The sequence below is a fragment of the Dama dama genome, chromosome 9, assembly GCF_033118175.1.
Source record: "Dama dama isolate Ldn47 chromosome 9, ASM3311817v1, whole genome shotgun sequence".
In the NCBI taxonomy this organism is placed as follows: domain Eukaryota; kingdom Metazoa; phylum Chordata; class Mammalia; order Artiodactyla; family Cervidae; genus Dama; species Dama dama.
This window is the reverse complement of record NC_083689.1, coordinates 50,057,124-50,128,260: the sequence shown is the minus strand read 5'-3', so window position 1 is coordinate 50,128,260 and position 71,137 is coordinate 50,057,124. Positions and strand designations below refer to the sequence as shown.

Below are 71,137 nucleotides of genomic sequence, written 5' to 3'. Positions count from 1 at the left end.
TCTATTTTATCTCTTGACTGTGAAGCTTTGGAAAGCTGAATTAACCTCTTAATCATGGTTGAGCTGCCTGGCACACAGTCAATGATTTTAAGGGTGTGTTGAATGGACGAGCCCACCACCTAATCCCGGTGCAGATCTCTCCACTGAGGAGGGCCTCCATGCCGTAAGTGTAGGCTACACTTCCTGTAGACCATGTGTCCTTCTGGATTAGAGGAAACGATGGCTTACTAGCCCTTCTCTTAGCAGACACTGTCATTCTTTGAACTGACACCAGCTGTACACCCCACTCTCCTCTCTGAGTCTCAGTTTGCTCATCCAGAAAATATGGCCTTCCTCGCAGTCTAAGGCGAGGTTAGCGAGGAAGAGGTGTTGAAACCACCCCTGCCTTCTGTCACCTTCACCCTACCCCATTATACTCAAGATGATACCTCTGGCTAAAGCTTACCCCAGGGAAATTGTTTCTTACTGATCATAGGAGGGCATCTAGCAGAGAAAGAGAGCCAAAACCTTGGGAAATATGTTCTGCCTTGGCCCCTGTGAGCTCTCAATGTCCTTTCTGTTCCTGCCTGTTAGTATTATTCAGTTACTCACTCATCCATTCATTCAACGGATGTTGAGTGCTTGCCACTGCCAGGCGTTACCGGCAGGCACTGGGAGACGGGGATCGCATGTAAGACAGAAGTGGTCCCTGGTCCCATGACACTGTGCTCTGCCACACTTGGAAATGTCTGGGTTTATTTCAGCGGGAACTTGCTAATGGAGGAAAAACACAGGCTGATTTGACAAAGAGTAAAGGGTGGGGGTAGGTATGTGGAGAGGAGAGAGGTGGCCCTTGAGACAGAATGTATTCGATAGGGCCCTCTGAAGAGGCAGCGAATGAGTTGAGTATTAAAGACAAGCTTGTAGGGTGGGAAGATCGCTGAGAAAGAATGAAGGAGCTAGAAAGGATGTGCTGGAGAAAGCCAGAGAAAGAAATGTGATCGCAACAAAACAAGGGAAGAGGGGAGGGGCACGAGATACTATAAGAAAGGCAGGTACCGGAACATCCAGCAGATGAAGTCTGGGTCAGAGTCTAAGGAGAGGAGGGCAGGAAGGATTGTGATCTGCTTTAGGGCTTACAAAGATGGGGGATGGCTTACTGTCCGGGGACGTTTGCCCACCAGGGGGAGCACCTGGAACACAGCCGCTGAGTCCTCCCCTGTCTGCTGGCCAGCTCTCATTCCTCAACCTGGCTCCAGGCGCCAAACCAGGGCCTGCTCGGACCAGCGGCTGGGAATGCTGAATAGAGAAGTGATGCACTGGCAGCTGCTTTGGTAGGTGTTTACTGAGCCTACTGTGTGCCTGGCCTGAATGAAGCGCATCTTTACAGTGGAACTTCCCAGGCCTCCATCAGGTACATACCATTAAGAGGCCCATTTTTGGATGGCAATTACAACTTAAAATTGTGTGTTACTCAGCCCAGCAATTCCACTTCTGGGAATTTATCCTCAAGAAGTCTTTGTCTCTGTCCGTGAAGAGGCTTGTGCAAAGATGTTCACTGGAACACTATCTATAAACTAGTGAAGAAAACAGAAACAACTTCAATGTCCAGTCCTATGGGGAGAATGGCAAAATAAATCATGGTTCATGTCCTCTTGGGGAGCTATTATAAATAATGAGACATCTCCAGATGCTGTTGTGGGAACATGTCTCAGACATACAGTGGAGTTTCCCACAAAGCTGGTGCAGTACAGTCCTATCACATCAAGCAAAACAGAGCCATAACCCAAACAAAGCTATGTGTTTGTGTTTAGTGCTATATGTCAATTTAGAGAAAGAGAACTAGAAGGAGGCACAGCCAACTGTTCAAAAATAGCTATTACCTCTGGGGAGGGTTTTGGATTGGAAGCTGGGATTACGTCAACTATGGCTTTCATTGACTGCAATGGTTTTAATTTTTCATGTGGTTTTTGTTTCGTGTACGTGTGCTCAGTCATGTCTGATTCTTTGCGACCCCATAGCCTATAACCCACGTCTCCTCTGTCTGTGGAATTTTCCAGGCCAGAATGCTGGAGGAAGTTGCCTTTTCCTACTCCAGGGGATCTTCCTGACCCAGGGATCAAACCTGAGTCTCTGTGTCTCCTGCATTGCAGGCAGATTCTTTACCACTCCACCACCTGGGAAGCCCTTTTGTATCATACAACATGAAACTAAAAAAAAAACAGTGCAAAGTGTGAGCTTGAAGTCTCATAGCTAGGAAGTAGGGGGAGCTCGGGTTCAACCCAGGTTGGTAGTACCACAGTTTACATTGGGTTGACCGAAAAGTTTGTTCGGGTTTTTCTGTAACATCTTACTGAAAACCCAAACTTTTTGGCCAATCCAACATAACGGGGTTCTTTTCTGCTCATTCACTCACCACATGTTTCCTGAGTTTCCACTGTGGACCAGGCCCTGTGCTAGGTATATGGAAACAGTAAGGAGCACAACAGAAGATGTCTGTCTAGTGGACCTTACTAATTATTTGAAATATTTTAAAAGACAGATTCTACAGATAAAATTTCCCCTTTCCTGACAGTTCAAATATTGGTTCTGTCTCTGAATAATTTTGTCAGGTTTTTAGACTTTCTAACATGTCAGTGTTTTAACTCTGAGTCTCAGTCTATTCATGTGCAAAATGGGTCAACATTAACAACCTCACAGAGTTGTTCTGGCCATTAAATGAGGAAAATGCATAAGCCAGAGCTTGGTGCCTGCTGTGTGTTCAATAAACAGTACGATCCTTGAGGTCTCAGTTTCTGTGTTAGCAATTTATGCGTAAGGTCTCCATCTAGCTTCTGAATTCTCCAAACGGAAAGAACGGTAGACAAAGGGGTGGGGTGGGGGAAAGCAGGAGCCATTCATGCTACTTTATCCTAGGCAGGGATTTTTTCCTGAGCTGTGGGGCTTTAAACATTTGGGCCTGTGGGCTCCATCTCAACCTTCTCCTGGACGTGAAAACCCTAATTAATTCATTCAACTTGACATGCAGATAACATTTGCTGATCACTTATTCTGTGTTCCCAGGACTGGAAATGGCAACCCACTCCAGTGTTCTTGCCTGAAAACTCCCATGGACAGAGGAGCCTGTCAGGCTTTAGTCCTTGGCATCACAGATTTGGACAACCAAGCGACTAAGCAGAGGACCCAGCTCAAGGCCTGACACAGAGATAAATGACTGGGCCTCAGCCCTCCGCAGGCTTCACAACTGCTCATGGACTATTTTACGGAGGGCCTGCAGCTCCCCCTATCTGCTCAGGGGCATCATGAGGGTTTTCTAGAACGAAAGGACTTCTCAACTGCCTGCTCTGATTCAGGCCCACCGTCTGCTCATCCACACCCTCCGTCCACAGTCGTGAATTCCCATCCCTTTCAGCGGTCCTGCCAGCAGGGCGCACGTCGGCTGAGAGGCCTTCTGACAACTCGGATAAACTCTGGGGCACAGAGCTGGGAGCAGGGAAGGACAAGGTGGTGCAGACAGCTTGGGGGCGTGGAGCGGATGTAGCCCCACCCCTCCATGTCACTCCATAATCTTTTAGAAGTTAGGATCACTACCAGCTACCCTGGTCAGATTTAGCACAAGCGGTTACTCCCACCCATCAGACTGCAGATACCTATATTGAGGTTTGAGACCTATGCGTGCTTTCTGACCCTTTTGTCTACTGAATTAAAACAGAATTCCATCTCTTCAAAAATTAAATATGTCCTCGATCACCAATCGAGGTTTGCCCAATAACTTAATTCATCATAACTTAATTTTGGTAACATAAATTGGGGTAGATTTGATGGCTGGATGGAGTGTATGGAATAGCTCACTGCTGGGTTTCGAGTCAGCCTGGTCCTAGATGACTGACTGACCAACATCTCTTGCAAGGTCGGATGGTGCCAGCAAAAAAAAAAAATATATATATATATAGTGCATGACTAGAGATTCACAGTCAAGGTCAGAGCCCCAGGACCTTCAGGTCGTGGTGTGGATTATGATATCATACTTATCCAAGTACAACGAGAATGCCTCTGCAACTTTAACACAATCCCTGCCACTTACTTTATCCTTACCGCCTTTTTTATGTGTATGCACTCTGGTCTGTGGACTACAGAGTAAGGCCTTGAGACCTCCAGTTCTTTATGCCTTAGCCACGCTCCCTTGCAGCAACCGTGGTGGTATTCCTGTAGAGTGGTCGCCTGCCTCCCAATCCAAAGATCTCTACTCTTAGCTTCTCTCCACCTGATTTCTGTCCAGCACTTCCAGGGTCTCCAGACATTTTATGCAACTTGGTTTAATGTGGGGATAAGCCCATGTTAGTAGGAACTTCCACCCCGCTAGTGGATAGCACTAGTGTATCTACCACTTTGTAGGCCAGAGTGAGCACACAAACACACACATCACACACATGCAGTTTTCAGATTAAATGCTTCGGCATGGAGTTGCTATCTTCAGGGCTTTAGATAAGTGTTACTGACATTCCTGCCAGAAAGGCTGGGTTGGTTTGGGGAGGGGCTTTAGTTCTCAGGGGAGGAAATCCCAGTGGGCCCCAGGGAGGGGGAGACAGCACGCTGGGGGAAGGGGTTCAGGGCCACAGAGAGGGTCCCCTGGAGGCACTCTCAGGCTACGTTTCTGACTCTCCTCTCAACTCTGAGTGGTGGGGACAAACGACCAGCTGACCTTGCCTTCCACCTGTCTTGGATCTGAAAAGCCACACACATCTTTGATCACACCACGATGTATCCTGCTTTCAAGACTTTGCAGGGACGTTGCCTCCCCCTCCTCACTGCACACAGCTCAGCCTGAGCCCCGGATCAGGCCTGGAGTTCGGAGCACCGCCTGTCAGCCCTTGACTCAGGAGGAGGGAGCCTCTGGGGCTGTGCATGGTGGGTGACAAAGCATTGTGTGGTCCCTGATGTGCCTCAAGCTGGCCCACGGAAAAACTCTTCTTCGGAGAGTCGCACACACCTTCTGCTCCCTACCCAATCGGCAGCAGGATTCTGAAAGGGGCCGGAAGCAGCAGACAGCCTGAAGGCAAACATCCTTATTAGTGAAAATAGTCCTGACCCAGAAAGTGGATCTCCCTCCTCAAACCAACCAGAGGACTTTGAACCCTGCAAGGGAGAGAAACTGAATGAGAAACTGTCGCACTAAGTCCAGCTTGGAAGCTGATGTATCAACAGTGATGAGGGTAATTGAAGCTGGGGGGACAGGAGTGTTAAACTGGATGTTGTTCAGTCCTTATTGCCTGATTTTACATAAAGAACAGAAATTACTTAAAGCAAAACACATGACAAACCCTTACGGCTCTGTTTCAGAGGACTTCCCACCAAGAGTCATCAGAAGAGTATCTGGTAAAAGCTTCAGGTTCCTGGGCTGTGCTTCAGACAGCTGAGTCTGGATCATTTGGGTGCTGCCCTGGAATTTGCATTTTTTAAGGAACTCTAGGAGAATAATCCTAGAGAAAGGAATGGAACCTACTCCAGTGTTCTTGCCTGGAGAATCCCCATGGGCAGAGGAGCCTGGCGGGCTACAGTCCATGGTGTTGCAAAGAGTCAGACACAACTGAGCAACTAAGTAGAGTAGAACTATTCCCTATCTCCTTCCCAACTGATGGGAAGTTCATGTACATCCAGGAGAATTTCCTCACCTTCCTACCAGAGCTGTTTCTCCCAGTTTCCTAGCACAGTGCTTGGAACATACAATAGGCATCCAGTATGTATTTACTGAAAGAATGAATGTTCAGAAGGATAATCCCACCCCCTCCTCTCAGGGAGGGGCTAACTTCCCCTATGTCCTCAGGCCAGGGAGATCCCACTGCTTTCCAGAAGGGGATGCTTAGGTTCCAGAAACTGAAGCAGTAAATTGAGAAAACAAACACATTCTGTATTGCATCTCCCTGGCAGCTGTTGGTGAGTCAATAAATAGACATCTTGAAAACAGGCTGAGCCAGATCTCATTAAAATCATAAAGTCAATGGCTTCCCTTTAAGAATGTTGCTTTTTGCATAATGATACCAACAGGGCTGGAAACTGGGGATTCATGCTGGGTTCCAGATGTGGCTGGCAGAATCTTAGTCTGCTTCTTGCTCATCCTAACCTGGCCCCCTGGGGAAACAAAGTTTTGCCTTTGGAGACCAAAGCAGAGACTGAGAGAACCAGACACCACTTCTCTGCCAGTCCTGAGCTGCTGTCCCAGCAAATGTGGCTATTTCTGTAAACAGTGGTTCTCAAACTCTCCCATGCATCAGAATCACCTGGGAGCCTTGATCAAATTGCTGGCTCTATCCCTCAAGTTCATGGCATCACTTCGGGGCAAATAGATGGGGAAATAATGGAAACACTGACAGGCTTTATTTTCTTGGGCTCCAAAATCACTGTGGACAGTGACTGCAGCCTCGAAATTAAAAGACTCTCGCTCCTTGGAAGAAAAGCTATGACAAATCTAGACAGTGTATTAAAAAGCAGAGACATCACTTTGCCAGCAAAGGTCTGGATAGTCAAAGCTATGGTTTTTCCAGCAGTCGTGTGCAGATGTGAGAGTGGACCATAAAAATTGCTGAGTGCCAAAGAATTGATGCTTTTAAATTGTGGTACTGGAGAAGACTCTTGAGAGTCCTTTGGGCTGCAAGAAGATCAAACCAGTCAATCCTAAAGGCAATCAACCCTGAATATTCATTGGGAGGACTGATGCTGAAGCTCCAATACTTTGGCCACCTGATGCGAACAGCATTATTAGAAAAGACCCTGATGCTGGGGAAGAGTGAGAGCAGGAGGAGAAGAGGATGACAGAGGATGAGATAGTTGGATTGCATCACCGACTCAATGGACAAGAATTTGAACAAACTCCAGGAGACAGTGAAGGACAGGGAAACCTGGCATGCTGCAGTCCATGGGGTCACAAAAAGTCAGACACGACCGAGTGACTGCACAACAACAACACGAAGTGACTTTCCTGGTGGTCCAGTGGCTAAGATTCCAAGCTCCCATCGCAGGGGCTTGGGTTCGGTCCCTGGTCAGGGAACTAGATCCCATATTACTACAACTAAAAGATCCGTATTATGCAACAAAGATCCCAAATGCCACAACTGAGACAGGGTGCAACCTAACTAAATTGATATTCAAAAACGTAAAAGTCCCTCAGGATTCCAACAGGCAGCAGGATTGAGAACCCACTGCTCCTGGGTCTCTGTTGGATGTATGGGTTCCCCTAAGCTACCCAAAGTAGTGGTTAGAAGAGCCAAGAGTCAGAGTTGGGTCAGAATTCTGACAACCATTAATGGTGCCTCCTTGAGTAAATTACATAACCTCTCTAAGCCTGTTTCTCATTTTGTAAACTAAAGCAAAGATAAGATGATAAAAGAGGAAGTGTCCTAGCATTCAGATTGTTGTGGTTGGCACCAGAGGATGGTATTGGAGGAGCTCCAGGGCCCTTTGTGGTCCAATTTTCCTTTTACCAGCCTGCTTTGCAGCTCCCCTGGGCTTCTATAGGATAGAAACTTGCAGGCTGTTAAGGGTGTTAAAATGCAAAGTTGGTGACTTCCCGGTGGTTCAGTGATTAAGAATCTGCCTACCAATGCAGGGGACAAGGGTTCAGTCCCTGGTCAGGGAAGATTCCACATGCTCCAGGGCAACTAAGCCCATGAACCACAACTACCAAACTCATGCTCTAGGGTCCGAGAGCCACAACTACTGAAGCCCAAATGCCTAGAGCCTGTGCTCTGAAATAAGAGAAGCCACTGAAATGAGAAGCCCGCACATCGCAACTAGAGAATAGCCCCTCCTTGCCAAAACTAGAGAAAGCTTGTGTGTGAAACAGCCAAAAATAAATAAATAATTTAAAAGTCAGCCTTTTAATTCTAAGCACTGGACACTCACTTTTTTTTTTTTTTAATGAAAAAGTGGACACTTATTCCCAGAAGCCTCTGCGAACACCCACTGATGGGCATCATCATTTGATTGTCAAGTGTAGTTCCACTGTCTGTCTGGGTGCCCTTGGGATGCCAGCTAGCCCACCAGGAGGCATGCCCAAGCACGTGTGAGGAGGGGATGTAGCCAACCCAAGGCAGTTCTGAACCCCCAGCTCTCAGCAGGTCTCGTGTGGCTCTGGGACAGTTTTAGAGGCAGAGGATCACCCCCTTCAGAGGAAGGGCCTTGACCTGCCCAGTGGGGTCTCACAGAGCCTGGTCTTGAAGCTCAGTCCCAGGAATCCCATCTGGACCCAGGAAGCAGGCTCTTCATGGAGTGAGGGCAATTCAGAGGCCCCCGTAGACAGTGAGTAAAGAAAATGAAACTAACCTCACAGGCTTATCCCCAAACATCATTTTTCTAATATTGAAAATACAGTTAGAAAGTTGATCAAAGGGTTTTTCTTTTCAATGGTTCAATGGTTTAAATGCCTATGTTAATTTCTATTGCCATCTGAGAAGTTATTGCAAACTTAGCAGCTTAAAACAGCACCAACTATTGATATTTCACAGTTCTATGAGAATTCAGGGTGGACTTGCCTGGGTTCTCTGCTCAGTGCTGAAATGATGGCGTTGGCAGGCTCTTACCTGGAGGCTCTGGAGAAGAACTGGTTGTCCTGCCCATTTAGGTGCGGGCTGTTGAAGGTCTGAGGGCCCCGTTTCCCTGTTGGCTGGCAGCAGGGCTCTTCCCTGCTCCCAGGAGCCATCTGTATGACTTCTCACTAGGCCCCCTCCATCCTCAAATCGGCTTCTCTGCACAGAGTGCTCCTCACATGGCTAACCTCCGGCTGCCTCTTCTGCCACCAGCTGGAGAAACTCTGCTTTTCAATGAAAGGCTTGTGATGACACTGGGCCCACCTGGATCCAGCCTCCTTTTCACCATGGAGGCGGTAATGAGGTCACAAAGGCTGTCTTACAATTTGGCCTAAGGCCACAAGGCCTGTTTTATTTCAAAACTTACTTTAGTAATGTATTTGGGCACAATAAAGGAAGATTACAGTGTGTGACATATGCTTGCATTTTTCTCAAAAATAAAATCTGGAAGAATCTGTTCTAATAATGTGACAGAGACTGTTACTAGTTGTTAGCATTTCAGGTCATCTCTACTTTTCCTTTCTGCTTCTCTAAATTTTCTAAACCTTTTGGCAACGAGAAAGTGTTAATTTTACAGAAGGGAAAAGTTAATTTCAAGAGCCAGGAAACCTGACTCTATTAGATGTTAAAAGATACTAAATTAACACCAATTTAAGTGGCGAGATCCAGGTTCAAACACCAATATGTGGATCAAAGACCAGAAAATGTGGTTGAGACACAAGCTGATATGAATAATCAAATGTGTCTCCAAGAAGGCAAAACAAAATAACAGGGAAGGAAGGAACTGTTGACTTCCTGGGGATGAGATAAAAATTTGGAGGTGAAATTCCCATCTTAGAGAAAATCAAATTCAAATTGGATTGAAAAGTTAGCAAGACAATGATAGACACATTAGAACACAAAACTAAATCTAAAATATGATCTAAAGCTAAACATGGTTAGGAAGATGACAAAGGGCTTTTGTTTTTAATCATCCACTGATATGATTTCCATAATCTCCTAAAAAGGGTGATATATACCTTCAAAGATCTATTTCTTATAATGGGTGTTTTTCCTGGTTCAATGTCTCAAGTACGTATACTATAAAGGTGTTTCTGGGCTTCTCTCGTGGCTCAGACGGTAAAGAATCTGCCTGCAATGCAGGAGACGTGGGTTCCATCCCCTGAAGAAGGAAATAGATACACTCCAGTATTCTTGCCTGGAGAATCCCATGGACAGAGAATCCTGACAGGCTACAGTCCATGGGGTCACGAAGAGTCAGATATAACTTTCACTTTTTCAAAGGTGTTTCCACATTACTCAGGTACCCAGGGGTTCCCACCGCTGTGAATTCTCCCATGTTGAAAGCTGTGGGGGTTTTGAGTCAAGGTCTTCCCACACTCCTGGCACTCGCAGGGTGTCTCATCAGGGCACGTTTGTGTATTTACACTTTTGGCGAGGTGGGCTGCACTGTGAGATCTGAAGGCCTTTCCACTTCACACCAGTTACGGTTATGAGTTCTCTCTCCTCTCCTGCTGTCAGGCTGCCATTGCTCCACGGAGGGACAGCACGAGGCCGTGTCGCAGCCTCAGAAACTGGGTGTGCTTTGATGGCCTACTTCGTCTGTATTTATTGAGGGCCTACTGTGTATCTTATGGCCTTCCCTTGTGGTTCAGCTGGTAAAGAATCTGCCTGTGATGCGGGAGACCTGGGTTCGATCCCTGCGTTATGAAGATCCCCTGGAGAAGAGAAAGGCTACCCACTCCAGTATTCTGGCCTGGAGAATTCTTTGGCCTGGGTCACAAAGAGTCAGGCATGACTAAGAGACTTTAACTTTCACTGTGTGTCTAAGCTAGATGTTTTGGGGCAGAGGACTTGCTTGCTGCCTCAAGAAATGTGCAGTGCTGTGGAACTCAGACCTGTATCAAGGCATTTAGACTAGGACTCAAGAGGAAGTGGTCCTCAGACCTGTGCTGTAGGTCACTGTGCATTTCTCTGAGGAGAGGGTCCCCAGCTTCTGTCAGGGGTCCCTGCTTTATGCGAGATTAGGAATCCTGGCTCTAGGCTGGAAGCGACTAGGGTCTGAATGAAGGTGTTCCTTCTAAGAGTTGGGCTGGGCTTGGAAGTTGCACCTTGGTACTTCTGGGGCTGTTCTTCCTTTGTTCTCAGGCATGTTTGGAGGAGCTGCCTGAGCACGATGATGGAGGGACTGAGGTCACAGGCCCCGAGTTCCCTCCCCTTCCCCACTGGGGTGGGGTTCACCTCCTCCTCTAGAACTGCTTCCCTCAACCCCACTTCTGGGAGCCCAACTGAGAGCTGGCATCAGGGAAGTGCCCTGCGCACAGATGGCTTCATTGAACTTGAGTTCTGTATGAGCCATCATCAAGAAGCCATGAGGACTCCCTGGCCCTCCTGACAGGGGAGAAAGTGGCTTTCCATCTGTTCACTCAAAAACCCATATCTGCTCAAATGAGGATATTTAATCAGAAGTCTTTCTCCTCTCTTTCTCTCTCTCTGCTGCTCCCAAATCTCAGAACTTCTTCCTCCTAACAGAACTGGGGAAGGAAGATCCCGGAAGGAGGAGTAGCTCTCCAAGCATAACACTTCCTTCCCAAAGTTGGGAGAGGCTCAGGTCACCTGCTCAAGATGAAGTGATGGGTTCTGCAGTGTAACTTAGTAGCCACTTGTCTGTCCTCTGAACTCAGATGTTCCCACTGACCTGGGACTGCTGACACATGGGTGTGCTTTCTTATTAGGGAGCCTTCCCAGCCAAAGTGGGCTGAAGCTGCTCCAGGGATGGTGATGCTCACAAGGCCACCACCTGCTTTTCTGGAAGAGACCCGAGGAGCATGCTATGCGGGCTTGCTTCAACCCCCATGCAGGAGAAACACCCAGGATCCCCCAAGGGTCTAGGAAGCCTCCTCTTCCTTTTCAGAGAGCAACCAGGGCCTGAGCCCAATATGTTGAGTGAAAGGACCATCTGAGCTCTGGGAACCAGGCTTTGGGGTAACACCTTTTGAATACTGTGTGCCAGGCCCTGTGCTAGGTGCTGGGACCCTGGGTAGGACAGAGGCCCTCCCTCACAGCAGCTCACTCCCTAGCAGGGGAAGCCAAAAAGCAAGTTGGGGATTATTCTTAGGGCTGTGATGACGGGTGCACAGGGATGGAGGGAGGGGCTTCTGATGCAAGCATAAAGGATGAGGTTGAACAAATGGATTACTTCCAGTTTCTCTCCTTTCCCTACAGGCTTCTCAGTCACTGAAATTCAAATTCAAAATTCAGCATTCATTCAAAGCACTCAAGTCAGAAAATGTATTCTCCTCATCCCTCTTTCCCTCTCCAGATTTAAGTCCTCCTGCCCAGGTTATGGATGACATTCATGTGGCCAGATCCAATGGACACACCAATGATTCAACGTGGTTGATGCTCCCTCCTTCTTGAAAAGCTCTCTTCTGGTGACTTCCAGTCCTCCTCACACAACTTCTCAGGTCCTTCTGCTGGTTGCTCTCCCTTTGTTGAGCCTCTAAATGCTGAGCCAACCCCGGGCTCTGTCCCAGGCATGGTCTTTTCTCTATATTCCGTCACTAGGTGATTTCACCCAGTGAGTGTTTCTGAATAACACCTATAGGATTTTATGACACCCAGCACCCCTTCTCAGGCCTGACTTCTTCCCTGAGCCCGAGGCTTGAATACCTAAAAGCCTCCCGGACACCCCACTTGGATGTTTAACGACTTCTCCAATGTAAAATATACAAAGCAGAAACCTTACTTTCCTTCCAGTGGCGGCTTTTCTTCTATTCATTTCTTGGTATATACCAAAAAGAATTGAAATCAAGGCCAGACATTTGAACACCCACATTCATAGCAGTATTACTCACAGTAGCCAGAAGCACTCCAACTGTCCACTGATGAATATAATGAATAAACAAACAAAATGTGGTATATACACAATGGAATATTATCCAGCCTTAAAAATGATGGAAACTCTGACACTTGCTACCATGAGGATGAACCTTGAAGACATTATGCTGAGTGAAAGAAAAATGCTGTATGATTCTATTTATATGAAGTCCCTAGAGTAGTCAAAGGCATAAAGACAAAAAGCCAAACAGTTGTTACCAGGGGCTGAAGGAAAAGAAGAATGAGGAGTTATTGTTAAATGGATATAGTTTCAGTTATGAAAGATGGAAAGACTCCTGGAAATTGGTTGCACAACTGTGTGAATGTGTTTAATGCCACTGGATTATTCACTTAAAAACAGTTAAAATGGTAAACTCCATGCTACGTGTATTTTGCCACAATTAAAAAAAAAATCTGATCATGATACACCTCTCACCATCTCTCTCCCTCAACTAAAACCCCCCATGGCTCCTCATGGTCTGAGGAATAATGTCTAAAATCCTTACCGCAGCCCACAAGGTCAGGCATGGTCTGACTCCCAGATATCTATCTCAGCAGATGAATCTTCTCTACTCCCCTCTGGCCGCATGTGCCAGAGACTTTATGCACACTGTTTATTCAGCTCAAATGCTCTTCCCTAGCCCTTCACTCTTCAGGTCTCAGTGTCAATTCGGCCACGCCTGTGATAAATGGAGCTCTGATGGCAGGGACCTTGCTGCTGCCTGGGGGTGCAGGTGGCTCTATGGAGCCCGCCTCCAACAGGCCAGAGCTGGAAGTTTCCCATGGGGAAATATCTCAGGTGCTCCCTTCCTCCTCACCCAGTCCTCTGACCACCCAGGAGTAGGTGTGAAGAGCAAGTTATCTGTGTCTGAGGCTCTGTTTTGGGCCTCTCGGTCCCTTGGGTGTGTGTGGGGGGGTGGGGGGGTGGGGGTGCAGGGGGTTATCCCAGACTCCCCCCACCCCTGCACTTATTCTCTGAACTGGCTCAGTCTGGGATGTGAACAGAAGACCCCGTCGAGTGGATGTGCTCCTTTCCTTGCCAGGCAGGGCCAGCCAGGGAGGCGGCCCCATTTGACTTTTCGGGGTAGGGCATCAGGCCCAACCCTCATTCCATGGCCTTCTTTCCTGGCTTTAGAAAGCTTTCTGGGCACAAGATTCCAGGCAGCTCCACTCAGACCATGACATTGAGTTATGGTTTCAAGCACAGAGGTACGCTCCTCCACAGGGGAACTCCCTCTTATTTCCCTTCTTTGCTGACATCCATGCGGCAGGGGTGTCCACAGCTGGTACTCGCCCACTCCCGGCCCCCTAGCAGCAGGTAAACAAGTGGTGGTCTAGGCTATGCAAGGAGATCCCAGGCCACCGGGGCTTCTCAGGAGGGCCCCCGGCACCTGTGTCCCGCTTGTCTGTGGCTGCCAGGGCTCCACCTCAGGGTGGGTGGGGCACAAGGGGTGGTTAATTGTGTAGGGTCTGGTTTATGTTTCAGCCCCTACCTACACTGTGACCTGGCAAACTATCTCACCTCTTTCAGCTTCCTTTTCCATAGCAGTAAAATAGAGATTCTATGAGTCCTTGGCCTTCTTGGGTGGCGCTAGTGGTAAAGAACCTGCCTGCCAATGCAGGAGAAGCAAGAGATGCGGGTTTGATCTCCCTGGACCCAGAAGATCCCCTGGAGGAGGAAACAGGAACCCACTCCAGTATCCTTGCCTGGAGAATCCCGTGGACACAGGAGCCTGGTGGGCTACAGTCCATGGAGTCACACAAGAGTCAGACGCAACTGAAGCAACTTAGCACACACACAAGTCCTTACCTATTTCACAGGGCTGATGTGAGAAACAGAAAAGACATTGCACTTAGGAGCATAGCCATGCAGTGGTCCCTCCGTTGCCCCATCACTGAGCTGGCCTCCAGTGGGGAAGGCCTGGAAAGCCCTGGGGCTTTGATGCTGAGGGTCTTTGTGGTCCTCTCTAGCTCAGAGGCCTGGGAGCCTCAGAGTGACAGTGGGGAGTGAAGGGAAGCAAGCAGAGCCCCTTTCCCTTCTCCTCTGCCTTCTTTGCCTGGTTGGAGCTCAGCAGGCCGGGCTCAGAGTGGCCTGAGCAACTTCCCGGGTGCTCTACCTCTCACACAACCCAGGGCAGCACACACCTTCCTCCAGAGCTCACGCCTCCCTGGAAACATCCAGTGGCCAACTGCTTGGCCCTGGGTGTCCATCCTCAGATGGCAGCACCTGAGCTTAGCCCGAGTCTCTGGGAAATGCAGGGGTGGGGATGTTTATGACCCTAAAGGGAACTCAATCCCCTATGGCTAGGAGGGGGGTGGAGGGCCACGGCTGTGCATGGTTCTGTCACAAGGGGGACTATCCAGCTGGTAGAACAGACAGAGCCCCCCCTTATGGAGGAGGCTGGGATGGGGACAGGGCTGGGGGCACAGGGACAGATGGTGGCGTCTGGACATTTTTAAGGAATTGTGTGGTGACTTTTGTTTTCCACGAAAGTATCTTTAAAAGTTTTGCTAATAGCCTCTTTGGGTTCTGATGGCATCTTGTAACACGCAGGTGTGTGGATGTGGGTTCTCAAAGAGCTGCACAGCTGCAGCACCCCCAGGACAAGCAGGGTATCACAGGCAGCCGAGCCTGCAGGAACCCCTGGGGGAGGGTGGCCGGACCAAGCATGTGCAGAAGGCTAACCCTCATCTCTTGGGCCATCTCCCCAGCCTCCTGCAGCCTGACCTCCTCTCCACCACCCCCAGGTCAGCTCCTTCAATTCCTCCCACTTCCTCCCACTTCCTGGAGCCCCCACCTGCTCAGATTCCTTCCTGCCTGTCACAGAGTCCCTCAGAGTACACGTGGATGGGCCGGCGACAGGCAGTGACATTAGCAGATCAGTGAGTCTCTTCCCCATGAGAACAGGACCTTGTCTGCTGACCAAGCCTAACACTCACATCTAAGGAATGAAGGCATGGATGACTGTATTGGATGACATGTAACGGCTGTCTTTCCCAGACGTGGAGCCACACTGGGGAGGGGCTGTGTCTACTCTTCCACAGCTCTATCCCCAGCAGCACCATCTCTGGGTTGTTGGGTCCCTTAAGTCAGCCTTGGCCGAGTGAAGTGGGGGAGGGCAGGACCATCCCAGTCTCCAGGGAAGCGGAACTCCCTTTGGGAAAGACACTACAAAAAGGCTCCCAGCTGCCCCAATCCCGAGCAGTTCCAGACAGCACGGTAAGAATAAGGATACTTAACGCTATGCGAGTGTGTTATAAGAACTATGTCCTTTCATTCTCACGGTGGACCTATGAAGTCGATGCCACGGTCATCCCCATAGCCCATCCCTCAGGGCTTCTCGCCTAGCTGCTCCTGGTGGGATTTTAGTGGGAGGAACGTCACAGCCCCAAGAGACAGAATTCCAACCCTGTGAATACCCAGGCCGGCACACTGTTCCCATCCACGTATGCATATGTTTCTGTGGCTTTATTATTACAAACACACCATGGCTCTGCCACACCCCGGGACTCCTGAGCTCCGCGTGCTCACCGACCCTCTCTTTTCTAACTAGACAGAGTCACACAGAAGGGTCCAAGCCACATGGAGGCGCGAAAAACATTTGACAGAGCCATTCAACTCATAGCTTATAAGGATGCCATTTCTCCAACTGTGAAAGAGCTTTACAAACACCGTGCCACGTGGCCCTCGCGACGCTGGATGGCCTGATTCATGCTTTGTGAGCTTCAGAAACTTTGGCTCCCTTTTCCAGTGTACGTGGCACAGGCAGGAAACGCCAACAGGTCCTTGCTGGAAGTCAACGTCAGGCAGTGACACCCAGGACTCTGCATTGCAGTGCGCTAACCGCCATGTTTAGGGGGTAAAAATGAAAAGTCTCATCTCTCACCCTCCTCCCCCCACCCCCACCCTCCCAAGGCTCAGATCTCATTATGGTGTGACCCATGGACATCAAAGTGTGATAATTTGGTTTCAAAAACATTCAGTCTCTTTGGCAAAATGAGAGAAAGTGGCAGGGAGCTGCTGAATGCATTCCTCCTGCGGTCCTTCGCACTAGTGCTTCATCCTCTCTAATAACCGCTGATAGACAGGGGCTGAAAAAGAGACATTGGAGAGGTAAGGAACGTGCAGACTTCCCACGTCTGTCTAGGACACTGTCATGAGAACCAACAGCCTTCCTCTGCCACCCTCTCCTGCATAGAGCAGATGCTTTCTGGTTTGTAAAACTTCCGATCATACTCAGTGATGATTGGAACTGAGGTATTCTCCACTTCCCAGCTTGGGACCATATCCTCACCAAAGGCTCCTGCCAAGCCTTCGTGCAATACTCCCAGGTTCCCAAAGCCAAAAACTCATATCAACCCTAAAAGGTTGGTACTCTTATCATCTCCATCTTATGGAGAAGGAAACCAGGGGTTTGTGTCTGACCCCAAAGGCTGTGTTTTATGGCACCATGATAGTCTTTCTACAGACAGCAGATGACAGGTTTAGGCCTGTTTAGGGGTAAGACTCGGAGAAGGCAATGGCACCCCACTCCAGTACTCTTGCCTGGAAAATGCCATGGACGGAGGAGCCTGGTAGGCTGCAGTCCATGGGGTCGCTAAGAGTCAGACACGACTGAGCGACTTCCCTTTCACTTTTCACTTTCATGCATTGGAGAAGAAAATGGCAATCCACTCCAGTGTTCTTGGTTGGAGAATCCCAGGGACAGAGGAGCCTGGTGGGCTTCCGTCTATGGGGTCGCACAGAGTCAGACACGACTGAAGCGACTTAGCAGCAGCAGCAGGGGTAAGACTTACACAAGTCTATGAGAACGTCAAACCCAGACCAGACTTACCTAGTTTCACAGAGGTCTGTGTAGCCTGAAAGAAAACACGAGGTGTCAAGGTTTCTAGTGGCAGTTATACCTACACTTGCTCATGGCAGTGGCTTTGCCTATGGCCATCCTTACTTAGAAAAAAATGGTGGGAGTGAGGAAGAGGAAGGGGAATTGTGGAACTGCTAGGCCCTGTGGAGTCCCAGAGCCAGGCTTTCCCCCAGACTATCATCTGGACCTTGGGGAGCTAGGCCCACACAGGGGGTGGGGATCACACATAGGAACTTTGGGCCAAGAACCCTCCTCAGGGAGGACTAAGGAGACCCCCCTCTGTCCAAACATAAAGTGACATATTCCAGCTCCAGACCTTTGGGTTAAGGACCACCTTCTGCAGCCTTGTGTGTTAAAATGCAAACTTCCTGCAACACACCCCATATTCCCAAGAGACTCCACCTGACCCAAAGCAGCAAGGGAGCCTGCATGGGATATCTGGACAAGCTGGGGAGCAGGAGAAGCAGCATAGAAAGTCAGTGAGTCTCTGAGAGGGAGGTGGGGCTGAGGGAAAGAAGGCAGGCTCTTCAAGCTGGCCCAGAATCCAGAACCCACACCACTGCCCAGCAGAGTGTGCTGGGCTATGTCACGGAAGATGGAAAAGATGGAAGAGTGACCTGGAGGCCCAGGCTCAGAGCAGGCCAGCCCACTATCAGGGAAATTCAGGATGGGCTGTCCTTGGTTAGATGGATTCTCACCAGCTGCAGCTTCCCCTCAGACAGAGGCTTGAAGGCCTGGGCTGTCACCCACAAAGGAAACAGACTGCCTGGGTTTTTATTCCAAACTCCCCACAGGCTAGAGCTAAGGATACTCCAATGGGAGTGGGGAGAGCCCTGGGCGGACAGCCAAAGGAGACAGGAGAGTCCCCTCCATGGGCCCGAGCACAGGACACAGCTATTCAGGCCAGGGGCCCACAGAGCTGGCATCATACCCTGGAGAATGCAGATGCCTGTTTGAAGATTTCAAGTGCAGAGTCTGCAAGTTCGTCGCCTCGTTCCTGAGGTCTGTTGGCTGCAGATAAAAGAAAAGACAGCTTGGATGAGAGAGAAATGATTAGCATGTCATTCATAACTGCCAGGACTGAGAGGCACTGTTGGGTCTTCTGGCTTACATCCTCAGATGAAGTCTGCCTTCATAATGTTCCTTAACTCGTGGAGGAATTTAGCCCATGGGGAGAGAGCTCAAAGAAAGGTGAATGCACAAGTGAGGGGAGAGGCTGGGTTCCACGGTAACTTGGTTGGAGGTTCAGAGAGCTCAGCTGGGGCAGGATGCTGTAGGAGGCATGTGCTCTGACCCACGTTCAAGCACCAACATGGGAAAAACAACTGGACTCTGTTTGCGTGGGGCTGGGACAGTGAGGCAATTCAGCAGAGAGGTATCTCTCCTTCAGTTACTGGTGTAGCACATCTGAGCCGGGAGCTTCTAAGTCACTTTTCAACCAGACCCAGCCATGCTGTTCACGGATGCTCAGTCCGCATGTTCCACATTCATTCTCATCTTTGCCGAGAGCAGTGTTTCTACTGAGTGCTAACAGCCATGTGCAGAGACAGAGCAGTGGCAGGCTGAGTGGGGATGTGGTCCTTTAGGGCCTTACCTGGAGGCTGCAGGACACTGGAGATGGCGTGGACCACACCATTGGTGGCCATAATGTCCACCTCAGCAACAGGTTCCTTATTGACAGTCACCACGTTGTTTTTCTGGGAGAAATAGAGACAATGATTGTTGAACATGAAGCCTGTTTATCCCATCCATTCTTCAACCAAGCAAACCTTTACTGAGCATTTCTAGACGCCAGATCCTATGCGAACCGCTGAGAGCACTCTGGTAACTGGAATAGACCCTGCCAGTGATAGACTATTGGTTTAGTGGGTTCAATGTAGTTATTTATTTTAAACTTTTAATTTGGTGCTGCAGTATAGCCGATTAACAATGCCATGATAGTTTCAAGTGAACAGCAAAGGGACTCAGCCATACACATGCGTATCTATTCTCCTCCAAACTCCCCCCCCATCCAGGCTGCCACGTAACACTGGGCAGAGTTCCCTGTGTATACCGTAGGGCCTTGTTGTGGTGGGTTCAATTTAATCCCTTATGCGGACTCAGCACAGTGCAACTCACAAACGCTCTTTTGTATGACTCACTCAGTCCTCACAGCAGTGCATGGGGAAGAGGGAGATAGTAAGGCCCCACCTGGCAGAATGGAAAACTCGAGAGAGGCCAAGTGCCACCTTTAAGCTGAGGAGGAGGACAGCTGGGGACAGAAGCTGGGTGTCCAGCTCTGGGGGGAGGGCTCTCTCCACTTTTCCTCCATGTCTGACTTCAGATTTTCTCACAAGGTAAATCTGCCTCAGGCTTTCCTGAAAGACCCACGAATCAGACCCAAGGGGGACGGGGGAAGTGAAGCCAGAGACCGACAGGACCCTGACACCCCAATCCAGGTGCTGAGAGACTCTCAGATAGGCCACAGAAGTCACAGGTCAGGCCGTCCCCATGCCCTGCCTGCCTCCCCGCGCTCCAGAGAGAAGACGACGAGCACAGGGGTGGCTGGAGGCCAGGAGAGAGGCGTGAGGAGCAGAAACTAAGCTGGCCACATGCTGCAAGGTGGTCTGTCCACAGGGTGGGGCAGGGGGGCGGTCAGTGGCCTTGGCCAGGGTAGGCAGGGAGGCCCCAGCAGCTTCAATTTGAGGTAGGGACCCTCTGAGGTGGCTCCAAAGGGGAATGGGTATCATCAATGTGCAGAGTGAGTGAAGGGGCACAGATCAAGTATCAGAAGAAAAAGCCTCTTTTTTTTTTTTTTCTTCTGGGCTGGTTTGGTTCATGGTACAGCTCAGTGAGGCCCTGGACTTGGGGGTGATGGAGTGGGAATGGATCTTTCAAGACATGTAAGTCATTGCTTATCAGTTCCTTAAGGGGGGCGGTTATATTTAACAGCTTCTCTCAGATGCCAATCAGATGCTTTATTCCCCTGCAAATCTGGAAGAGCTTATTCATGTCTAAGCACGATCTCCCTTAATTTCTTTGGAAGACTCTTTTTTCTTTTCTTTTCTGAGAAAATGCACTCAGAGATTCAAGATGCACCTTAAACACAGTGTGTGTCTAATGCCATCCTAGGGATGAGCTGTGTCCTGGAGCCCCAGTGGCAGGGCACTGCCAGCATTTTAACTGTCACACACACTCACTGAGCTGACTTCCAGCTTGTCGCCTTGGAGAGACTTCAGCCGCACCAGGGCCCCGATGCCTCCGCTGACCAGGATTTCATCGCCAACATGGTATTTCAGGATGTTGGCAAGCTCCTTGGCATTGCCTGCAGGTGTGTGGGAAAAGAAAGCAGAGTTAATCCTAAGGCTGGTAACTGGTGTGGTCAAGGAGGGCCCAAAGGAGAAGATGAAGGTGGTCACCCTGTAACAGAGAACCCCCTGTCCAGGTAATAAGCACTTATTGAGCACCTACTGTTTGCTCAGCCCTTTACCCCATCACTTGCATAATGATCAGGGGAACAAGTCATATGATGGTGGCCATGAAGCTACCGGTGCATTTGACGGGCTGCTAGGTTAAGTACATGCTTCTGCGATGCTGAGAAGGAGTTAATCCATACTCCTCTATGAGTGTGACTCATGTTTCCATGACTAAATAGTTACTTGGAAAGCCAGGGGTCTTTCCAGCACCAGCATCTGAGACATTTCATCATCAGCATGGCTCCCAACAGTTACAACACAGTAGTGAAATGTTTACACATTCTGCCCTCAAATGCATATTCAGAGACGGCTGTTTCCTGAAGGGAGAACTTAAAAAGAGTCAACAGCTGCAGTCTGGAGGAGCTATGGAGCCGATGAGGTCAGGGCCGAGGGGGGTATACCTCCATGGCGTCCCTCCTCATCACGTCTCAGCATTCCTTCCAGCCTACATCAGCTTCTCCACCAACTGGGGAAAGCAGCCAATTGCTCATAAAGGTGCACAGGCATTTCCCCAATTAAGTGTGGGAGGCAATTCTTAAAGCCGCCAGCTGTCCTTGCAGCTTCGTCATGGCCTCCCCAATACTCATATTACCAGCCAAGTGGCTGGATACCCCCAGGGCTCATGGATGGCTATTTCCAGCATCTTGAAACTGAGAAGAGTGGAAGCTTGAAAGCACTGTGGGGAGTTCACTTGGTTATTGCCGAATCCACATGAGGGCCATGGGATGGAGCCATCAGGTACCAAGTGATTTCCAAACACCCGCAACTTGGAGCTGACAAATTACTCTTCCACAAAAATACAGCCTGGAGGTGCCGAGCCGAGCTGCTCCTGGGGTGGGAGGGATCTCCTTCTTTCGAGATCTCTAACATCTGGGTCAACCTCGGACACCTGGATGGGCTCCACCACCCCTCAGCATGCTGGGGTCTAATCCTGCCTACAAGCCGGGGGGAGGGCATGTTGGGGAGCCTTGCCCAAGCCCTCCCTCAGCTCCTGCACAACTGAAAATGAAAGGCAAGCCGAGCAGGCTGGGCCACCTGGGGAATATTCCATTCCTGCTGAACAGAGAGAGAATGGAAAGTTTATGTTCAGAATGGACTCCTCTCTCCTCCGGAACACTTGTCAGCACCATAGACACAGGCATTCATTTAGCAGTAAAGAAAATTGAACGGGACACAAACTCAGTTCGCAGCTGCCAGAGCTTTCTATTCTCCGCTCAGGAGTGGGGGTGGGGGGTAGGTAGAGATGATGTATGCCCCAAAGTTTGGCCGAGGTCTTTCCTCCTCTTCCTCCTCCTCCTCAGGCTCACCTTTCTACGGTGGAGGAGAAAGCTGGTTCCCAGGCACGCATCAGCGTACACACTGCAAGCCCACCCCACCTCCCATCATCATGGCCGTTATGCCATTACTGATGGGGGACACGTGCTCAACACCACAGGCAATGTTTATTTAAACCTCCCAACAATCTAAGCAAGGTATTCTTACCACTCTTACTTTTCTAATGGGAAAACTGAGGCCCAGAGAGGCTAAGCAATTTGTTAGAGGTTACTTAGCTGGTAAATGCCAGAGCCAGGGTTTGACCTGCTTTCAGATAATCCGGGAGCCCAAGCTCTTAACCACTAGGTTGTCTCTCAAACATCCCAACTCAACTGCTCAGGGCCCTGACTTCATGAGCAGGTTCTCACAGATCTTAAAAGGGAAGACATGCCCTGCTGATTGGGCTGGTTGTCACCTACCCTCAGTTCCTTTCTAACTCTTCTCCATCTTGTTCGCTGCCCAGACAGGCTGACCGCCATGAAATGCATCATTCAGGCTCCCTTGTTCTCATGCAACCAGCTGCCAGGAGGTTGCTGATGGAGGCCGGGGCACCTAGAGGCCCCCTTGCCATGGCTCTGACCCCAGCAGCATGTGGCTCCAGTTGCTGTCCTGTGCCCCTCATCCGAGGGTCTCCCAGGTCATGCCCTCCACCAGTCACACCCTTCCTCAAGCACCCCCAGGTCTGCGGTGATAAATATCAAAAGGTATCATCACCCCTTTGTATCATCACCCTTTCCTGGTCCCTTAACCGTACCCACACCTCTGCAAATAATCTTAAATTCCTTTCCGTCAAACCCTTTGCCAATGGTTTCCTGCTGGAATCCTGACCGATATGGTTACGTTAGAAAAGATGACAAATGTACTTAGGTGGGTGTTTACCCATGAGTTTGTTCAGTTCTCCACGGGGCAAGGCTTGGAAGGCTTCATTGGTAGGAGCGAAGACCGTGTAGACTCCTTCCCGGTTGAGGGTCTCGGTCAACCCTGCAGACTGGATGGCGGCCACCAGCATGCTGTGGATACACACATGGAACCCGTTACCTGCCAGTGGGTGGAGGAGGTCGTCATGTGCCCGAATCCCGCACAACTGTGGGCAGGTGGAGCCCAGAGCACTGGCATTCACACCCTTGCTGGGTTTTGTACAAACAGGGAGCAATCCCAGTCTGCATCTCCTCTCCATAAATGCAAAGCTCAGAGAAAAGCCATAAGTCATCAGCCAGAGGGGGGAAGGAGGAAGGGAGAGGTCAGAGCAGGACTAACCTACAGACATCAAGCCACAAGGGCCCTGGGGGTGTGATTCTGGGGGCTGGGGGGTGCGGCAAAGGGTGGGTGGTCTCCCAGGTTCTTATGCAGGTGGCTGAACTCAGCGGCAGGAACCACTCAATGCCACCCAGGGGCGAGTGAACAGGTCAGAAATGGAGGGAGCAGTGCAAGGAAACAGTGTCACTGGGAGTCTGGGAAGGAGAGGCCAGGAAACTGCTAGGGCCTGGAAGCTGACACTTCACAGGGCGACTCATTATGGGTGCAGAGCCAGGCATGCTCGGCTTCCCTGGGACTTTAAAAGGAGAGTGGGATGCTTTCCTTGAACTTGGGAATAAAAGTGCAGCCCCTCCCTGTTCCCATGGACTTGAAGATTACCCTCCAGAAGCAACCCTTCTTCTCAGCCTAAGCTTTCAAGGTGATCCCACATCCTTTCTGAATCCCGGGCCAGGGAGGTCACATCGGTGCACAGCCAGTGTTCATTAAACCCCCGAGGAAGTGGGAAGCTTGATGGACAACTGGCACCCAGCGTCCTGCCCTAGCGTGACCATGTGGGAGAAATCCCCTGGGGATAGGGCCAGTTACCTGAAGCGATTGTCCCCCTTCAGGACGTCCATGACAGTCCCCATTGCAGGGGTCAGCACCCGGTCCATGGTGAACAGGGTCCCGTACCTCCCCCTCTTGTCATGGGCTGCAATGCAGCTGTTCTCAATACACAAGCTCTGTAAAAGGGGCAGAGAAAGGCCAGGTTACCCCCCACCCAAAGCACCCGATTTGTTCAGTGCATATGCTGGTGGCTTCATCCACAGAGATCAGTGAATATATATGGGGTGCAGCCTTAAGAAGAGGATAAAAGAATGTGCTTTCTCCAAGAAAGAAAAAAAATAAAAATGGTGTTCCTTAAGGTAAGAAGAGCCATCGAGGCCCCAAGAAATTTACAGGCAGGGCTCATAACAAGATGATTGTGCGAAACGAGAGGGCCGTTGACAATGATCAAATGGAGTGACAGAGTCTACTGGTCTATTCATTTAACAAGTGACAACCATCTTTAGCCAAATGGTGCTGGCTGGTCCTGAGCAAGGGCTGTTGTATTATACTTCCTGTTTGCTATGCCAGGGTAATAGGTGGGTTTGAAGGAGAGAAAAAACAGTTGAAGAGAGAAGAGAAGCTTCTGGATCAAGGAGGGCTGTGTGGTTAGTTCAGGCGACTTCTCTTCACAAAAGCTAAGAAGGATCCAATCCTTCCATACCTCCTCCCTTCGTTCATCACTCTGGGGTCAGGGTGGATAGCTGCTTACCCAGCCAGGCCAGCCAGATGTGCAATTCATTCCCAAAGTCCTCCACAAAAGGGGGTTAAGACACTTTTGGCAAAATCCCATTTTGATACTTTGATATCAGATATTCTTTCTAAAATTCCTTCCTTCCTTATTAGAAACTAGTTCTCAGGCAAGCTCCTACTTACTAAGCACTTTTGTTTTTTTAAAACACTAATATAACTTCTATTGCTTGGAGCTGAGATAAAGAAAGAGCATGATTTAGGACCCAGAACTTACATTACGATAAACGAAAACTCTCAGTTTCTTGCCGCCCAGAGTGTCCAGGGTCTGTCCGTGGTACAGATACTTGGAGGCCAGCTGATCTTTAATCATGTGGTTCAGAAGTAAATTCTTTGTCCGGGCATTAATGGGAGGGGTTCCATCTGCAAGAGAAGGCGTGGTCAGGCCCAGAAACTGACTCTGAAAACAAAGAGAATCAGAGACCATGCGGCAGAAAGACTGATCCCCCTTTATGGAAATGGAGATTGAGAAATCCAGCAAGGCTGCCAATATTCCTTAACATCTGGCATCTTCTGCGAATTAAAGAAAAAAAAAAAAAAAGTTCGAGATCATCAAGTGTGTTTGGAATTTTGCCCTAAGAGGGAAGGGAAGGCCTGGACACAACTTGGCCCTTCTCTGCCTTCCCCATGGCCAGGGTTCAGCTGTATCCTCACTATGACCTCCCGACTGTCACACTGGCAATCGACCTCGCAGAGAGAATTACAAGGGACCACTCTGCTCTCCTGACAGACGCACACTTCATCTGAGGCCCAGATCCCCACACGCATCCACTGCTCTGCCAAACGAAACAGCAGCACCTCTTCACTTTCTGGTGAAGTCACATCTGCTTTCGGCTGAGCTGGGTGGAAGCAGGAACAGTCCACGGGGAGTCATAAATCGGGCAGGGTGCTGCAGAGGTGACAACAGAGGGGCGGCTGCCCCCAGGGACACATGTGCCAGGCTGCCTTCCCCACGATACCTTTGAAGACAGAATTCATGGGGGCCAGGAGGGTCAACCGCTCATTTCCGGAGAGATGAGAGCCAAGGCCAGCTTGTCTGAAAAGGTCAATGGCTGTGGAAACATCGGAGTCTGCAGCCAACTCAAATAGCGTCTTGGCTACAAGGAAGGAGAAAGTGGGTTCAAAAGTTAAAAGTGCTGTTTTCATTTACCATTCATCCACCCCAGAGTATGACATACATCAGCAGGAATGTCATCTCTTGAGTCAACAACCCCTCTAAAACGCTGCTGGGGCACAGAAGGTTTGTGACATCAGGGGAATGGTCCCCCAGAAAACCTTGCTGGATGGGGAAGTGCAATGAGGCTCAGGTGGGCAGGGGGCCTCTGTCCCAGCCCTTGGTCAGGGTCCTGTCTGCTGCTGGGGAGGAAGAAAGAACATGGTCTGTGCCATGGCTTCTGAAGAGCTAACAATGCCAGTGACCACACCCATGGAAAGCTTTCTTCTGGGTTGGTTTTTCCCCTGTGAAATCCTCTCACTTCTTAGGCATAGAACTCCCTGGAAATCCAAGATGGCACAAAGATGCTGAATGGAACCCAAGCCAAAGTCCACTCGCTCTTTTCTCCCTGGGCCAGTGACCCTAGGATGCTTGAGCACAACTGAGAAAGCAAATGCTCTGAGGTCAGCAAATGGCCCTCTGTGCCCAACCAGAACAGGTAGAGCTTCTGAAAGGCTCCGTGGTTGAGCCTCCCTAGACACCTTCCATGGCTCTCCCCTGCTCACAAGATAAAGCCTGGACTCCCAAGCCTGCAGCTCTAGATTCTTCACAATCTGGCAAAACCTGCCAGGTGCCCAGGCCATCTCTCCTGGGATGCTGTGAGCCAGGTGCAGGCAGGGAAACATCTCCCAAGATCCCTGAATTCCCCTAGGCACACCACCATGGGTGGCACAGGGGACAGTGGACTGAACAGGCCCAAGGCCCCCGAGGCCTGGCTCACCTGAGTCAGGGATGAGCAGCTCGTCGATGAAGTGGATCACCCCGTTGGTGGCCAGGACGTCTTTGTTGGAGATGATGGGCTTCCCGTTGATGGTGAGCATGTCCCCACTGCAGCCCACTTCCAGCGTAGTGCCCTCTAGGGTCTCCAAGGACAACCCCGCCACAATGGCTTCGGCACACATGGCCGACTTTAGGATGTGGTTGTTGAGCAGATCTGGGGGCCGCACAGGGCACAGGTCAAGTCAGTGCTGGCCAGGCTGATCTCAGGCATCAGCTTGCTGCATGCCCACAGCTGGGAGGATTCCATCATCTCTAAGGCTAACAGTCAGATGAGCCTGGGGCACCACATGGACTGGATCCTTCTCCTCCTTGCTTCCTAGCCTAGCCTCTAAAACTAGCTCGGGCTCAGTGGTCAGACTGTCTGAGTTCGAATCTCACCTCAGCTACTTAGCGGCTGTGGGACCCTGAGCAAGTCACTGAGCTTCTCTGAGTCTCAACTTCCTCACTGGTCAAGAGGAAGCACGCACAGCATTCATCTCTTAGGGCTGGTGTAAGGATGACATGAAGCTGAATCTAAGCACCCAGCACAGTGCCTGACGACAGAGTATACGCCCAACAAATGCTAGTGATTCGCTTCTTAGATGGCTCTAGTAGTAAGAACCTGCCTGCAAAGGCAGGAGATGTAAGAGACGTGGATTTGATCCCTGGGTAGGGAAGATCCGCTGGACGAGGGCATGGCAACCAACTCCAGTATTCTTGCCTGGAGAATTCTACGGACAGAGGAGCCTGGCGGGCTGCAGTCCACAGGGTCACAAGAGTCAGATGTGATGGAAGCAACTCAGCACACAGCACACACCTGAACTTCAGGGTGAATTCTCTCATGTGTATCTGAACCACCCCGATGGAAAACCTCAAATGTGTTTACCTTGGGATTTTTTTAATCTACTGGCCTTTCATAAAAATGAAGTGTGGTAGGATAAGATGAAAAACTGTAGCATATGAAAGTTCTGAATTATCTGAAGATCTTGTTTTTGTTTGTTTGAACCCAATCCCCTGGTGGCTCAGACGGTAAAGAGTCTGCCTGCAATGTGGAAGCTCCGGGTTTGATCCCAGGGTCATAAAGAACCCCAGGAGAAGGGCATGGCAACCCACCACAGTGTTTCTGCCTGGAAAGTCCCATGGACAGAGGAGCCTAGCAGGCTACAGTCCATGCAGTTGCAAAGAGTCAGACACGAGTGAACGACAAACACAAACACAAGGGTCTACCCAGTTGCTGTGATTTGTGAGAGGCTGGGGATGGTGATCAGTAAGCCATGGTCTCTGCTGCCCCACCCACCCCCTCCAGTAAATCAAAAATAGAATCGTGCTTGTTCAAGTGCCACTTCAGCGTTCGGGCAGGGGCTGGGGGTGCTCAGGCTCCAAGGTGCCGTGGACGGAGATGTGCCCCAGCCCCTGCCAGGCAGAGATCGTTCTAGGACTGAGGGTCACAGGAGTCCTCTGTCTTGTGCTCTCAACACAGAGGCAAGTTTCAATGTGTCCTGAGTGTGGGAACCAAAACCACACTGTCACACACAGGAGGAAGCTCTGAGGCCCAGCACAAGTGCTGAAGGCCATGAAGGCCAGCACGGACCCGCTTCAGCCAGTGGGGAAGACAAGGGACTGCAAGACCGCTATGGGCATGAGGCCTTGGGGATTGGGTTTCTCCAGAAAGGAAGGGAAGGCTAGGGTGGGGTGGGGGGACATGACGAGAGGGTGAGCCAGGCCAAGGCTGGAAGCCAGTCTGCCAATGGGCACAGCAACCCAGGGCCACCTCTCACCTGTCTGCTAACCCGCTGATAACCAGCCTTCTGTAAGGTGGACCGGGACTGCCTGCCTCCCCGCTTGCCACCACAGCCCCTCACACAGGCCCTGGCTTTGAGCAAACAGTTTCCTGAGTGGGAAAAGGCAGGAGGGCAAAAGGGGTAAACCTGGGGTGTTTTCTCACTTTATAAGAAGGTGTTCTGATACTTACAAAAATAAAAAGGTACTTGGTACAAAACATGTTTTAGGCAGAAAACAGTTCTAAATAAAAAGCTAAAATGATGCAAAGTACCCAAGTCCCTTCTCCTCGGAAGCCTTCAGGACCCTCAGGTTGCGGGAGCCGCCCCCACCTCCTTACCTCCCGCCATTCTCATCCCCATGACCTTGGGAGCATCTCCATCATTGCACTCAGCACATCAGATCCCAACGACCTGCTTTTAAGCCGTCACACCAACTAGACTTAACCTCCCCTGACCTGGACCGCATTCACTTTGGCAGCCTGGATTCCTGGCCCCACAATGTCTGGACACAACAGCTCTCCCTCTGTGCTTTCAGAAATGTGCCCTTTCCCATCCCTGCAGAGCTGCAGGGAGAATATTTTACATTTATGGGGTGTCTGAAATGCATTAGGCATTTTATATAGCACATTTCAAAGGTGGGTTTAAATAGATTCAAAAGAAGTGAAGTCATCCCTGGATTATATTTGGGAGGAGTAAGTGTGGTTGGAGGGTTGGGGTACACAGGGGGCCGGGGGCCTACTTCCCTTTGTAGGGAACTCGGGGACCCGCAGGCAGTGTCTCAGGAGTCCTGGAGTTGGGGGGAGGGTGGCAGAGCCTGGCCTCCCCTCCTAATCTCCCACACAAGCTTGGTCCTTCACTCTCCTCTAGGAGTAACCAATGCTCCACCTAACTTACCAGCCTGAGAAGGTGAGGAAGGACTGAGCAATGAAGATTCAAGAGCTGACTGTTACTGGTTTTTAATTATAATTTTGGACTATCCCTGAGGCCCCTGGCTAGACACAGGAAGAGTTCAAGGGTCAGCATGATGATTCCATTTCAAGGATGCTAGGACAGGCCACCCCCTCCCCGCACCTCCAAGCTGCTGCCCACACTGGCAGCCTTGCCCTGGCTTTGATCATTTGGGCGTTTAAGTCTTCCTGACTCTGGCCAGACCTTACTTTGGACCTCCAGCAATGCATCCTTCCTCAGCCCGGCTGTGTCCCTAGACAAGGCTGCTGGACTCCTATTGGCCCCTCTGACCAGGGTTCTGCTCTGACCTCTGCGGAGACAGAGGTCAGCCGGGAGCAATGGGACAGGATGGCAGGCGGCATGTCTACTTGGACAAGACCCAGCCTGGGGCTCAGTCTGGCTACTCTAATGAGGCAGCCGCAGCAGCAGCCCAGGGGTGCTCACCTCTCAAGGCCTCTGGGTCCCCCAGGATCCGATTCAGGGTCTCAGCAGGGATCTTCTCAAAGGCCTCATTGGTTGGGGCCAAGAGCGTGTACTGGCCGTCACCTTCGAGCAGGGTGTTGAGCCCTGATGCAGCCACGGCAGCCTGTGGGCAGGGAGCAGATGGTGCATTCCCTGAGGCCTCTGGGAATCTCCGCACACTAGAGACACACGAGGTCTCACCAGTGCACCTCTGGAGGGCTCCCGGCTTTTGTAGAAGCCCCAGATGTAAAGGCAAGCTGAACCAAGGCTCACTTCTTCCCATCCCTCCAGTGAGCTCTGCCCACTCTGGTCATCCTTAGCTGCTGCCCTGCTTTCCTCCTTTCCAATCCTGGGCCTTGGCCCTGCAGTATTCCCTCTGCCCTATCCTTGCTTTTCTGACTCCTATTCCTTCTCTGGGCTTTGACTGAAATGTCATTTCTCTAGATAGTCAACTTGGCATTGCCCTCCATCCCCACCCCAGCCTGCCCCGCCTATGACCCCCTGATGAAAGCAAGTACCTTTCTATTAGACACACTTGCACAGCTTGCTGTCCTCATGCAAGGATTGGGTCCTCATTCAATTGCTGGGTGATGATTATTTGTGTGAATTCTGTGAGCGTAAGGATGACATAACCCCTTCTCTACAGAGCAACCAGATGGCTCCTCTAAAAGCATCCTACTGCTATCAGGATAAGCCACAGTCCTCGCTCAGCCTCCAAGGCCCCACAGGGTTTTGGCACCTCCAGCCTGGCCACTCCTACCTCACCTGTTGGCTCCCTAGCGCTCTTCACTCAGTCCTGCAGGCCTCCTTGCTCGCCCTGCTTCTGAGCCTTACTCTCCCCTTCTCCCTTCTACCAACTTAGCTCTTGCCCCCATGTCTCGTATAACTGGCCATTCCCAATGTTCAGGCCTCAGCTCAAAAGTCACCTCTTCCAGACAGACCTTCCTGGACCAACTAGACCCCATGGGTTTCCCCTGCTCACCACTCACTGCCTGACTTCACAGCACTTAGCACCATCTGTGACGGCCTTGTCTGTTTCCCCCGAGAATGTAAGTGCCAGTGAAGACAGAACTTTGACTTATTCTCCTCTATTCCTCTGAACACACTAGGGAAGTAGCAGGGGCTTAATGAGTACATGTCAGCAGAAGGAAAGACGGGTATTAGGGAGAGCCAAAGGGAAGAAGAAAGCAAGGAATATTTGCAAAACGTGAACAGTAAGAGGAGGTTACTCAGTGCGGATCAGCTGCCACTAATCAAAGGCTGTGCCACCAACTTTGTGGGAACAGCAGCCCCCTGCAGATCCCCAACCTTTGAGTGACCCAGAAGGAAGGCAGGGGAAGAGGGTGGGCAGTGGGGTCCCCAGGAACCCCCAGAGCCTCCTCCTGAGTCCACTCAAGCGTCAGCCCAGCCTGGGGGTGTTTGTCTCTCTGTGTTGGAGATCTCCAGGGGAGGAACCAGCCCACTCCCACTTCGCATCCTTTGTGGTCAGGAAGTTCTCGTTGAATCAGGGCAAAAACTCTGACTAACTGTGCTAACTTCCCTGTGCTAACCCTGTGCTAACTTCCTCTGGGCAGCTGTGGCTAAGAGGAACGCCCGCCTGCCACCACAGTTGTAAGATAAATGCCTGCTGGGCATGGGGGTGCCAGAACAGCATTCTGGGACCCAGAGCAGGCAGAAGCGAAGCCAGATGTCAGTTCCCAGGCTCCTGTGTCTATACTCGTGGCCTCTCTGCTGGCCTGGGCTCCAAGGAAACAGGGGTATGAACGGAACAAGGATCCCATGGTGGGGACATGTGATCCAGAAGATCATGCAGCCTGAAAGGCCATTTCTCTAGTGCCACAGGTAAGCACCAGCCCCTGGTAGGAGGATTCCCATTCCAGAATGCACAATGCATGCCCAGGCTGCAGTACTGCTGCAGCCACAACCTTGGAACTTTCCAGGGGCATCAAGGAGAAGAAACTTTATGAGGGGGAAGTCCGGCAGGGGGACATTCCCAGCAGAAGATTATGATGTCTTCTGTGGTCAAACTAACTGCCTAACTAGTAAATTCACCACGTTTATGGGCATCAGAGGAACTTGCTCCACGGTCACCTAAAGGCCCATGAGCATAGAGACACCCTCCACCCCTCCCAGAGAAGAAGGCCCCCTTGGGAGGTGGTTTATCCCCAGGTGCCCCCCGCCCTGGGGTGGGCCCTTACCCGCAGGGTCTCGAAGGTGTCCTCAATCTCAATGATCTGCTGGATGTTGTTGGTGACGGTGGAGATGACCTTATCGATGAGGTGCACCACGCCGTTGGTTGCGTGGTGGTCCGCTTTCAGCAGGCGGGCACAGTTGACGGTCACGATCTGCCCAGAAAAGGAGTGAGCGTGAGTGGTTAACACCCTGGAGGCACAACCTAGAAGCCCCAGGAGGGGAAACCACAGGATGGAATGTGGAGAAGCAGGGGCAGGAGGCGGAGGACTGTCCACAGGTGACCTCGCCTGCAGGACACGATCCCAGTAACCCGCCCACACATGGAGCAGGTGCAGGCTCAGTGTGGGCATAGGGCAGAGCCGTGGAAGCAGGACTCCCTACCCCATTGGGATAGTGGTGGATCTGGATGTTGGAATTCTGGTACATGGAGGTGAGGGCCATGCCGTGTTTCAGCTCGTCCGTGAGGACCCGTCTGTCCACCATGTGATAGCGGAGGGCGTTGAGCAGCTCGATGTTGACGTTGCTCACCAGGGAGTCCAGCACTTCCTAGGAGGAGGGTCAGCGTGGCCGTGAGGGGGCTGCAGGCCCCATGGGTCCCTGCCACCCTGGGAAAGGTGCCCCGGGGACCCCCATTCCTCCAAAGACCTCTCCTCTGTGACCACTGAGACCTGTCTGGCCACTTAAATGGATGGGGCCTTGGTAGCCACCTGGGGAGGTGTATTTTAGCTCAAGTGCCAGGGCTTTATCTGAGGCCTTAAAGAGGACATGTCCTGAGACGGTGGGAAACCACCACAGTCTCAGGAAGACGGTCCCCGGGATGAGAGCCCTGGGCATAAGGAAGTCATCTCACAGCTGGCAAGGATGACCAGGCCTCGTTGCTGGGGGCGAAGATGGTGAAGCTGCCGGGTCCTTCCATCTCGGGCCTCAGCTTCTCCGTGCGGTCCGTGTACAGCTGAGTGGTGGTCGCGCCGACGACTCCCAGGGTCTCGTACAGGTTAGAGAGCGGCAGGGCTGCAGAGGCAGATGATAGAGCAAGTATTGCCTGAGGGACTCCTCCGGCCAGACCACACCCTTCCTTGTCTGAGCACACCCACTGGAGGAAGCCAGACACAGCCTGCTACAGGGAGCTGGAGAGGTTAGTCACCTGCTGCTTAAAACAGCTCCACAGCCAAAGGCTTCCCTATGTGAGCTCAAGGGATTGGTCATTTTTAACTACAGCAGAGCAGAGCTTTTGTTCATAGACAATCAGATAACACAGGTAGGAACATACACCAGAAACAGATAGCCCAATTACAAGCTAGTCTTACGGACTTATCTAGTTGTTTTTGAAACTGATTCCCTAATGGCTTCCACTGGATTGAAAGAGATCTCGGAAGTGCTTTGGGTTTTTGCAAGTAATAAAATGTTATTTCCTGAAACAGCCTGAAGCTCTGGAGGACCTTCCTCTCACACGGGGAGTTTCTCATGTTCCTTTTAAAGGAGCTGAAACTAAGGCCCTGAGGCTACCCGCCCTCTGCAGTTGCTTCTCTTCCCCATCCCACGCTTCCTGCCTGTTCTGCTACTGGTAGGAAGGCTGTGGCCCCTGCCCATGCCACCCTCTTTGTGACCCTGGTACCAACGAAATCACCCCCTATCTTTTAAACCTCAATCTCACACTCTCAACTAATGAACTAGCAAAGATTTCAAAGTTGAAAAAAAAAAAAATCTTCCTTGCAGTCCCCAGAGGTGTATAGGACGAAAGGAAAGGATCTGATTTCACACAGGTGAATTCACAGGTACCACAGTTTGTGGGCCCAAATGGCCATTCGTGGTACCCTTGGGAAAGCCAGCCTGCTACTCCCATCCCTATAAGCTCTAATGGGCCAGGTTCCGACAGTTAGGTGGGGTGGCCTGAAGTCCCTGGCCCAGCCGGAGGCCTGGCCTGCCCTGTAGCTCTCCAGCAGGGCTGCTCAGCAATACTAGATGTATTTAGAATCTCTTGCAGCCAGAAACAACAAAGGCAGGAGCCTGTGCCTGGGGTGGAGGGCACAGGCAGGTCAGCACCAGAGTCTGTTCCCCCAGCGTGTTAAGGAGGTCGGCTTGCACAGGAAGGACAGCGTGGGAAACTTGCTGTTTCCAGCCTCCATCCTCTGGACCCCCATTCAGACTGCTGCCCCTCACATGGGTGCTCCTTTCTCCCTCCCTCCTCCCCTCCATCTGCACCAACAGACAAGGCTTATTCACCTGCAGGACAGCCCTTCTCTCCTGGGACCTTCTCATATCCGGGACAGCACTCGTAGCTGATGACTCTGCAATGAGACACACACATGTATTAGGCAGGGCTTCCCTCCCATCCCGTGTCACTGGTCCTCGCTTTGAAAAGGGACATGATGGGACGAGCACATAGCCTGCTCCTGGAGGAGATCACATGCTCGGTCATCTCTGCACCTCTCATTGGCAAGGAGCTTGTCACACTTCCTCAGCTTTGTATACGGTACCAGCAACGCTGTCATTTATAGTCATGCAACTGGGATACAGCCAGAGGACTGTGGCAGCATATTCACAGTGGAATTAGTAAACATCCTCACCTGATATTTATCTCCAGCATAATTCATGAGGAACCCAGTGGCAAGAATTGCTGAGAGGCAGCAGGGAGGAGTAGGAGGAGCTCTGGAGCTTTCTGGTTCTGAGTCTGTCACTAACTAACCAACCCGGGCCTTGCCAGCCAGTCCTGTCTCCTCTCTGGGCCTTAGTTTCCTCATCTGTAAGACGTAGACATGTACTGTGTGATGGTCATTGAACTAAATAGCCCATGAACTTCTAGCTCTCTGACTTAATAGCCAAGAAGGGTAGCGCATTTATGATCATCAAGTTTTATTCCATCTTCATGACCAAACTTTACAATAAAAACAAAGCTCTTTAAGATGCTTACTGCTTCCTTAAATTAAAAACAGAATTTTAATCAATGAAAACCTCTATATGGTTTCAAAATCTACAAAGGAATCAATAGTAAAGTGTTCTCCACCCATGCTCATCCTTCAATCTTCCTTCCAAGAGGTAACTGATATTGCCAGTTTGTGAGATTCTTTGCATTTGGATAAACAAGACTGGCAGTTTATAGTTTTAAACTTTGACATCACCTGACATTAAAACTTAGACCAACCCATCATGGCATACTCACCACCTTCTGGAGGTCTGAAATGTAAAGCTTCAGTTAACCCAACATCCCAGGGAAACCCAAAAGACTAAGGATTTCGAAGAGCATCACAAGGAAGTAAGTGTCCCAAGAAAGACGAGCTTCGTATCAAACCCCCCTGTCCCATTGAAGGCCACTCCCGCACCAGTGCTGTGAGCACAGCCCCTTCCTTGGCAACCCTGGGACCTGAAGCCAACAGCCATGTCCAGCCACTTCCTTTCTTGCCCATTTGTCCTTCAGGACAGGCGAGAACACAGCCTTGAATCAGTGGGTTTACTACAGAACTGCTCACCACGGCCTCTCACAGGCTGTTTAACGAGAGTATAGACAGAAGAGAAGCAGACAGATGAGGCAGAAGTTGGGGCTTCAGGGGTAGGAGGGAGCGGGTGCTGCTCTCAATGAGCCGGGACATTCTGCTCTCACTAATTCCACTGGAGTTGTCTCAGTGAAGCCCTGGCAATCATGTGAACATGAAGCCTGGGTCATCTGTCATCCAGGGGGCTGTCTCAGAGACAGATTATGATACTCAGGCTGCCAGGGAGCTACAGGTGTCTCTGTGCCAGAAACAAGCCCCTAGGACATTTCTGAGGAGTGACATCACACGTACTCTTCTCTGCCCTTCTTTCTCCATCCTTCTGATTCCTTCTTCCCCTCTCTTCTCTCAGCCCTCCTCCCATTCCATTCCTCTTGAACCTTTCAGCCCTGCTTAAAAGGGTGAAACAGGCTGGTGGGCTCAGGACTGATCTCAACTGACTCATGGTTTTATTTTTGGAAACCAGTCATCGTCTGCAACAAAAGTGAGATCTGACTGCCTTTCAAAGGCAATGTGAGGTAACTAAATAGGATTAGGAGACTAGGCTTGTCATCTATCAGTAACTTGCAGGGTGGCCTTGAAAGTTCATTTCTCTCTCTGGGTCTCAGTTTCCTGATTTACAAAGAAGGTGAAGTTAAACTAGATGATCTCCAAGTTTCCTTAAATCTCACACTCACAATTCCAACCAATGGGATAATTTCTAGGGCACAGGAAAGCACTCTTTCAAAGAAGAAGAGTGTCTGCCAGAGTCTCATAGTTAAACATAGGGAGAGCCACAAGCTTCAAGCCCACAGGACTGGGGACACGCATGGGTGGACTCTCAGGGTTTGTCTGATAAATACTGGGGCTCTGTGGTGGGGGTTGAGGAAGTGGGATGGAGTCAAGTCTCACAAAGCTTAGCTTCTTTCTAAAAGTGCCTGGGTGATGCCCCTTGGAGTTGGAGGAGGAGTCTTCTCAAAGTATTCCTCATCTCTGGGATCCCCTGAGTGCACGGGGCTGACACTGTATGCCTTGGCACCTTCACTCATGCTGGTCAAAGACTCTCTTTTCACAGCGTCAGCATCTGAGTTCCATCCTAAAACACCACAGGAGAGCTCATGGCTCAGTGGAATTTCACTGAGGACAACAGAAAACCAGCTCCGCAAGAGTGAACTTACCGGTAGCCACATGTGGAGGGGAAGGAGGGGTGACAATGACAGGAGAAATGGAGGCTGCTGGGCAGGTGGGGGAGCAGGGACATCTCAGCATGAAGGAGGAAATGAGGGATGGAATCAGAAAGCTGCAAGTGTTTTGGGGATGAAGGCACTTCCAAGGCTTGTGGCTGGGGAGGGTCAGATCTAGGACTCTCCTCGCATTTCACCAAGTCAAGACCCTTCTCCATTGCTGCTGACAGTGCACATATTTGGGGGGAAGTGGACTAACTGGAAAAGCCTAACATCAAAAGGACACTGGGGTCTCTCTGATGTGATGAAAGCTAATCCCTGGCAGCACTCACTGCCTCTCCTCTCCAGGTGGGCTTTCTGGACATGGGGGACACACCAACTCTTGCAGGGGCACAGCCCCCCAACCCCCCGCCCCCCCAGCCAAAGGCTCTCTCCTGGTTAGCCCAGTGTGGCTCCTGCCAGGACACCTTCTGACTGTCTCCTAATCCTCTCATGCTGCTGGCCTCTCCCTCCTCTGCCTGAGTGCTACCCATAGCCTGGCACCCCCAGCACTTTCTGGGTGCATGGGGTGAGCAGGCCTCTCACCTCAGCCTAGAGGCCTTCTGGGTTGAAACACCTCCATAACTGGCCGGTTCCCTGCTCAACCGTCCCAACAGCACAAGCTCTTAGAACCAGCCCGCCTGGCCCCGGAGAGGAAGAGGGCAACTGGAAACAGCAGCCCAAGAAGACAGCCCATTGAGACGATCCTGATCAAATCTTTCAGGACTGGCACACCCTCTTCTCAGCCCCATGCGTCACTTTCCTGGGGCTCTGGCCCTGGGGACACACACGCTGTGCTGTGGGAGACGGGGCTGGGGTAGTCACACAGTTGTGGGTCTGAGGGTGAGTGCAGGAAAGCATGAGAACGGCAGGGAGCCCCCATCCGTGTCTCCCCAGTTCCCTGGCTTCCCTGCACAGAGGGGATCAATCCGCTGGCCTCTGACTTGAATCTTATCAGCAAAAGCTGCTCTGACTAAAGACTCCTGGCTTCTCCTTGGCCTGACACAGACCAATAAGCAGAAACCTCAGAAAAAGCACATCCTCTAGGGCAATGAGACACGAATTTTCTTGTTCCAGCTTCCCAGGTCAGAAGAGCAATTTGAGGGATAAAATCAGAGAAGGTGCATGACTTGGAAGGGAATTTGAGGGAGGTAGGGGGTAAGGGGACAAAGAGTAGTGCCAATCCAAGGTCTAAGAGTTGAAATAGAGTTTGAGAGCTCTCCTCCACTCCCCTCCAATGTTTTACTCACAACTGGATAAAAAGAGAAGCATTATTTTTTTTTTTCCTGTCCTCAGAATAACTGTCCAAGGAGTTAATACGTTAAAACAATCACTCTCTCTCAAGCATGCTGCACAGTTTTTGGCGGCTGGGATGGCTGTAAACGCCCAGGGACTGACGAAACTCTGAAGCAGCGGAATAAGGAATGGGGTCTGAGAGCCAGCTTCCTGTGACCAAAGGTAAACCATCCAGCACGTCATGATTTCCGAGGGAATCACAGAGCAAATGCAGACTGAGGTCGTCTAGACATGCGCCTGCCTGGACGGGGGTTCTATTTTCTGCACTCAACTGAGCCCTCTTAAGCCTCCCAGGAGAAAATCAAACTCTTGAACTCCTGGTAAGAAAGGGCTCGTTTTAACCTGCTGCCCAACAACAAAGACTCCACTATCTCCACATTTCCCAGGGTCCAGATGGTGAGTGATGAGACGGAGCCACTGGAAAATATACTTATGTATTTGGTGACGGTCTGTTTGTATGTGGCATGTGAGGGTCTTTGGGGAGATCCTGGATGCTGGCTGTGTCTCTTCAGCTCCCATGCTCTCCATCTGATTAGAGAGGGAGCACCCTTGCAACAGGGGTTCAGAATGACTGCCAGGCTGGGGATGAGCAACCAGGAAAAAGTTGGTGGCTCTGGGCCAGAGGGCCTCTGCGAACCCCAAGGAGGCCTCCTCTTCTCCCTGCGATCCAGAGTTATAGGTTTCAGGGCCGAAGAGAGAGACCTGAGGCAGATGACCCAGGTCCTCCAGGGCTGCTCACTTGACTTCTCCCCATGTCACCAACGCTAGCTGCTGCGCTCAGTTCTCCCTGGGGGCCGCACATATCAATAGAATAACTGGGCCGCCTCTACCTGCCAGCAGATGACTTAGGCTTTCTGAGCCTCAGTCTTCCCCTCTGTAAATGGGCTAATGATCACACTGATCTTAAAGGGTGACTGTGAGAACCAACCAGGCTAACCTAAGAAAAACACTTACCAGATGCTTGCTATTTACTAGGTGCTCAGTCGTTGAGCTGCTTCTTAAAAAAATCCCAGGTATAAACTTTAAAGTTAGGTTATTGACTTCATTGAAAGCCATGCCAAGCATGAAACCATTGATCAAATCACATGTAATAAATAAATTCGCCATAACACACCCATCTAAGTTAATAGATAGGGCCCATCTGGAGAATCCTATGGACAGAGGAGCCTGGTGGGCTGCATACAGTCCATGGGGTTACAAAGAATCAGACACAACTGAGCAACTAAGCACATTGAAGTTGTAACAAATTATCACAAGTTTAGTGATAGTTACTTAAAACCACAAAAATTTATTATCTTATAATTCTGGATGACAGTGTCAAAAGCTGGACTTACGAGGCTAAAATTAAAGACTGTATTTCTTCCTGAGATTCTAGGGGAGAATCTAATTTTGTCTTCTCCACATCTGAGAGGATGCCTACAGTTCTTGGCTTGTGGTTACACCACTCCAACTTCAGTTTTCATTGTCATATTGCCTTCTGTGACTCTCACTCTCCTGCTTTCATTTCATGAGGACCCTTATCATTATATTAGTCTCATCAGATAATTCAGAATAATCTGCCTCCCACCACACCCCCACCCAGTGCCTTCACTTAATCAGATCTGTAAAGTCTCTTTGCCCTTGTAAGGTAACATCTTCACACATTCAGGGCGAGGATGTAGACAGTATTAGCATGACATCATTCCGCCTACCATAGGGTCTCACCTAAATGGTACATGGACTCATGTACATACTCAAGAGAACAAGGTTTCCTGTCAGCTAACCTGCCTCCAAAGAATTGATGCCTTCCAACTGTGGTGCTGGAGAAGACTCTTAAAAGTCCCTTGGACAGCAAGGAGATCCAACCAGTCAACCGCTAAAGGAAATCAGTCTGGAATATTCACTGGAAGGACTGATGCTGAAGCTGAAGCTCCAATACTTTGGCCACCTGATACGGAGAGCTGACTCATTAGAAAAGACCCTGATGCTGGGAAAGATTGAGGGCAGGAGGAGAAGGGGATGACAGAGGATGAGATGGTTGGATGGCATCACTGACTCAATGAACATGAGTTTGAGCAAACTCTGGGAGATGGCGAAGGACAGGGAAGCCTGGCGTGGTACAGTCCATGGAGTCACAAAGAGTCGGACACGACTAAATGACTAAACAAGAACAACAAAGCTGCCTGCTAGGAGTGTACAGAATGGGATAGAACCATCAGGAAACCCTGCACAGAGAGGCATTTAGTAAAACCCTGGTGTCTGGTCTATGTCAAATCTCAGTTATTTCAGAGCAGGCTGGCCATGGGAATCCAGGGGGCTGCACAGGGAACAGGAAGCAGGGGAGGAGGTGCTGCTGTGGGTCTGGGGGACAGCTCACCATCCCTAGATGGCTTCTCACCATCCTCTTGTTTTTCCTTTTGGGACCAAGGTTGTGGGATACAGGAGGGCAAGGAAAGGAAGGGTCTTGCTCAGCTTCATCACAGATGTCCTTGGGTGCCCTGCCCAAATGAGATCTATAGGAAATAGCGCTGCTGTTGGAACTGATGGAAAAGTTAAACCATACGCTGGCTGGCTTCAGTAGAAGTGAAATGCCTAAGTCTGAACACAGTATTGAAGAAGTGTTAATATTTCAGCCTTTGGGCAAAGCCATGCTTGCTACTGGGGAAACGGGAGTGTCCTGCCAGCTCATCTTGGCTCTAGAGAATGACTACTGTTGCCTGTGAATGATGCTGCTTGTGACACAGTGGCAAGCTTTTGGAATGGAGAACGGCCACCCCCACCTGCTGGCTCCTGTGCTGGCCCTCCCTGTGCCACGTCGAGGATGCCTGGGCTCCTGCTGTGATTATTACCTCTCCATGATGTCAGCTCTGACTTGGCTGTTAAATGGGCCTCCCTTTCACAGGGGTTCATACAAAGGAGGCCTGTTGGGCTTCCTGAGCACCATTTCCTGCACCATTGCCTCAGCTGCTGGACATAAAAATGTTACGGTAACTGATCAGATGGGGACCCAAAATCACCCTCTTTGCTTGATGAGCTGCTGTATTACACTGGTGCTCTTTAGGATCTGAAATAAAATGAGTTTCTAAGTAATAAAATTCACTTGCATCACTGAAGAGGGGCCCACTGGTAACTACTTCCTGTAATAAAACCCATGCATCAGGCTTGACAAGTAGCACCAGGACTCTTTTGGGACAATGAAGACAAGCTATTGTCTGCAGACGATGGATGCAGTGGCCTGACAGGGGTGCTGAGCGCACACTGTGACTATGCTCCTCCCTCCTCTATTGGAGGTGAAGTCAGGGCCTCCCTGCAGCAGACACTTGGCTCCAGGCTCCTGGGTCCCTGTGTGACCTGAAATGGCAAAGTCTTCACACCTTGATCCTATACTTAGTGCTACTTCATCTGCTTCCAAGTTTACGTTCTCCTATGGGTCTGGGGTCCCCTGGGGACCTGTGCGACCCGTTTCCTGTGACACTTGGCTCCCTTTCATGCCAACACACACCCCTGGCTCCAGCCTTGCCCCTGAGAAAATTCCTGCTGCCCAGGCTGGCCCCATGCTGAGATGGCCCTCTTTGCTCCAACCACCACCATGCTCCCCATTTCACAGTTTGGTCCTCACCCAGGTAAATGTACCATAGGGCCCATTCTCAGATGACATCATCTGCAGCCCACACAGCTCTCTCTCCTCCCCTGCTGACCACCTATGGGCACTGAACTCCCAGGACCCAGATGGCAGCTGCTTCACGGGTTTCAGTCCCGAGGCACAAGGAAACTGCGAGACTGCTGCTTCTTAGCTCTCTCGGGGACAACAGAGATGAGTCCCTCCACTTCCCCTTTCCCTCCCCAAGTTCTCTGGCCTTCCCCCCAGTCAGCTTCACCTTCCTGCTGCTGCACGTGATGTTCCAGGGAGGGACCTTCTTATCCTGGATCATAAGGTTTTTTTTAATCAACTCATGATTTTCTATCCCCATTTCCTCTTTTTAAAGCTGCCCAAAGCAACAACATGTAGTAGAGTTGTAGGTTCAGATCATCCCCTGTGGGTTTGTAAGATCAGCTCTGCGGCTGGGACTGGGCCGGGGCCCCACTCTGATTTCCCCACCCACACCTACCATCTATCCCTCCCCCGCAGCGCCTGGGCTCCCCCATGCTCTATGGTGCTGCACCATCTCGTCTTCAAGAACGTGATGACCCGTCATCAACAACATTTGGCCAATACACAGCCATGCTGCCTGCGCCCATCCTGACACATCAGTGCAGAAGGAGGTAGGTACCAAGAGCCAATCAGCCAAGGCGACTCATTACCCAGAGCAGCTCAGCCGGGGAATGCTGAAAATGTCCCCAAGCTACTGTTAACTGGTCAGGCAAATGCTTCAACACGGGGCCACACTGAAATACCATGGCCAATGTAATGTCAGCTGGACATTACAAGTGGGTCCCATTTTTAGGGAAACCAGACAAACAAAATGGTAGCGTCTTAAAACCCAGGGTTCTGGTCATCTTCCAAGATGTAATTATGTGGGGCCTGGCTCTGTGTTTAATTAAGTGTTTATTTTAGTTGGTAATATACCCACATGGGAAAAGTCAAAAAGTACTGAAAATTTTCTTTTTTTTTTTTTAACTTGGGTACCAGAGAAGGACATGACACGTGGCATATAATTTGCATAATCTCTTCTTGTCCACAACAGCAAGAATTCTGGCTGGGGGTTTGTTCCCTCCCTAAATCTGGGAGGTGGGTCCTCTTAGCTCACTTATCTCTAGGCTTTGGGGCTGGGCTTGGTCAAGCAGGGAACCAACTGTCATTGCCTTGCCCTTGACAGGCTCACAGGATGCTACTGGTCTTGCCCCACCTCTGCAAGATCCACAATTTCCCTGATTCATACTAGGATTGATAATTTTGTTAGGACACAATCCAGTGTCACAAGTTGGGATATTTATTTCCATGTGCATTACATGGAAAGAATATTTTCCCTTCCTTCAGTTAGAGAAGACATCTGTTCCAAAGCAAATCACAAGCAATACATTTAAAAACCCCTAATACCGGAAAGGGTTCAAGATAGTGGCTCAGCATCTCTTAATCCTCTTATTACACAGACAAGAGGAAGGCCAGGTCCTCACGAGTGTCTCAGGGAGCTCTGTGCAGCACATCTTTCCATCTGCAGGAGATAGCAGCTTTGCGATCTTTTGATGGTTAGTGCCAAAACAGATTAGGCTTCCCTGGAATTCTGTCAGAACACGCAGGCTGCAGGGCAGTCGTGGTGAACGCCACCTCCTTCCATGCTGTTCATGATGCTAGAGGCACCAGAAAGATCTACTGTAACCACAGGGGGCCACAATCCCTGGCATCTCACTTCTGTTTATGTAGCTGAGATTTGCAAATAACAGCAGGTAGCATTTACTGAGCACTTACTATGTGCCAGGCTCTGAATTTAGCCTCTTCTATGCATGATTTCATTCAGTCCTCAGAACAATCCCATAAGGTAGTCCTATTGTTATACCCACTTTATGGATGAGACAATTGAGGGTTCCAAAGGTGAAGCCAACTGCCCAGGAAGGTGGCAGAGCCAGCCTTTGAATCAGAAAGTCTGAGCCTGTGTTCTTAATATGCCATGCTGCCTCATGATGTGCATATCTCTAGGCACTCTCAGTCTTTTTCAGGGTATTTACTTTGAAATGCTAGTGGTAAATAACCCACCTGCCAATGCAGGAGACATAAGAGATATGGGTTCGATCCCTGGGTCGGTTAGACCCCTTGGAGGAGGGCACAGTAACCCACTCCAGAATTCTTGCCTGGAGAATCCCTAGGACAGAAAAGCCTGGTGGGCTTCAGTCCACAGGGTCGCACAGAGTCGGATATGACTAAAGCAACTTAGCACGCACACACTTTGAAACGCAGAGCAGGAACCCTGTATAAGTTCACCAACGGGTTTTCTTTCCCAGAGTCAGAGGCTGGTGGCTTCTACACTGAACCATTGTATTTGTATCATTTAGTGAGGATTAAGAAGTATGCGCACACACACAGCTTCATGTTTCTTGTGATCCCAAGTTGGCCCTAAAAAACATATCCAAGTCTTGTTAGGCGCCTTAAAAGTGCAAAACAAAATCGGCCAGCTTACTGAAAACGCCACTCCCGAGCACATAGTTCTCTGACATGTGTGCACACGCATCTTCGTGGCTCTGCACACGGTGCCACCTTCCAAAAGGCTGGCCCACGCCCGGGGCACCTGCAACCCACACACACCGAGGGCAGCCTCCTGGGTGGCTGGGTCATCAGTGGTTACAGATACTCACGTTGATTTGCCACAGATCTTCCTCTGGTACCACTGCTTACAGTTGGTGAAGTACTTCTTGTTGGTACCAATGAGCTTCTGCACAGCACACACGTTGGGGCTGAAAACAAAAGCTGCAGTGTTAGCAAGACAGTTGGCATGTCACCCGCCTCCTCGTCCTTCCCACCCCATGAGCCCTCCTGGGTCGCTAGAACGTTCTAGATATGGAGAAGATACAGTCATTTCGGTCAGCTTGGGGGTACATTCTGGTCCTCGTGATCCAGACTTCCATCATCCCTCCCAAAAATATCCCCCCAAATTCAAAAACTGTCAAAGTATATGTCATACAATGACATCATTGCATTTAAACATTCTTCTTTGACACTGACATTTAGTAAGTATAAATAAAAACATCTTAAAATTTTTAGGCTACATGTTATATGGGTGGAGAACACCAGCTTGAAAAGAAAGTGGTGTTTGCCAAGAACAGCAGCAGCTTTGAGAGAGGCCCCCAGACTTTCTTTGTACCCCCACTCCGCACTGAGCCCAAACATCCACAGGAGTTAACCTGGCCTCCCAGCAGGCATCACTGGTCCTGTGGTCCGGGGCCCAGCACTCCCCAGGCAGCTCCACCCACAGACATCCTCTGCGTCCCTAGGAAGCTGCCTGGCTCCCAAACACAACCTATCTGGGGTGCCCACCTTGGAAACTAGCGGGCATGGCCAAGCCAGCTGCTGTCAGGACCTCGGAAGAAGACAGTCACTCACTGAACTAAGTTGTTTATTACTTGGGCCCCAGTTTGCAACCCACTCCCCCCAAAAAGCCCTCTTTTGATGTCCCAGGTGATACTCTTCTGTCCACCACTGACCTATGTGTGATACAGCCCTTGTTTGATGCTGGGTACCGAACACAACCCAAAATTAATCAGGGTATGTGTGTCCTCTCTTCAGCTACCCTCCAAAGAACTCTGAGGGCAGGTGTTCTGATTTGTTGCTTCTTTTATGTTCTAGGTGGGGTGAAGCACCAGATTGGATGCAGAGGAACTTGGAATAGCCTTGTCAAAAACACTGCTCCCAGGACTTCCCTAGTGGCTCAGTGGGTAAGAATCTACCTGCCAATGCAAGGGACATGGGTTCAAGCCCTGTACAGGAAGATTCCAACATGACATGCAGGAGCAGCTGGGTCCATGCGCCACAACTACTGAGCCTGGCTTTAGAGCCCTTGAGCCACAGCTGAGCCCGCATGCTGCAACTACTGAAGCATGCAAGCTCTAGGGCCCGTGAGTCACAACTACTGAAGCCAGCAACTTGCAGCTAAGTCTGCCTGCTGCAGCTACTGAAGCCTGTGTGCCTAGAGCCTGAGCTCCGCAACAGGAGAAAGCACCACAGTGAGAAGCCCATGCACCGCAACTAGGGACCGCCCCCGCTGTTTGCAGCTACAGAAAGCCTGCGTGCAGCAACGAAGGCCAGAGAACTTCAGGTATATCAATTCTAAATACCAATTCCTCTGATACTTTAAATATAATCAAGAGCCATCATTTGAGATGCATGGTCTTTTCCAGGAACTTGGTCAACTCTCAAATACTCAGAGTCAGCTTACTGGGTGGGAGGGAGGGCACACGGACCCTTTAATCCTCTGCCCTGTCTCTTCCGCCATGTGGATGTCACATCTTGTCCAGTCTGTGGTTCACCCCAGGCAAAGCTGAGTGGGCCAAGGAGGCACAGCAAATATTTGTGAGTTACTGTAGGGACCTGAGGGCAAGAGAAGCTGAGGCTGGAGAGGAAACCTCAAGCCAAGGGGGAGGACAGCTCCTACCCACTTACTCCCAGCTGGATCTGACCAAATGCCCACAGCCTCCAGGGGATTTTTACAGAAGACCCCTTGTTTCTCAGTTCGCTGCCTGGTATTCACAGCTTACGGCAGTCCCCAAATAACCCTGAGAGAGTCCCCGGTGGCCACACTCCAGCTGGAGATGCTGTTTATTTCTGTACAATTTCAGAAGTTCTATGTGACCAAGCAGGAAATAATTACTGTCGATGAATTCTCCGCAACTCTCCGTAGGCGTTTGGCGAAGCTTCAGAGTCTCTGGTGGATGTGGTTCCAACATTCCTCTCTAGACTGAGTTTCCACTGCTGCTGCCCTCTGAGACAGGAGCGGAGGCTCGGGGTCCCTGTGACCCACTCCCTCTCACATCGGGGTGGGAGGGGTGGACTGTGTACACAGGAAATTTACACTGAAGTTTAATTGACATGAGCACCCCGTTTCTGGGCCTTCTGCCTCACGCACAACAGCTCTGCTATTCAACTTGGATTTGAAACCAAGTGCTTCAGAAAATGCAGTCCAGTTCTGGTTGCTGACATTTGGAAGTGTGACTGCATTTTTACTTCTCTTTCAGTATTGTTGTTTTCCTTCTCTATAGCAACACAGATAACAACCGGGAGTCGAGAGACAGCATCACAGTCGCTACTCTCCCAATAGCTTTCTGTCTCTGGACTAAGTGACTCCACGTCACTAAGCCACAGTTTCTCTATCTGTAAAATGGGAACAACTACCCCAGAGCTCACTGTGTTGTGGTGAAGATGAAAGTAAAAGTGGTGATGGATAAAGGATGAGCATGCTTGCTAAGTCACTTCAGTCATGTCTGACTCTTTGTGACCCCATGGACTATAGCCTGCCAGGCTGTCTCCATGGGATTCTCCAGGCAAGAATAGGAGTGGGTTGCCATGCCCTTCTCCAGGGGATCTTCCCAACCCAGGAATCAAACCCACATTCCTTATGTCTCCTGCATTGGCAGTCAGGTTCTTTACCGCTTGTGCCACCTAGGAAGCCAAATGGTGAGCAGGTCTCACTTGTTATTTCTTCCTTCACGTCTTGTGAAGCACACACACTACATGTCCCTAACAAAAGAGCTTCCCTTTCCCTTCCCACCAGTTCTCATTTTGAAAGAGGGCTGGAGTTTGAACAAGGTTATCCGTTTTGCACAGGGTACCACCCCCATGGGCTAAGCCAGGCAGCCTGTAAGTTTTCAGGGACCGTTAGATCAGAGTAAACGCAACTGCATCTGCAACCGTTTGTCACAGTCCACCTGCCCGTGTGTGCAGACTTTGCTGGGGGGAGGGTGCACACCTGGGACTGCTTAGCCCATCCTGCCCATCACAGACCACTAGAGGCTTTTCCAGTTGCCCTGCAAGATGATTAGCCTGCAGGGTGGGGGGAGGGAGGGTAGGGAGGAAGCTGATCTCATAGCTGAAACTTATAATAAAGAGTATTTGCATTAAAAAAACAAACAAACAACTATTTTCCAACTGGTCTGTGGCTTTTCTGGGCTTCAAAGGGAAGGAGGTTTGTTACAGGGGTGGTTCCTGCTGGAGACCCATCAACACCTTTGGGAAGCTTCACTGTGGAGTGCCGGGAGCCACCATCCTAGGTGACAGAAAATGCTATGGATGCCTTTTCCTGACTGAGTGCCTAAGAAGAGAGAGAGGGAACAGAAACCTCCCAGGAGGGACTGTGGCACTCAAACAGGACATAGTCCATTGGTAGGAAAGGCAGGAGGACAGTGAGCTGGCAGAGACAGGGAACATGCCAGCGGCTCATATTTTGACTTGATGCCCGTCCCCCCCTTGTCTCTCCGCCCTGCGTCCTCACCTTTCCATACCCAGCAGGAGTCAAGGGTGAGTCTCTCCCTTCCTGAAAGACCCTGGGACATCACACACACACCCCCCCTGCCCCTGCAGGGTGTGAGGCATGGCTTTCACTCTGCAGAGGGGCCAGACTCACTGCCAACAAAGTCCCCTCCCCACAGCCCTGGCCATCTGAAAGGCCAAGTAAGACCACAGGCACACACAGGCAGAGGAACAAGGACACTACTCCCAACAAGGGGCCACTTCTAAGGCCAGGGAGTCAAGGCTTTGTAGAGCCCTATGGAGTCAACTCCAATCACTTCCAACAGTGAGTTCTGATCTAAGTACGGATCTGCCCAGTCAAAGGGTGGTCTGGGCACAAACTGTGAGCAAATGCCAGACCCAAGGGCATTTGGGCTGTGAAACAACTCTATCCACATATGCGCTAAGTCGCTGCAGTTGTGTGACCCCGTAAACTATAGCCCACCAGGTTCCTCTGTCCATGGGATTTTCTAGGCAAGGACACTGGAGTGGCATGCCATTTCCTTCCTATCTGCATATGTGTGTGTTAGTTGCTTAGTTGTGTCCGACTCTGCAACCCATAGACTGTAGCCCACCAGGCCCCGCCGTCCATGGGATTCTCCAAGCAAGAACACTGGAGTGGGTTGCCATTTCCTTCTCCAAAAGGAACTATGGAAAGAAAGAAAGTGAAGTCGCTCAGTCATGTCTGACTCTTTGCAACCCTATGGACTGTAGCCTACCAGGCTCCTCCATCCATGGAATTTTCCAGGCAAGAGTACTGGAGTGGGTTGCCATTTCCTTCTACACCTATCCACATATAGTTCTATCTAATTGTCACAGAAGAGTTGGTGCGCCCAGGTAGGCAGCAAACCCTGGCTATATGTCAAGCAGGATGGTTGAGTTTGGGATATAGAAACAAGCCCACCTCTGCCTGAGTCTGGGCCAGGGTCTTTACCAGGTCAGACCTGCTGCCTGGGTTTGCCCCCGGAAAACCAACACATCTTCAGTGTCTCAGAGGAATATCTGCAATGATAATGTCCCAAATTTACAAACTCAGCCAGTGTTTTAAGAGTGGTTCCAATCCCAGCTCCCATACATATTGCAGGACTGTGAGGAAGTGATGTGTCCGCTCCAGACTCAGTTTCCCCATCTGTACAGTGTGTGTGACCCCCAGCACATTCTCCTCTCTTGGTCCAGCAGGGGAGCAGATGCTGCCCCTGCTGTGCCTGGAGGGCCCCATCTGGTGCCAGGTGGTGGATTTAGGGCCTGGCGGCCTCAGATGCTGAGCTTGTGTGGTCCCAGTATCACATATGAAGGTGCTGGACAGGGACCTGGCTGGACTGGAACCCGTGCCCTGCAGGCTGGGCTCCCTGCCTGCCCTGGCCACCTTCCCACGGTGATTCTGCACAGACAACCGCCAACTCCTATCTGCCTGGAGAAGCTCAAAGCCCGGGATCCCGCTCACGCTCTCGGCCTGAGTGGAGGTCCCAGGTCAGGCTCGGTTCCTCCACACAGAGCCTCCTGCTGACTTTCCTCCACCCTCCCCACTTCCCTCCCTCCATCTCCTGCAGGGCTGGTCCCTCCAACCGTCCCACGCAGCGGCCTGCTTTTGATTCGGGCTTTGTCCCCTACGCCCCCAGCTCGCTCCGACGGTCCCCCCGACGCCCGGTCCCTTCGATCCCCTCTGGGCGCCTGCTTACCCATGCTGCCGGCCCCGGAGGCGGCTGTGCTGCAGCACTAGCTGGTAGGGCGACCTGGCGGGGCCCGCCGGGGTGGCAGCGGGGCCCAGGGCCAGCGCCAGAGCGAGGGGCAACAGCCGCCCGAGGAGCGCCATGGAGAGAGAGGACGCGCAGAACCGACGGGCAGGCGAGTGGTGGGGGAGTGCGAGCGCCGCTGCGGCCGCCGGCAGGTTAAGTAAGCGGAGCGCAGGGAGCCGCCCGCGGGGAGGGGCGGGGCGCCGGAGGCGGGCGGGCTGCGGGCTCCCCACGCCCCCGCCTCCCTGCCGCCCCGCCCACTCCCCCTGGGCGCCCGCCCGTTCCCTTCCAGCCCCTCTTTCCCTTGTTCCCCGGCGTTCCCCAACGGGTTCCCGGCACCCAGGACTGCAGGGCCTACTACCTCACTCCCTCCTCGAGGTCTGCGAGGTCCTGAGCTCAAAGATGCCTCACGGTCTCAGGTCATGCTGATTTCCACAATAGTCTATCCAGCACATCTGTTTCTGCATTCCACAAGCACCCCTACTCTCCCCCAGGCCTGCTAACTTTAAGATGGATAAGGAGTAAGCCTTATGACTGACAGAAGCCAAAACAAAACAAAAAGACAGGTTTTGTTAGACGCCAACTGGGAACTGTGGGGGGGGGGGGGGGGGATGCCACTTTAGTACACACTCATTTTCTGTTTTATTAAACATCTGTATAGCACTACATGGGAGAAAGATGCTGCAAAGAGATAGCAAAGATTTTTGTCCTGGAGGAGCTCAGAGAAAGTAAATAGTCACCTGGGAGGGAGGTAATTCACTCAAGCACCTATTAATCACCCACCAATTATCTGGCACTGCTAGCCCCAGGAGACAAAGATGGATGAGTGAATGAGATCCAGGTTCTTTTCTTAAAAAGTTCACAGTTGGGAGACCTGTGGGCCAGTCAACAAAGTACTCTGGAGAGGGGCATCTGGGACCTTGGGTGGAGGGGCAGGAAGTGACACCTGTTCCCTCTCTCAGCTGGAGTGATAAGGAACCAGGCAAAATGGGGACGTTCTGGGTTCTCAAGGTGTCCTATTGGCTGAAGCATGGGAAGTCAGAGGTAGAGAGATGGGAAGGCATGGCACAGGATGCAGACCTGAGCTCAGAGTCCTGCAGGGGTGATAGAGGAACAGGTCAGTGTCAGAAGCAGGCTAGGAGAGGATGACATAAAATAAGGCAGGAGGTGGAGGGTGGGCATGAAGAGGGGTAGCATGCTGAGGCGTGTCTAGGAGGTACCAGCCTTGGCAGAACTTGGAGGCTGTACCCAGGGAGTGTGGGAGGAGGAGGACTCACGGATGACTAAGGTGCTGTTGGCAGGGGCATCTTGGTGGCTGGTGGTATCCTTCTTAAAATGAGAGATATGGAGGAGGGCATAGATTCACCAGGAGAAGGTAAGCGGTTCTGGCCACACTGAGTTTAAGTGCTTGTGGTTCATCCAGGTGTCCTGTGGGCAGCCGGATATAAAGATCTGGGGCTGGAGTGAGGGTTTGGGGGTGGAGATCCAGACGTGGGAGTCCTCCTCAGCTACAGGCAGCTGAAACCGTGGGAGTGGGTGGACCTTCTGGGTAGGCATGTGGAGCAAGAGGTGGGTGATGACAGATGATGGAGGGGAGGCAAGGCAGAGAGCAGCCAGCAAGGAGGCGAAGGAGTGCTGACAGAGAGCTCCAGAAAGAGGGGGCTGTGAGCAGTGAGTACCGCTGAATACCAGAGAGAGCTGAAGGTGGCTGCTGTGAGGCAGACAGGCCCGGGGACTTGACTGTGGGGAGCAGGAGGAACAAAGCCAGATGATGGTGGTTTGATGGAGTGATGGGGTTGTGGAGAGTGTGGACGACTCTTCCAAGAAGATGGTGTGAGAAAGGAAGGGGAGAGTCAGGGTGGAAGACAGGGGACACCGTCCATAGAGGCTTGGACATGTTAGGACGTGATGGAAAGGAGGGATAAAGGAGGGGGTCAAAGCAATGGAAAAATAAAGAGAGATAATCAGAGTAGGGAGAAGGGAAGCAAGGAGGGGTCTGGAGCAGAGCAGTTTGGGGCTGGAGGAGGGGCAGAATACAGAGGGAGTAAAACTATGGAGGGCCTGACTTGGGGGGATGGTAGAAGGAGTGAAGAGGATGGGTCAGGTTTCAGGGCAATTACAGTGGGTAGCACTGACTAGACTGAGAAAGCCTAGGGCAAGGAGGGGAAAGGGGGAGTCAGGGACAACACAAGGTCTCTAGCTGGGATGATCAGATGCAGGACAGGCACCCAAGGGAAAAGGAACACTAGACTAGCTGCCTGGAGGAGCGAGGTGGGTCTCCAGGCGTGTTCACATGTCCTTGACAAGCCACCCCAGGGGAGATGTCCAGGCACAAGCTGTCTTCAAAGGTCTCGAGTTCAGAAGAGGGGTGAGTGCTGGGGATGCAGGTTGGGCAGGTTCCCTTGAGCACGTGTGTGGGAGAAGAGGAGGAGGAGATGGCAGGCCCTGGGGAGCACCCACCTGGAGAGACTGAGGGGAAACAGAGTCGAAACCCTGACAAGATGGAGGCCCAGGGAGACCCTGAGAGGCCACTGGAGAGGAGGCTTTCAGAGTCCAAGCTGGACCCCGTCACTGAGCGGTTCCGAGGCTGTGGTTGGGGCTCAGGAAACTAAAGACCAAGAGACTATGGAATGTTTTCTGGAACATTCTAATTCCAGCTTGTATCTTCCTCCTTGAAGACTAGGAGATGTTCTGGGGTGGTTTTGACCTTGGAGAGAACCAGGTCCTTTCCTGATATTCTCCCTCTTTCCTCCCCTCCCCTATCTCCCCCGGAGGGAGGGCTGGGACAGTCCCTCCCCTGGCCACCTATGGAGGCTGCTCTCTGGCTGGGACTTCCACCACTTTGGGGCAGACGCTCCCTTTGCTTGTCTCTGTTCAGACAGGCTCATTCTGCTGGCTGATGAGGACTGTCAAATGCATTCTTCAGTCTGCAATGAGGGGACTTCCCTGGAAACAACTTTCTGAGGGAGCAGGATGTCTCTCTGGTGGCCTTCAGTTCAGCCTCCAGGCGCCCAGGATTTAGCTCCACTTTATCTATGAGTCCTTTTCCTCACTGTGGGGTTTATCATCATTTGCTGTTTTTCTGGAGCCTCACAAAGCAAAGCCAGGGATAGGAAAACCTGTTTTGATGATTTCCACATCAAAAATCCTATCTGCTGACTTTGTTCTCTGACAGTGATCTAATCGTGCAAAGAAAGAGGGACTTTACAATGACTCCTCAGTGAGTCAAGGTGGATGGCTGTTAAGATCATAAGCTGGGAAGTCGGGCTGAGGTCTAAGAACACAGCAGCCCCCACAAATAGTCTAGTCAGAGCTGCTGTGAAAGAACTCCTTTATAAAATCGAGGTGATCGTGACCAGGGTAAGGAAAGAAAGGAAGCTTTGGGGAAGGATACACGCTGAGGAAGCAGCCTTTGGCAACTTTGCTTGATGGTTTTGTTTCAGCTTGGGTCCCCCTGTCAGGGTCCATCAAGTAGACTGCCAGCCTTGCCTGAGTAATGGCATTGGTAAAACAAAGTTGCCAAGTATAGGCTCTGGAGGCAAAGGACCAAATCCTAGTCCTCCTACTTACAGGCTGTGTGGCCTCAGGAAAGTTGTTCAACCCCTCTGAGCCTCAACTGCTAGTTTTCTCATAGAATTGATATTAAAACCTACCTCACAGGACTCTAGGGTAGATTACATGATATAATTCAAGTAAAGTGGCCAACAGATAGGAGTCGCTTACCTCTTCCACTAACTGCACTATTTAACAAAGATCACTGAGATGATATGACAGGTTAGCAGCACCAGAAGTGTAATTGTCTGAAAATAATCATTTAAATGAAAGCAAAACATTTCTCTGTTTTAACATGACTGTTTGGCATAGGACATTGGGAAGAGCTCAAAGAGGTTCAAGCTCGGGCTTGATGTCTCCCCTGAGGATGGAGCACTGGCGGCAGCACTGTTTTAGGAAAGATGCCCCTGTGTGTAAAAGCCTGGGAGCCGAGCCTTCCCCAGCCCAGCTCTCCCTCTAGCAAGATTTACAGGCTTCAGGGCAAGTCAGGTAATCTTGCTGTAAAACCTCCCTCATCTGTAAAACTAACATTCGATGACTTGAGTTTTTCCACAAGCTCAGGAAAGAGATTACAGTCATACTTCATTTACTGTTTAGATGTTAAAAAAAAAAAAAAATTCCACCTCTGCATCCCACCACTCACCCCCCTCCAAAACCAGAAAATGCAGAACCCTGTCTGTGAACATAAACACTGGCAAGTGGCTTTTTCCACCAGAGAAGACTGCTTCTGGGGGTTGTTTTTCCATAGGAAAAATGGCTGTTGAGGGAAGGAACAGGGGTCCCCCATCTCAGATGGCTTGCCACCAACCAGGGCTAGCCCCGCTCACTTTTCATTTAGGAAAGGTTTCCCTTCTCTTTCCATGTTAGACCAACTAAAGAGAAAGACAGTCTTGTCTGGAACAATAATTACTAGACTTTTTCAGACACTTTATAAATATGACTCCTTTCTCGTCTTGTGGCTCATACGAGATCACCACGAACAGTTTAGTTTTTGAAAATAACCCTGTTGTGCTTGACAACAGGGCTTCAACCTCAAGATGAGTGAGTAGTTCCAGCAAGTTCTCCACAAAGGAAATGCGGAAAGAAATTGCTTTTGGGTCTGAGGGCAGGACAGCTGGCATTTGCAGCCTGACCGACTTCAGGCCTCCCTTGTGCCATCCTCCCCAAAGTTGTGGGTGATGTTGGGCATCAGTGAAGATATATGACATGGTTGAAATAATTTCCAGAGGACACTCAGCCTTTCTAACCTGCCACCATGTAGTAAATTAGAGAGTTCTTACAATTCAGTTCCCTACTACTTGCCAGGGAGAAAGAAAAATGAGTTTTGGCACAAGATATCGAATTTTTAAGAGTAGTTAGATTAAAATTTGGGGGACATTTTCCATTCATTGCACAACATACAGCACATAGAATGTTACTTTACAAACTGCAATTATTCTATTCAGCTAACAAACAAATACAAGAAATATCCCTGCTTACTAAAATTAAGGAATGATTATAGGGGATTCAGATTTGGCTTTTCAAGGATTTTCCATAACCTTGCCACTCATTGTGATTTGCAAACAGGAGCATCACTGGCAACCTGGAACTTATTAGTAACGCGGAATCTTAGACACTGCCTCCTGTCGCCCCCACTAAATCAGACCCTGCATTTTAAATGGGCTACCCTGGTAGATCAGACAGTAAAGAATTTGCCTGCAATGCAGAAGACCTGGGTTCGATCCCTGGGTTGGAAAGATCCCCTGGAGAAGGGAATGGCTACCCACTCCAGTATTCTTACCTGGAGAATCCCCGTGGACAGAGGAGCATGATGAGTTATATAGTCCATGGAGTCACAAAGAGTTGCTAAGCCATCTGTGTGCACTTCAACGTTTGAGAAGCATAGGCCTACAGGTTTCGGCTAAATAGCTAAAGCTCAGATGAGTTTAAAATAGGATTCAATTTATGTAAAACTTTTTAAGAAATATAGCCATTGACCAAAAAAAAAAAAATCTGAAAATTGGTACCAGTGATCACATTGGAAATCTCTGTTCTCACAGAAGCCCGGCTCACTCTGTGAATGGCAGTCAAGACGCCTGGGGGACTGGCAAGTGGCTTTTTCTCTAGGTCCAGCTCCGGGTGCTTTGTGGTTTCCACACACTGACCTGGGAAAGGAAACTGTTCAGTCCAGGTCACCTTCAATTCATCTCCCCTTTCAAAGTCTGCAAAAAGGGCACGTGTGATCTACAGGTTTATAACAGTAAGAACTTAAAATAAACCTGCAGTTTCAGGCTCTACAATCGATGGAGACAGAACCACTGTCATAGCCCTAAAATGGCATTAGGTGCCCCGATGTTTACCTTCCCTCAATGACTTGCTATTTTTCACAACTTCTCTAAACACTGGCTTACTTAATCAGGGCTTGCCAAGTGCTACTTGCTGGCCAGAACCCAACTTTATTTTCCAGGAAAATTGATTTTTCACAAGAGAGTTGCATTGATTTGGCTCATCTAAAATATCTTAAGAAAGAAGAATTCAGAGGCACTTTTGAGGTTGCTTCAATTGCCTGACCTCAGATACTTTCATGGAGTGATGCCCACTCTAGGGAACTGACCAGATGCTTGTTGACTTGAGAAGCAAAGCTTACCCATGCCTTTCCTCTGCTCCCCTCAAGTTTTCCGGCATGGAGGGCAAAGGCTTCAGAGAAGCAACACCTTCCCAAGTTCAATAATCCTCATACCTCCTCTGTTCAGCTCCTTTCCATTTCTTTCTTCTTGCTAGTGGCAGCGCCAAAGGTTGGAAAGCTTGCCTCCAGTTTTGCCTCTCCCCCACCCCCTGCCCCTTAACCCCCACGTGCAGCTGGTCACCAAAACCCTTTCCAAATCACTCCTAGATGTTCCTGTTCCCCCACTGAGCACTCAAATCCCCAGCTCCCCAAGGCCTCACCTCTCACCACCAGCAGCCCCCAGCCAGTATCTGTGACATCAGCCACCACCCCTCCTCTGACCCCCAGCCATCCATCTATCCCAACACTGCTGTCTCATCTTTCCCAAACACCACTTCCACAAAAACACTGCTTTCCATGGACACTCCCAAAGGATTCTGTTGTTTATGAGAGAAAATCCAGACTCCTCTATTTTCTTTTTTTTTTTAATGAACATCTTTCTTCTCCTGATTTAAACAGAAATACACGCATATTAAACAAAGCTTAGAATACGCTGAGAAGGCTACATGAGAGCATAAACTTGATCTACCCATAATCCCCACACCAAAACATTTCCCATGTGTTGCCCTCCCTCTGTTGTGCCTGGCCTCCAAATCCTCGGTAGAATTCCTCTTTGTCATCCATCTCGCCTGCTCTCTCCTGCGTCCCAGGGTCAGCTCTGGCTCCTGCAGAGCACATGATTCCTCCAGCCTCCCCACACACAGCTCACACAACCCCTTTCTACATCCTCTGTGCAAAGCCCTGGGCTCCTCTTTTACTGTACTTATCCATATAATACTCCCCCTTCTAAACCAGCTTTGTTACTGCGAAGCTGTGTGTCCTTAGGCAAACTCCTTAACCTTTCTGGGCTACTGTTCTTTCACCTGGTTGCCTTTCCATGACTTTCCCACTTCACAGAGACTCTCCTTTGCCAGGTCCAATACCTCTAGCTTTTAGCCCTTGGGTCTGCCATCAAAAGTTGGCCCATGCATTTACATCTGTGCTTCTTTTATAACCTCATTATAACTCAGCAAGGAGCCCAGTTAACATTTACAGATTCATTAAATTTGTGTTTTGAAAGGTCTAGCCTAAATCCCTGCTGGTACAATTCACACCTCTTCTAGTGGATTCTAGACAGAAACTAGCATTGCCTTAGGTGCCTTCTCCACCCCACACCCTGGGCTAGACTGACTTGTGTGGCCCTCTGGGTGAGGCAGAGACTCGATGGGCCTTAAACAATGTTGGTCCTGGGCCATCTCCCCACCTTCCCTAGCCAGGTGTTCAGTTCCCTAGCAGTAAGGCATCAGCGTCTCTGGGGCTGGTGCGCCCCAGTTTACGGAACGCTCCCCCATGTCAGTTGACAAGAAAGCCTCCGCTTCCTCAGTTGCAGAGTTGCACCCGCATCAGAGCGCAGAAAGAGGAAGCTGCTGGCTCTGAGGCAGCCATTCTGAGAGACACATTGAAAGTGCCTAAGAAACTGCTCCTAACCTGACACCACCCGGCCCCCACCAAAAAGCCCAGACATTCGAATCCATGGTACAGAAGGCAATCTGTGCAGGCTGGGCAGCTTGTGAGGTGACAGCCACACAATTCAGACTGCTGGTTTTAACATTTTGGAACAAACGCACTCTCCTTTACCCTGGAATGAAAGGACAAAATTACACCCCGTACATATGTCCCATGATAGAGACCTCAACTCCTTTGCACCCTCTGTCCATGCTCACCCAGCAGGCAGGGTCTAGGCCCTCTAACAGGACAGGCCCAAGGGCACGCCTTTCAGCGAGTGCCAACACTTCTTCCCCAGCCTCTTTCAGCATTTTCCTCCTCATTCTTTCATTCAGAGGGCTCCTGATATTTCACCGATATGAATGGGGTGTGTGCTAAAAGGAGGCACGTTAAGGGGCTTGGATGGCTGTTTGTAAGGACAGCAAAAGCAGAGAGATCTCTGGCTCTGAGCTCCCCCCAGGTAAGGATCTGTCTAGGAATGTCTGTGAGCTTGACAGTGATGCAGAGAAACAATCAGAGAGGAAAGTGGGCACGTGCCTACAGGCGCACACAGAATCTAAGCTGAGAGCTTACCAATGGCAGGTGTTCTTCTAAGTACTTTCCATACATTAAATCATTCCATTCTGAAAATAATCCTGTGGGTTGGGTATCATTATTTTTCCTGTTACAGATGAGGAAGGCAAGGCCAGGAGAGATGAGGCAACTTGCCAGAGCAGTGAGAAAGACAGTAAGCAGAAGACAGGGTTTGAGTGGAAACAACCCAGCTCCCAGCACCTGCCCCATCCGTATCACCGCATTACGCCCCTCTCCAGGTAGTGTAGTTGCACATTTTTGGAAAACCCTGGAACCTTCTGTCCCTTGCACAGATGTTCATTGAGCAAACCCCTGCAAATCCCCAGAAGCCGCTCTGGAGGAGGAGGCAGCCTTGGTGAGGGAAGCAGTGGGCACAGACACTCCTCACTCTCCTAGATGGGCAGGGGAGCCGAGCTGCTGGATCCCTGACTTATTTTCACCAGGAAGTCAGTATTCCTTGGAACAGATCAGCTAGAGTTATTTAGTAATCCTTAACAATCTTGCCACGGTCACTCCCAGCCTGTACAAACAGTACTCTGCATCTACCGCTCCGTGAATCTGAGGGGCCAGTGCTTCTCAGGCACAGAGGAGGGAAGGATGGGGAGCCCAGCTACTGATGTTCTGGCAGCCTTGACTTTCAGCTCCTACAAATCATCCAGTTGCAGGGTCACCCTGTGATGAAGTCCCTAGGATTCGAGTTAAACAGATAACAAATGCTCCTCAGCTAGCCTCGGCAACAGGGGAAATTTTTCCTTGAATGTATGGGAAGCGCAGCCCTGTCTTATCCCGAAGATACCTGAGGGAGCCTGCAGCACAGACCCTGGTCCCTTCAGCCACACCCCATTCAGGTCTCCTCTGGGCTCCAAGGGCTTATTTATGCTCTCATCTCACATAGGAGTCTTAAACCTACTGCAGCAGGAGCTGGCAAGTTCCCACCATTCTGCCTTAACTATCCAGATCTCTTTTACAGCCTTCTATGCCTCCACAGAGACCTCTGTCTGACTCTGGTGGACAAGAAGAGTCATTTTCTTTACCTTTATTTTTTTTTTTTTTCTGGACTATGAACTCTTTTTGTTGCAGAGTGCAGACTCCAGAGCACATAGGCTCAGTAGCTGTGTCTCTCTCTCGGGCTTAGTTGCCCTGAGGCACGGGGGATCTTAGTTCCCTGACCAGGGATTGAACCCAAGTCCCGCGCACTGGAAGGCAGGTTCTTTGTTTTTCTTTTACATTGAGTATAGCCAATTAACAACGTTGTGATAGTTTCGGGTGAACAGCGAAATGACTCAGCTATACATATGGAAGGTGATTCTTAAGCAATGGACCACCAGGGAAGCCCCCACGGGTCAATTTCTTTCCTAATGATTTCACTTTGGTGATGGACTAATGTGGACTAAGGTGTCATTGTTTCTCTTAAAGCACCCTGAAAGTGTGTAAAATAAGAAGTGAAAGGTAATTTTCTTTTGGTAATTTGGCACAACTCCATGTGACAACACTTTAGCAAGGCACATTAAAAACTTTCCTTTTATTCCCTTTTAAATTACTGATCAAATATTAATTATCTGCACCCAAGAATTCTTTAAACAAATGGTATGGTCGCTTTAATTATTATAACATTTAATACAACAAAATCCCAGGATGACAAAAGAATTAAAATGACCCCCAGGCTCTGTAGAAAAGATTTGCCTACATTAATTAGCCCATTTCCGAAGTCACAGTTGAACTACAGTGTGAGTTAGTCCTACTGGTTTACAACATATAGAAAAATACCTCTGACAATGTACGGACAACCAAATTGCTCTAAGACAGTGGTTCTGGACATAGTCTACAAATACTCCCTAAACTCACGCTATGAGCTCGGCATGGATGAGTCAGGCATTCATTCTCTAAACACGAGGCACTCAGTCTGGTCGGGGAGCCAGGCGCACATACAATGAAAGAAGTGCTTAATACATGGCTCTATATGGAAGGAACTTCAAAGGGAAGTACCCAACCACACGGCAGGGGGAGGGGTGCGGATGGCAGAAGGGGAGGGGGGAGCGGAGGGCGGGAGGGGTGGCAGGGGATCGGAGATTCTTCCCAGAAGAGGTGATTCATCATCTGGTTGAAACAGAGGCCAAGTCAGCAAGGTGGACTGCAACTCATCAAACCAGAAACCGGAGACGGCGTTAGTACAAGAGACATACTTGCTGGTCTGAGTTTCTGGTTCTCGTTAGGGCTTTCCAGGTCCCGAGACAGAAGAGCCTGAAAGAATTGCTTTTCTGTGGGCCCATTCTTAGTGGCCAAGAAAAATGCCATCTTGATTATTCTATTTAAGCTCATCCTGGGGTTTTTTTCCTCCGTTACTGAGAAATTGACTAAATATCCTATGGCTTAATGTTTGGTCCCCCTCAAAAACAGACCCAGGTCTTCTTTGTGAGCCCTTTTCACATTTCAAAACTGATAAACACAGGAGTGGGCCCCTAGGCCTTTTGGGCTCTATTTCACCTCCAGGGCACCATCAGCAACGAAGGGCACTGGTGAGTGCAAACATGTTCAGGCTCCTTCCTAACCTTCTACTTGCTTACATTTTAAAGGAAGTGGGGTGGGACGGAGGGCAGGGCAAGAAGTGTGGATCTTTGAGTGTGTCTTTGTGATGTGCAAACAGTGGGCTGTGTGTGTCCAGACCCATGAGGTACAAATCCTATGGAGTCCTTGAGACGGATGTGGCCTAGTTGTGCCAAGTTGGGGAGAGGGACACCAGGCTTAAGACAGAGTTTATGAAGGCTTGGCTTGTTGACTGAAGTCCAACACAACACGCAACTTCAAAAACATTTTTATTTAGATACGAAGTTCATCCAAGACCCCATAAAAAGACCTTGGCCTGTTTTCATAGAGTATGGAGACAGTCGTGGCCTCTTTTTAACTTTGGTTCCTATAATTTATACTGGGGACCCAAGCTAATCATTCCAAACCAGTAAATTAATAAATAGAGCAGTAAAAAGGAAGACTGCAGGGTCATGAGGCCTGGGCTTTCATGCTTCTTCTTTCTTCGTAACTGTTTCCAGATGTGGGGGCTGGCATAGTGTCAGCTCGGTGACAGTAACTAATGAAAGTCCTTCCTCCCCAGCTCACAGCAGGCAGCTACTGGTCCCGGCAAAATGGCCTATTAATGTTTTCCTTTCAGAGGACTTGCTGGGCTGGAAGCATGGCCCTTGCAGGGTGTTTAGTGGGCACAGATCACGGAGTTTATTCCCGTCAAACACGAGAACCTCAGGGCAAGGCATCTCTTGAAAGAACTGCATCCTAATCACAGTACCCCAAATGATGGAGAAAGATGGGAGCTGGATTTGGGACAAACATCTCATCACTAGGGAAATGGCACGTGTGTAGTCATTAGCTCAGGACCCTTTCTTTACCACTGATGAAATGTTTCCTCTGTAGCTCCTGAGAGGAGAGGTAAGAAAGCAGGCTTGCTCCTGACTTCAGGGTGCTTACAGTCTGAGGCAAGGGCTTAGGTGGTACTAGTGGTAAAGAACGCACCTGCCAATGCAGGAGATGTAGAGAGATGCAGGTTTGATTCCTGGGTCTGGAAGATCCCCTGGAGGAGGGCATGGTATCCCACTCCAGTGTTCTTGCCTGGAGAATCCCATGGACAGAGGAGCCTGGTGGACTATAGTCTATGGGGTTGCAAAGAGTTGGACATGACTGAAGTGACTTAGCACACAGCATGCACACACCATGAAACTAGTCAGAAGTGACTAGGCCAGTTGAGATTTATCAGGGAGGACATCCTATGGAGCATGCTCATGGAAGGACTCATAATGGACAGCTGGGTCTCTTTCAGCAGCAGTAAGAGGTCTTCTTAGGAAATGGCAGGTTCTGGTGTAGTCCAAGTGGGCAGTCTCCACTATGGAGAACTTCGCCTTGGACCTCAGATCATGGTCAAGGTACCAGTCAGGCTCCAAGAGGCCCAAGGCAGTGAAGCTAGGCCGGTGGAGCCCAGGCTTCTCACATCTTGTTTCCATCTGTCCTCTTCGACCTTTTGGGGAAAGCCTCCTTCTTCTGTTGATTTTTACTTGTCAACCTGGCTCATCCAACCACAGGGAAAATCAACTCTGAATATTTTAAACTGGAAGCATATATATTGGTTTGACATCCCATTGGCCTTCTCCTGCAGGCTGATAGGGAGTAAGCTGGACTGTGTGGTCATTGACCACCTTGGGAGACAACCGTAAGAATGAAATTCATTGCTTTCTAGACCGCAAATAGCACTTACTTGTGGATTTCCAGGAAAATGCCGTGACTGGGAATCCTCCGAAAGATCACAGAAAATCCTCGCTTTTGTGCCTCAAAAGATATATCTGTTCTCAGTGGCTGTGATTTGTCAGTGACCTAGAACTTGTTTCTCTGAGTCATCATCAGGGGTAAACTGTGAGGACTTGAACATAAAGCCCTGAAGTGTGTGAGGGAGCATAGGGAGGGTGTGTGTCCAGGGCCAGTGTTGGGAAGCAGGAAAGGCTGAGTCTGTCTGCTGGTAATGGGCTCGGACCTGCCAGGGAAGGAGCCAGAGGGTAAATGGATGATCCTGCTCCCCCGTCCCTGCTGCTGTCTCTCTGCCCTTCCCTGGTCTCTGACATGAATGGCAGGTTGACAAAAGCCACACATTTCATCCACTGCCCAGGCCCCTGGCCTGAGTCCCAGGACCACTGGGGGTGCATGCTCCCTGAAGATGAAATGTACCTATATCATCCCAATCTTGGAATAATGCATGCAAAGATATTTCACAGCATGGCTTCCTGGGGGTTCAAGTCTTAGGGGCCAGTGCATGGGGCTCTGTTAGCCCATTTCCTGATTAGACTGGGTTCCATGCACTGCTACCCAGGCTCAAGGAGGTATGAGAAGACCTCCAAAGAAGCTCCAGGAGGCCTCCTGTTCTAGTCATTTCTGCGTCCAGTGAGCATTTATTCAAGTGTCAGCAGTGGTGTTGCAGAGTGAAGCTAATATGGGATAAACACAAAAGATGCAGAAGACCCTCTGTGTTTTCCAGAGCATGCCATCATATGGGTGGACCAACAAAAGAGAAGAGAACACTGGGCAACCTTCATTTCCACAGCCAAGTTTACTAAGGCTTTTCTGTTCTGAGTTTGGTGTGCTCTTCCTTACCTCCGGGCCCATGAACCCACTGCTCAGAAACAAGCCTGCTGTCTGGCTTCCACTTTCCCATTAGATTTTAGTTTAGACAACACTTCCTCCAAGAAGCCTTCCCTTCCTTCATGCCTTTTCTGTGGGCTTGCATGGCCTCTTTTTTTGTTTTTTTGTTTTCGTTTTTACTATTGTGGCATCTATCGGTGTTGTAATTGTCTGGTGACATCTAGACTGTGAGTTTGGTGAGGGTGGGGAAATGCCTGCCTCATTCGCTCCCCTGTTCCCAGCACTCACTCACTGATGCATTGACTTATTTATGCTGTACCTCGAGTGAGTCTGTCAAATGATCAAAGAGGAGAAAGGTCCATCATGAGGCTTTCTTACTTGAGGGGAGGCCTGTTGGGAGAGATGCATTGTGAGGTCTTCTTGGAGAAAGTTGGAAAAGGGGAGACCAGAGAGGTCGGAACCGTCCTGCCTCACACTCCCAACCTCCATGAGACAGCTGGGCTCCATGGGGATAAAATCTGGGAGCCATTAATAAAGGGGAAGGGCGCTCACATTCAAGGAGCCCTGACCACATGCCAAGATGGTTTTCCAGATGCCAACCATGCGAATAACATCCGCCATTCACCCAGAGCTGGCTGCAGGCCAGGCCACTTCTGGGGCTCCCTCATTTGATCTTTCAACCACCCTGCAGAACAGAGCTGGTTGGCCCCGTTTTTACAGAGGAGGTACTGAACCTCAGAAAGGGTAGGATAGGGCCAAGACCACAGAGTCACAGAGCCAAATTTTAAAGTTGATATTTAAAGGTTTCTTTTTATCATACGTTTAAGTAACTGCCAAAGATGCAGAATACTGTATTTGGAGGATGTGCAAGGCAGTGGGAGTGGGGAGGCGGACGGGAGAATCAGTATTGTGGAGGGGGGCGCTCAGGCCGACCTGTGTTGGAGATTGTACATGTGAAAGCTGAGAAAATTGATTGTGCTAACACTCTGTGTGCCCACACACCCCCTGAAGGGCTTCCTGGGGACCCACAGGTCTGTATGTTTCAGCCTAAAGTCCTCATTGGCCCTTGAAGGTCAAGGGCAGGGACCCAGCATCCCAGAGCAAAATGGATGAATGAGGAGAAAGGTTTCCTCATTTTTTCCTCACAGGAGGGGTAAGCTGCAAGCAGGTGCTCTGCTGATGTGGTGTGGCCAAGTTCTACAGACCCTCGCTACACAAAGATTCAGATTCAGCCCCACCTCACTGAATCACCATCTGCCACAATCCAGGGGTTCTTGGCCTTGGCAGCATCTCTGAATCACTGCTCAGGGGGCGTTTTTCACAAATCCTACTGCCTGGGGCCAGTTAAACCAGAGCTCTGGTCCTGTGGTCCCAGCACAGCTTTGAAGCTCCCAGGGTGACCCCGTGTGTAGCCAGTGCTGAGAGTCACTGTCGTGGATGCACTGGTGGGCCTCACTTCTGCACTCACCTACTCTCCCCAGGGCTACTGTGGCGGCCACAGCCCTTTCCCTAAGCCAGACTTTCCCAACCTGGCCCTGACTCCTCCACCCAGCCTTTGCTCCAAAGGATCCCCCATCTGCCAACAAAACTGGGGACTTGCTCTTTCCCAGGCATACCTCAAAGTTTCCCACATGCTCACCCGCTTCCATCTATCCTCTGCACTATTTCTTGCCCAGATCCTGCCCATCTTTTGAGGCACATCTGAAATAGACCTCCTCCACTTGTCTCCCTCTGTGTGGTGGTCATCTCCCCATTACGTTTTATATGGCTTTCACATGGCCTGAACTATTTTCTACTTTGGATTCACACTGAGCTTTCTTCTTTCCCCTTTCCAAGCTGCCCCCTTAGGATGAAGGCTTCAAGGGCAGATTGGGGTCGCACGCATCCTTGTTTATCCTGGCTCTTGGCTCGGCACAAAGGACCTCTGGTCCACAACTGCGCCCCCTGCTCTGCTCCTTTCCAAGGCAGAGGGCAAGCCCAGGACAACTCCAGAGCATGGAAAATTCAGACTGGGCCTGAGAGCTCTTCTAGCATTGCGGGGCATCTCCATCACGGCTGGGGATGATCCAGCAAGCCAATTTGTTCCATTTAATTCAAACTCTTTAAAATTACTACTGTAAAGAGTGTGGACAAAACCCACATTAGGCAAGCTGCTTTGGTCTCTGAAACATAAAAGTTGCCTAGAAACAAAAAGTTTTCTATCATTTGTAGCAATGTTAATACAGAACTTCAAATGTGGGCTCCCTTCCTTCTAAATAACAGCTTTCCTTTGGTGGGATAAGATAGGTTCACTACCACAGCCAGCACAAAGCTGACCACCAAACTTCAAAAGAGACAGCCTCCATCTTTCTGCCCAGCTCACTCTGGCAGCCTGGGCCTGGCCTCGGTTCAAGACCCAAATAAATGCTCTTTTAATGCAGAAACTTGCATTAGCATTTGGGCTTGGATTGCTCTTCTGTTTTCCCTTCATGCTATAGGAATCACTGAGCGATTTGCTCTTATAAAATTCAGGCAGGGAGCCAGATATTTGGTGTCTAGAAACAAGATACAGGGGGACCCCACCTCACATCACTGCCATCCCTGTGCTTCTGAGCAGGGCTGACCATGTGCCTTTCCTCCCCAGGATTCTGGGGTCCCAGCTTCTGTTCCTTGAGTGTTGCTGGCCTTCTTCCCTTTATTTCCCACCCTTTGCCAAGCACCCACTCTTTTTTTTTGAACTATAATTGACATACGACAATGTATAAACTTTAGGTGTATAACATAATGATTTGAGATACATACACACACACACACACACACACACACACACATATATACTGTGAAATGATCACCACAATAAAGTCTAGTTAACATCCATCACCACACAGTTACATCTTTTTTTCTTGTGATAAGGACTTTTCAGATCTACTGTCTTAGCAACTTTCAAATATATCAAGAAAGCGAAAACACAACTCACAGAATGTAAGAAGATATTTGCAATCACATATCTGGTAAAGAACTAGTAATCCACTGCAATATAGTATCATTGACTATAGTCATCATGGTGTACATTAGAGCCCCAGGACTTATTATTATTTATTTTATAACTGGAAGTTTGTACCTTTTGACCCCTTTCACCTCCGCCCCCACGTTTGGCAACTCCTGATCTATTCTGTTTCTAGGAGTTGGTTTGGTCTTATTTTAAGGTTCCACATATAAACAAGATTATACAGTATTTGTCTGTGTTTATTTCACTTAGCATAATGCCCTTGAGGTCCATGCATGCTTTCACAAATGGCAGGGTTTTCCTCCTTTTTATGGTTGAATAATAATCCATCATATTACATAAATGTACATATCACATTTTCTGTATCCATTCATCCATCAATGGACATTTAAGTTGTTTTCATGTCTTGGCTACTATAAACAATGCTATAGTGAACGTGAGGGTGCAGACATATTTTTGAGTTAGTGCTTTGGTTCCCACTCTCCTTGCTCTAACAGCCCATTTCTCAGACAAGAGTTCTGATATGTATCAGTGTGGGTCACATTCAAAGTTCACTTTTCTCTGAGATCCAAATTTGAACTGACAAGGCTGTATGATAGAACTTACAAAAGAGCTAGCAATTTTTTTGCATTTTTATCTTCTTAGCACCAAAGCAAAGGTCTCAAGAGGTGTTTTGGAAAAGTATTGTTTCTGAGGAAGAATTTTGACAAAAATTGAAATGAGTCCGTCTCTCCCTGTGTCTTACCTAGACACATGGTAATAAGGCACCCCCACAGGGCCCCAGGTTAAAGCAGGGCAAATTGATAGCACATGTTTAAAGGATTCTCTTGAGTGTTAGGCTTGGGACAGGTTGCAAAAGCTGATGGGAGATGTCCTGAGGTCTTTAGGAGCATACAGCCACCTTGTACCCTTGGCTGAGGACAAGTACAGAGACGGGAGGGGTTGGCGAAGGGACCTCTGAAGACTCCTACCCTGGGGCTTGTGACCTGTGCTACCAGCCTCGTCCAGAGCCAGGTGAGGCAGCCGCCCTCCAACTTTTGCTTAAGTACCTGTATTTCAACAAAAGTTTCCAGCATGCTGTATAATTTCCACTTCACACAGAAACTTCAGCTCAGAGAGGGCAAGAAATTGAGCTTTGTTTCCCTGGGCCAAACACCTAGAAACCTTTGTTTGCATGTGCCTATACAATACTTTGGCCACCTCATGCGAAGAGTTGACTCATTGGAAAAGACCCTGATGCTGGGAGGGATTGGGGGCTGGAGGAGAAGGGGACAACAGAGGATGAGATGGCTGGATGGCATCACTGACTCGATGGACATGAGTTTGAGTAAACTCCAGGAGTTTGTGATGGACAGGGAGGCCTGGCGTGCTGCGATTCATGGGGTCGCAAAGAGTTGGACACAACTGAGCCATTGAACTGAACCGAACTGATACATTCAGCTCTTCATGGGTAACACAGTCACCAAAGATCTAAATGCTGAACTGCTCCTTGTTTCCAAAACTTCTAAAGAAAATGCCACCTCATATCCCCGCGGCTCAGTGGTAAAGAATCCACCTGCCAACGCAGGAGACGTGGGTTCAGCCCCTGATCTGGGAAGATCCCACATGCCTTGAGACAGCTAAGCCTGTGTGCCACAACTATTGAGCCTGTGCTCTAGAACCTAGAAGCCAAATTACTGAAGCATCCATGCCCTAGAGCCTGTGCTCTGCAACAAGAGAAGTCACCGCAGTGAGACACCCAAGCACTGCAGCTAGAGAGTAGCTCCTGTTCGCCACAACTAGAGAAAGTCCTCGCAGCAACAAAGACCTGGCACAGCCAAAAATAATAAATTTGTAAAAGATTATTAAAAAAAGAAAATGCTACCTCAAAATCTCTGGGCACTCAGAAATTTATAGTTTGAGTTCAAAGTTTCTGATGAGACTGCAATTTTGCTATTTTTCAGGAAAAGCATGAATTAGACACTTATAGTGAGAAGAGGAAATGGCTTACCAAATATCAGCGTAATTCTTGAGATTCTGTTTAATTACACAATACTTCACTTCCTCTTCTTCATCTAATGTGAGCAAGCAATTGTCCTAAATATTAAATATACAAAATCACAGCAAATGCTATAATAACTAAGAAATCCTAAAATGATATGCATGTGCTCTTTATGGGCAAAGAAAAGCCTATAGGAAGACGAGACTAAATCATGGAGAGATTCTTCACCCTCCCTGAGTTCCTTGGAGAACCTAGCAGACCATTTTCTAAGTTCATGTCTGATTTTCAAGACCACCGCCTAATAACAATAATTAGCTTTTAAATCTTTGGCTACAACTAACTCCCCAGAGTAAATTGTTACTTAATCTAGAAAGAATAATTATCAAGTAAAAGATTCTCTGTTATTTCTCATCCATGCTTTGTTTCAAATGCATCTATTCAGTCCACATTCAAGTTTTTACATGTGTGAACACTTAGACATTGGAAAAAGTTTCCTATTAGCTGTCACTGTGCACTGCATTTCAATTTTTTTAAAAAAGATTTAAAAGATTATCAAAACACTATTTCAAAGCTTAAAACAAATCCTCTTATTGTATTCCCAAGTACTTAGTATCTCTTATCACAAGGTGAGATTAAACAATCCTTTTGGCTGTTTCCCCAAACACCCAGACATATTTTATGTGAAGTGTGAGGCATGCCAGCATTGCTTTCATGGTTTGGGACAGTCTCCTTGGAACGAAGAATAAATGGCAGTCTTAAGTTATTGGTGATGATGGATTGGGAACTAGACATTTATTAAAGGAAAGGAAAAAAACGACATAGGAAAATGTTGCCTGCTGATTTTAAATCAAAAGAGCTAATTGTCTTCTATGAGTTGTGTCAGCTCAGAAGTATGGGATGGTGGGAGAGCCTGGAAAGAACAGATGTTGGAGAGGAGCTCTCTTGTAAATGAAAGAATTTAAACACTAGAGTGAAATGTGGACTGGTAAGAGGTTCTAGGAGGGAAAGATGTAGTGTCTTTCCTCCATCCAATGTTGTTTTCCATGTTGTAAAATTTTATGACAGCAATTTCAATAAACAGTGAAGTCTGTTATTTCCTAAAATGTCTATTTTGATCCAAATGCTATTTAATCTATGTGTGGTGAGACTAAGATGATTAATGTGTTTGTATTTCTTAGAGCCTCTGCCCTTTGACATCTCCATCTGAGGAGAGTTTCATTTCTGCCATACCATTAAGTTTTGTGCTTTTGAAACAAAACATCAGAGAAGGATAAAAGAGCCAGAGAAGAGGAGGAAAAGGAGAACACTAGAAAGGTTTCATTGATTTGAATCAGCATTATCCAAAAGAAATATAACATGAACTATGTTCATTGGAAGGGCTGATACTGAAGCCAAGGCTCCAATACTTTGGCCACCTGGTGGGAAGAGCCGACTCACTGGAAAAGGCCCTGATGTTGGGAAAGACTGAAAGCAAATGGAGAAGCAGGCAGCAGAGGATGAGATGGTTGGTTAGCATCACCAACTCAATGGTCATAAATTTGAGCAAACTCTGGGAGATAGTGGAGGACAGAGGAGCCTTGTGTGCTGCAGTCCACGGGGTTGCAGAGAGTCAGACACAACTTAGTGACTGAACAACAACATTTATAAATATGTAATAAACATATATAAACATGTAATTTTAATTTTCCTGGTGGCTCAACATAAAGTATCTGCCTGCAATGCAGGAGACGCAAGAGATGTGGGTTCAATCCCTGGGTCGGGAACATCCCCTGGAGTAGAAAATGGCAACCTGCTTCAGTACTCCTGCCTGGAAAATTCCATGAACAGAGGAGCCTGGTGGGTTACAGTCCACGGGGTCACAAAGAATTGGATGTGACTGAGCATGCATACACACATGCATGCATGTGCATGTGTGCACACACACACACAATAGCTATATCAAAAAAGCAAAAAGAAACAGGTAAAGTCATTTTCAAATATATATTTTATAAAATATTTTTAAATTATCATTTGAATGTGTATGCACTATAAAAAATTATTAATCAGATATTTTACTTATATTTTTATATAACAAGTCTTCAAAATCCTGTATGCATATTACACTTAAAGCACATCTCAATTCACTGTAGCTTTCATTTCAAGTGCTTACTAGCCACACATGGTTCGTGATTACCATACTGGACAGTACAAATCAAGATAGGAAATTACTGGGAAAGGGGAGGAGAAATGAAGAAAAGCCCTGCAGCCGTGGGTTTAGGAGCTCACTGCCAGAGAAATGTAGAGAACCGCTGTGGATTGTACATTGAGATCCCTTTCAACTTCTTCAAAATGTAAAAATAAAGTATTTGAGTTATTTTGAAATTAATTTTGGTAGATGGACTGTGTTTCTTCAAATTGGACCACTAGGTCCTGGCTTTACCAGGGATATATCTCCGGTCATGGATGGGGGAGAGGTAAATGAAAATGTAGGGTAGAAAGATGCTGGCAGGTGCGGGCAGAGGCGAGCTATATGTATATTACCTACGTCTGCACAAGCAATACCTGTCCCATGTCTGGTATGGGTCACAACCAACCCAGGACCCAGGAGGGCATGAAGTTAGCACATCAAGTAGATGCAAAAGAAGGTATCAGTTGTTGTGGCCCAGTGGTGCTAAGGAGCAATGGACTCAAAACCCTTGAAGGAGGGACTTCCCTGGTGGTCTAGTGGTTAAGAGCTTGCCTTGTAATACAGGGGACCTGGGTTTGATCCCTGGTCAGGGAACTAAGAGCTCACATGCCTCAGGGCAAATTAAACCTGCACACACCACAACTATTGAGCCTGCATACCACAACTAGAGAGTCTGTGTGCTACAGTGATCCCTCCTGACGCACTGAAGATCGACTGTGGCGCAATTAAGACCTGATTAAGTCATGTCTGACTCTTTGTGACTTACAGATCCCCCATGGGGATCTTTCCTTGGTGCCATTTCCTACTCCAGGGGTTTGTCCTGACCCCTGTGGCGCAATTAAGACCTGATTAAGTCATGTCTGACTCTTTGTGACTAAAGATCCCCCATGGGGATCTTTCCTTGGTGC

General features: G+C 49.6%; 1 protein-coding gene across 1 annotated transcript; it reads right to left on the bottom strand.

Moving 5' to 3' along the window:
- Positions 1-15,894: 15,894 nt before the first annotated feature.
- TGFBI (transforming growth factor beta induced) lies at positions 15,895-49,792 on the bottom strand. The gene is made up of 17 exons (XM_061151345.1): positions 49,598-49,792; positions 44,276-44,374; positions 34,246-34,310; positions 32,873-33,033; positions 32,404-32,568; positions 32,028-32,174; positions 29,812-29,953; positions 26,601-26,813; positions 25,626-25,763; positions 24,884-25,029; positions 23,917-24,053; positions 22,954-23,084; positions 20,485-20,609; positions 18,900-19,002; positions 18,237-18,316; positions 17,276-17,300; positions 15,895-16,532 (listed from the first exon to the last, which is right to left on the bottom strand). Exons 1-17 carry the CDS (start codon positions 49,729-49,731, stop codon positions 16,492-16,494), a joined length of 2,052 nt encoding a protein of 683 aa, XP_061007328.1. The 5' UTR covers positions 49,732-49,792; the 3' UTR covers positions 15,895-16,491.
- Positions 49,793-71,137: the final 21,345 nt, after the last annotated feature.

Bases quoted from the DNA above. Each gene is read 5' to 3' on its own strand.
- TGFBI (XM_061151345.1), bottom strand. From the start codon at position 49,731: ATGGCGCTCCTCGGGCGGCTGTTGCCCCTCGCTCTGGCGCTGGCCCTG. The intron at 33,034-34,245 runs GTGAATAAGCCT...CTGCCTCTGCAG, and splicing joins AGAGAAGGGCTGTCCTGCAG to CCCTGCCGCTCTCTAACCTG. The intron at 17,301-18,236 runs GTATGATGCCAG...GTTTTCTTTCAG, and splicing joins AGGCATCTGCATTCTCCAGG to GCTACACAGACCTCTGTGAA.